Source organism: Coregonus lavaretus, assembly GCF_964263955.1.
Source record: "Coregonus lavaretus genome assembly, contig: HAP1_SCAFFOLD_3205, whole genome shotgun sequence".
NCBI classification, from domain to species: Eukaryota; Metazoa; Chordata; class Actinopteri; order Salmoniformes; family Salmonidae; genus Coregonus; species Coregonus lavaretus.
Genome location: NW_028165455.1, coordinates 1 through 66,983, shown reverse-complemented (window position 1 = coordinate 66,983; position 66,983 = coordinate 1). Strand labels below are relative to the sequence as shown.

General features: G+C 43.0%; 1 pseudogene across 1 annotated transcript; it reads left to right on the top strand.

Moving 5' to 3' along the window:
- Positions 1–24,091: 24,091 nt before the first annotated feature.
- Positions 24,092–66,318, top strand: LOC311115847 (serine/threonine-protein kinase D3-like; annotated as a pseudogene). Its single transcript has 10 exons — positions 24,092–24,240; positions 24,685–25,515; positions 54,063–54,201; positions 62,611–62,742; positions 63,273–63,430; positions 64,497–64,689; positions 64,895–64,972; positions 65,341–65,521; positions 65,883–66,006; positions 66,241–66,318. The product of its transcript is annotated as a serine/threonine-protein kinase D3-like (transcript).
- Positions 66,319–66,983: the final 665 nt, after the last annotated feature.

Below are 66,983 nucleotides of genomic sequence, written 5' to 3'. Positions count from 1 at the left end.
CAGTATACGCCTAGGGGACTATCCAAATAAAGTGTGACTAAACGTTATCCTCTGATTGGATATGGTGGACTGGATATTGGATATTTTAGTTCACTAACCAGAGCACAGAGCAGGTCGACAGCCTCCAGCACCAGTTCCTGGTGTCCGATCCTGGTCATCCCCAGCTCTAGGAGATCCTGGTGGGAGATCTTCAACAGCTGCTCCCCGTCAATCTTCTCCCGCTCAAAGTACGGGACATACTGCTGTAGGCTGTCGTCCAGGCCTGGGAAAGAGAGAGGGAGAGAGAGGGAGATGGAGTGTGACAGAGAGAGTGGGGTGGAAAGGGAGAGGGAGAGTGAGAGGGGAGGTGGGATAAGGTAGGGAGAGAGAGAGAGGGGGGGGGGGGGAGAGAGGTAAGACAAAAAGCTCCTTTCAAGGACAGAATGAATGCAAGACCTGTTATGATACCACACACGTGTCGAAGAAGTAAACATTGGTAGTGAGTCAATACAAATCCATCACTCAGGCATTTCTCAGGATAGCACTGTCCAGCAAGAACCAGAATGAAACTGATCTCTGACCACCGTTGATCACACATCTAGCCACAAAGAATTCCACACATTGCAGATAGCAGCGGTTATGACCAATGGCTATTCTATCACATAGTGTGCTCTCATCTGTTGTTCAGACCTTCTGGCCCAATCGGCATTTGCAACTGGTCCCCAAAATGGCCATGTTTGTTGTAAATAGTAAACAAAAAAGCAACTGTCGCCATATGTTGCCATTAAATTCCACACAGACATCCATGGCTCATGTTGGCTTGGAATTCCGTGCTACATGACAGATGGCTCACTCTGACACCATGTCCCAAATGGCACCTTATTCCCTATGTAGTGCACTACTTTTGACCAGGGGTGTATTCATTACACTGATTCTGTAGCAAAACTTTTCTTAAACGGAAGCAAACAGAACAAAACGGGGAGGGACCTACCTGAATTTGTCCAAAATAAACACTAAAAAGTTCAACTGTTTGGACTAATGATTACACCCCAGGGCCACGGAGCTCTGGTAAAAATTAGTGCACTATGTAGGGAATAGGGTGCCATTTGGGCCAGACCCCCAGAGTTTACAGAGCAGAGACGCCTCTTAAATAGCCATTAATGTGTTGCCTCCTGCCACCTTTGTGTTAACACAAGCTAATGACTGTATGTTGTTACACTAAAGTACTTTGGTTAATCTGTACACAACCAAAGTAATGTTTCTAAGTGTTTTGACCTTTGGTGGGGATAGAGTCGCTAAATATTAGATTAAATGCTAAATGCTTGGGCAAAGAAATTAGCCCAGTGCCAAGGGGTGGATATGTAGGTGGGACAGGAGTAAGAGATGTTGTTGACCACTTTGTAGTGACAGGATTGAGTGAGAAGAAAACCCTTGGTGGATACTTAAAGAAATCAAAGGATGACAGTGAGAGAGGAGAGGAGTTCTAGGAGGGCAAAGGGAAAGCAAGATGTCAGGCCATGGGCCTCTGATTGAAGCAACAGCTGCATTCTCACCAGGGTTGGGTCCAATTCTGAATTTCTGAATTTAATTCAATTCAAACAATTTTGACTTGGCCACACCCCACAGGAAGTAGAATTTGAATTGAAAGGTCAACTGCCCCTTAGAACCAACTTCTCTGGTTTTAAACGGCCTATGTGGCATCACATTAATTATAGTGTCAAAATGGACTTCAAAGTGTAAATAGGATAATTTTGGTCATAGAGTCAGTCTCATCCAAAACAGAGTTTTGTAAGTGAGTTCATCACGATTTACTGGAGGGTTGGGTATGGATTACGATCATGCCCACTTGCCCAGTGCCCACTAACATGAGAAAAGCAGCCAGAACGTCCAGACAGTGAGACAGACCTGCCCATTACCCAAAGCCTCAGACTTGTTTGCATAAGACAACACATTACCAATGTTATGTTAAAATAATCCTTGGTCCTAAGCCCTTTATGGAGTGGCCACTTGCTGATGTGTTTGATAGTGTCAATCGTTCGAGTCTGACATTTTGGGGGGCTAAATGAAAATTGAGACGATCAGAGCACATTTGTATCCCAACTGCAACCTGCCAATATTCCAGAACCCATTTGCGAGCATCTTGTCTCCCCCCACAACCTGTTTTGTAACATGATTCCCTATGAAACACTGCCAGACAGATGCACACTCTGGTAATAGATAGTGAGAAAGTTGTAAAAAACTAAACGGCTTTGAAGCACACACGTCGCCACTCGCCAGGGGCTTGATAAGCTGATTGTGGCCTGCCTGCTCAATGTGCCTGCTAGCTACTACCTGCTAGCTTCATTGACAAACACAGCGTTGGAACTTAGCTAGCTAGCAAGTACTTTTGGGCACTGATAAACAGCTTGTACTGTAGCTTGTGCTTTATTTACGGTAGTTTGACAGATTGCAGATGAGGTTGTAGTCATGTTATTGTTCTCAGAAATCCGTCCTGAGCGCGCACCCAGACTTTCCCGACCGACTAGTTTTTCATGCAATTTTTTTTACTTGAGAAATACTGCACCAAACACCTTAGCTAGATGTAAAATTGCACGTTTAAGACCTCCTCTGCAAAAATGTCTAAATTAATTACAGATTTCTTGATTTATTCAGAATATTTTAAGGGAGTGACTATTTTGAGGAAGTGGCTATGTTGTTGCTACGGTGACCCAAGAGGGACAAACAACATCACCTGCCAGGGTACGATATGCGAACATAACATACCCACATCAAACCATACCCCCAAGACAACTCTCGTTTGCAGGGTTGCCATGTTCGCAGTTTTCCAGAAAAATTGGGCTACTTTGAAAACGATGTCGCGGGTGAAAATGTATTGGTCGCGGTTTGCAGGGCAACTTTTTACCAGTTGTAGGTAGGCTATTTAGATTGTCATTATAGAGACACCTATTTCCAACACCTTTTCCATAAAACATATTAATGCGCTAGAAATGATATAATGACTTTTAGCGTACCACAGGCTTTAGATAAATTCATTCTAATGTTGACTTTTCTTATGGAAAATCGTATCAAGCTAAGGTTTTTACGCATGCTCAGTTTTTGGGTCTCGAGCGCTGCACGAGTGGATATTTGAAATGGAAGTTATGGAATTCCCTCGCATGCTTTTGTTATGGGGAGTCCACAATAAAACTGACATTAATGTGGAGAATGATACATTTGCATCTGTTGGCCATCAAGTAGGCTATTCATTTATATGCCATTGTAGGCTACTGTAGCCTACCATTTGATACAATAAATATGTTGAAATGACGATATCGCTGGAGTCATTGCAAATCAATTTGTATACTTGTGTAGCCTACCTGGAGCTGGCAAACGTATTAAATAAATAGCCTATAACTTCAGTTTATTGTTGTTGTAGCCTTGTGTTATTACGCAATTATTAATGGCCATGTTTGGTTAATTAAATTGGAAGTTATCAATTGTGCTCACAGATCTATCGCAAATGTATTATTCTCCACATTTAATGTCATTTGAATTGTGGACTTTTCCCTGAAATTAGATGTTGTCCTATCAGGGGAATAGGGGATTAGCTCAGCAGACCATGGCAAAGTTGAATTGCAATTATAAACCCAGATTTTAGTCAGTAGCCTTTGCCTATTGAAATAACAAGTAAATCTCGCAAATAGGCCATTTATAACAGTTTGTAGTCTTAACATCTAGAACAGGGTTCTTCAATTCCGGTCCTGGAGGGCCGAAACAGTTCTGTTTTTTATTTCTACCTGGTAGTTAATTGCACTTACCTGGTGTCCCAGGTCTGAATTAGCCCCTGATTTGAAAAACAGAGGTGTTTCGGCCCTCCAGGACCGGAATTGAAGAACCCTGATCTAGAACATAATAACTGCACAATTGCCAGAAAATAGCCTAACAATAGTTTTTTTAAGTTTGTCCAAGTGTTTTTTATTTTTTATTAAATATTTTGGGGGGTGAAAAAAGTTAGTCCAAGTGTTTCTTGTACAGAGATTTCGAGATCCTCTGTCCAACTTTCATCACTCAAACTCTCCTGTCGGATTAATCTATAGTTATGCACATGCACAAAAAAATTATAATTATAAACTGGATGGTTTGAACCCTGAATGCTGATTGGTTGAAAGCCATGGTATATCAGATTGCATACCATCGGTATGACAAAATAATACTTTTTACTGTTCTTAAAGTTGGTAACCAGTTTATAATAGCAATAAGGCACCTCAGGGGTTTGTGGTATATGGCCAAAATACCACTGCTAAAGGCTGTGTCATAAGAAAAGCCATATAGCCTACCACACCTCTTCATGCCTTATTGCTTAATCATTGCAGTCAAACAAGTTAAATCGACATCCATTGATGGAAAATGATCTGACGAGTTTAATAAGGGTGAATTATATTTTCTCTTGGGGCATAATCTTAAACTCGCCATAACAAATTACGTCGATATGCCTTCTTAATTCGCTCGATAATGTTATGGAAAAAGGGTTTATTGGATAAATTGTGGACCGGTTTTTAGAGGTCATTAGGCTAGAAATTTTAGCTAGACCTGGCAACCCTGCTCATTTGGCTTCAGTCATGGCTGCTAGTATTTCTTAATGAGCAATCCTCAGAACTATGCCAAATTAGGAAGTGCAGTTGCCCTTGAAGGAAGTAGAATTTAATTCAAACCAATTCAACTGAGATATGAAACATGAAAGTCTCATTCATTTGACAAATCTTTTATCTAAACGATATGCCACTTATTAATGCAAAGAATACAAATACCATTTTAACTATTAGTTTGATGTCTGATCTAATGCATTCTGGGAAATGTATTTTTTCTGATATTTAAAAACATTACGTGAATTATTAATTATTATCGACAACCCACAACATGATAGAATATTTCCAAAAAGTTGTATTTCAAATTAAAGAGCAATTCGCAACTCAATTCAGAATTGAACCCAACCCTGATTCTCACTCAGCCTAACAGGCAATACAGATATCAGAGATAGTTGATGACAGTTACAATTCATCAGTATTACTTGCAATAAGTGGAGAAAATGACATTTCCCCCCTCCAAAACATGTTGTTTCCAATTCATTTGTCCAGGGTCACTAATTCCATCAACTTGGGTTCGTGATTAAGGGCTAACTAGCGTGTGGGATAACGTTTCAGATACCCGAGGAGGACAATAATCTCTCTGAACAGCCAGAGAGCGCTAGCCAATGTCATGCTACACAGCCCATCACCTGCTATTGATAACACACAGGCGAGTCCCAAATGGCACCCTATTCCTTATAGAGTGATGAGAGCCCATCAAAAGTAATGCTCTATTTAGGGAATAGGGTGCCATTTGGGATGCAGACAACAGGCTAACATGTCTTCAGTTCAACTCTATAACATATCCATACTGCAGCTTTGTCTTTCTATCTGCTCTATCCATATTTATATCGCTCTTTCCATCGTTCTCCTCTTGAGAAATCATTCTCAAATTAATTTACAGTCATAAAATATTTGTCTAATTCCTCAACAAGAATTCCCATGCCTTATGTGGTTTGGCTCAGTCCCATGTTGGGACAAACTTTAGAGCCAAACCAAACTTTGGCTTAGGGCGGATTACCATGTTGAAAGATCTCTAAACATCCCTGTTTTCCTGCTTTAGGAATGCTATTCAAATAAAAATACATGTTTATCATTCCAGCTGAGCTTTAATGACTGTTATACTATGGTTAAACGCAAAGACATCGCCACACATGAAATATTTACACAGAGCTCTGTGGCCCGGGAGTGTTTGTTGCTATCAGTTACAGTATACTGTACCTTCTAAAAGACACCAACAAAGCACTGGTGAAGTTGTATCAGATGTCGCTAGGCTGAAGTCTAAAAGTCTACGAGAAATCCATCTTGTGTACTTGGTTTTTGTGCTTCAGTCTGTTCCCACTGGGCATACACTGGTTGATTCAACGTTGTTTCCACGTCATTTCAATGAAAAATGTCAATGAAATGATGTGGAACCAATGTGGAATACACGTTCAATTGACGTCTGTGCCCAGTGGGTTACAGTGCATTTGGAAAGTATTCAGACCCCTTCCCTTTTTCCACATTTTGTTATGTTACAGCCTTATTCTAAAATGGATTAAATAAATGTTTTTCCTCATCAATCTACACACAATACCTCATAATGGCAAAGCAAAAACAGGTTTTTAGAAATTTGTGCACATTTATAAAAAAACAAACATAAGTATTCAGACCCTTTGCTATGAGACTCGAAATTTAGCTCAGGTGCATCCAGTTTCCATTGATCATCCTTGAGATGTTTCTACAACTTGATTGGAGTCCACCTGTGGTAAATTCAATTGATTGGACATGATTTGGAAAGGCACTCACCTGTCTATATAAGGTCCCACAGTTGACAGTTCATGTCAGAGCAAAAACCAAGCCATGACAAGAAATTGTCCGTAGAGCTCCGAGACAGGGTAAGGTCGAGGCACAGATCTGGGGAAGTTACCAAACATTTTTTGCAGCATTGAAGGTCCCCAAGAACACAGTGGCCTCCATCATTCTTAAATGGAACAAGTTTGGAACCACCAAGACTCTTCCTAGAGCTGGCCGCCAGGCCAAACTGAGCAATCGGGGGAGAAGGGCCTTGTTCAGGGGAGGTGACCAAGAACCCGATGGTCACTCTGACAGAGCTTCCAGAGTTCCTTTGTGGTGATGGGAGAACCTTCCAGAAGGACAACCATCTCTGCAGCACTCCACCAATCAGGCCTTTATGGTAAAGTGGCCAGACGGAAGCCACTTCTCAGTAAAAGGCACATGACAGGCCGCTTGGAGATTATTTGGCCTGAATGCCAAGCTTCAAGTCTGGAAGAAACATGGTACCATCCTTACGGTGAAGCATGGTGGTGACAGCATCATGCTGTGGGGATGTTTTTCAGCAGCAGGGACTGGGAGACTAGTCAGGATCGAGGGAAAGATGAACGGAGCAAAGTACAGAGAGATCCTTGATGAAAACCTGCTCCAGAGCGCTCAGGACCTCAGACTGGGGCGAAGGTTCACCTTCCAACAGGACAACGACCCTAAGCACACAGCCAAGACAAAGCAGGAGCGGCTCTGGGACAAGTCTCTGAATGACCTTGAGTGGCCCAGCCAGAGCCAGGACTTGAATCGGATCAAACATCTCTGGAGAGACCTGAAAATAGCTGTGCAGCGACGATCCCCAACCTGACAGAGCTTGAGAGGAGAGAAGAATGGGAGAAACTCCCGAAATACAGGTGTCAAATTGTATTTGCCACATGCGCCGAATACAACAGGTGTAGACCTTACAGTGAAATGCTTACTTACAAGCCCTTAACCAACAAAGCAGTTTTAAGAAAAAAAGTAAGTAAAAAATAGATAAGTAAAAAATATGTGCGGGGGAACCGGTTAGTCGAGGTAATTGAGGTAATACATACATGTGGGTATAGTTAAAGTGACTATGCATAGATAATAAACAGAGTAGCAGCAGCGTAAAAGAGGTTGTGGGGTGGGATGGGGGGACAATGCAAATAGTCCAGGTAGCCATGATTAGCAGTTCAGGAGTCTTATGGCTTGGGGGTAGAAGCTGTTAAGAAGCCTTTTGGACCCTGGGACTAAACACCTCCCTCTGCAACTGGATCCTGGACTTCCTGATGGGCCGCACCCAGGTGGTAAGGGTAGGTAACAACACATCTGCCAAGCTGATCCTCAACATGAGGGCCCCTCAGGGGTGCGTGCTCAGTCCCCTCCTGTACTCACTCCCTGTTCACCCATGACTGCATGGCCAGGCACGACTCCGTTTAGGCAGGTTATCTTTGTGTTCTTGGGCACAGGGACTATGGTGGTCTGCTTGAAACATGTTGGTATTACAGACTCAGTCAGGGACATGTTGAAAATGTCAGTGAAGACACTTGCCAGTTGGTCAGCGCATGCTCGGAGTACACGTCCTGGTAATCCGCCTGGCCCTGCCGCCTTGTGAATGTTGACCTGCTTAAAAGTCTTACTCACATCGGCTACGGAGAGAGTGATCACATAGTCATCCGGAACAGCTGATGCTCTCATGCATGCTTCAGTGTTGCTTGCCTCGAAGCGAGCATAGAAGTGATTTAGCTCGTCTGGTAGGCTCGTGTCACTGGGCAGCTCGCGGTGTGCCAAGCTTGTAGCGTCATACCCAAGAAGACTCAAGGCTGTAATCACTGCCAAAGGTGCTTCAACAAAGTACTCAGTAAAGGGTCTGAAAACATGTGTAAATGTGATAGTTCATTTTTTAATTAATGTTTTAATTTTATTTTTGCCTTTTAATTACAGGGTATTGTACAATTTAATCAATTTTAGAATACGGCTGTAACGTAACAAAGCATATTCTTAATATAATTTGAAAGGAAATACTGAAGTTTGTTGAAATGTGAAATTAATGTAGGAGAATATAACACATTGGTAAAATAATATAATATAATATGCCATTTAGCAGACACTTTTATCCAAAGCGACTTACAGTCATGTGTGCATACATTTTTACGTATGATGGAGTGCTGCATCAGATGACCTGGCCTCCACAATCCCCAATCCACAATCCCCCGACCTCAACCAAATTGAGATGGTTTGGGATGAGTCGGACTGCAGAGTGAAGGAAAAGCAGCCAACAAGTGCTCAGCATATGTGGGAATTCCTTCAAGACTGTTGGAAAAGCATTCCAGGTGAAGCTGGTTGATGGAATGCCAAGAGTGTGCAAAGCTGTCATCAAAGCAAATATAAAATATATTTTGATTTGTTTAACACTTTTTTGGTTACTACATGATTCATGTGTTATTTCATAGTTTTGATGTCTTCACTATTATTCTACAATGTAGAAAATAGTAAAAATCAAGAAAAACCCTTGAATGAGTAGGTGTTCTAAAACTTTGACCGGTAGTGTACATCACGGAAGAATGAAATATAATGAAACTTTTTGACACCCGATTTCCGTTGTAAAAAAAAAAAGAAATCGTAATTAATTATTAAAATATAAAAAATATTAATAACATTCCCCCCATGAGGCCAAAGAGTGCGCTTTTGGTAATTGACTGCAGAAAAGGGCTACCACACTACAATTCACACGAATCATGCAGCCAAACAAACAGCCAGTCCAATGAAAAGCCTTCTAATCTGGACAAAGATAATTCCCAGCCCCGACCTCCTCTCAAATCCAGTGGCTAACAAGCATACAGCAAAGTATTAGTGTAGCCTAGTTTCTCAGGATTTTGTTACAAATAAGGGAATGGCGCAAGCCCTCTCTCTTTACCCATCCGTCTCTCTTTCTCTCTCATCGACTCTTTTTTTACAGCTCTCTTAAGTCTCTTTATTCTCCTTCTCTCTATGAAGGCATGTATTCACAGCTCTGGCAGAACTGACAGCGTGATAGTATTGCGTGTACAAAAGGCAGTCGCACTGTACTACACTATTGCTTTCATACAGACCAACTTCAAGTAACAACAGACAAATATAAGAGCATTGTTTTGAGAGGTCTATTGACAGAATTTCAAGATTCCCCAAATGGCTTCAAGTTGAGACAGAACCTTCGGATAACTCTAATGAGAACTTGATGAATTTCTCAGAATTTAATATCACTTCTTCCCCGCACCAGGAATACAAAGATAGAGCATGCTTATCTGACAGACAAGGTTTTTAATAGTCACGTTTAATACAGTACTACTGATATAAAGGTGTCTTCAACCATACACTCAACTGTGTATGATAAAAGAAATAGACCCTTACAGCACTAACAGTGAAATCAAACATCACCCATAAACCCTCAATTCAAAAGGATTTAGATACTTTGATGTATTGTGAGTTAAAATGTTTTAACCAACTATGGGGTGGTTAAATGTGTGTTCATTAATCGAGTCGATTGATGCACATGTGCGTCACATGGTGACGTCATTTTGAATATGGAATAGCTCCCCCTGTGTTTATGTTAGAGACTTACCGTTTTTTGTAGTGGCTGCAGCTCAATCCCCTCTTTCCGCCAATACAAAGTGCCTATTCTGTAACATGGGGCTTGTGAAAGCAGCCTTTTTCTACACATGAGAGGGTCCGGACAAGAGCATCGTCATTGTTCTGCTCTACGACGCACACAAGCTTCAGGGAGTCGTCTGAAGGTAACCCAGTACCGGGCTGTAAAAATTGTAGAAAGTGCATAGGGGGTCAAATGTGCCATGAATAACATGACCAAACATTGGGCTAAAATTTCTGAGTTTTCTTACGTCGCTCAGATATAGGACAGACACTTCAAAATCTTGTTCCTTATTATGTATTTTTTGAGTGTCTGTTTTGCCGTGTACAAATGCGTTATTCAATGCGTTTTTGTATGGGCTATAGCAGTAATGCCAGATTTGATGTTAGCTATTCAGCAGCCTGATGATCTGGCGGTAGAAGCTATTGGCCAGTCTTTTAGTTTTAGCCATGATGCTCCTGTAATGCCTGCGTCTGAGTGATGGAAGCGGGGAGAACAAGCCGTGGCTTGGGTGGCTGAGGTCCCTGATTATCTTATTGGCCTTCTTATGACACCTGGTGTTGTAGGTGTCCTGGAGGGCAGGCAGTGTGCACCCAATGGTGTGTTCAGCTAAGCGTACCACCCTCTGTAGTGCCTTGCGGTCAGCGGCGGAGGAGTTGTACAGACCTGAACACCGAAACTTCCCTATTGAGTCTTTGTTTGTAGGCGGGGAGGAGCAAAATGGGGTCATGGTCAGATTTGCCAAAAGGAGGACGGGAGATGGCGCTATAACCGTGTCGAAAATACGTATAGCAGTGGTCCAGCGTAGAATCTCTGCGAATTGGAGAGTCAATGTGTTCATAGTAATTCAGGAGCACTGTAGGTTTGCAGATTGGACATTACACTGAACTGAAGTGAACGCGGCCTCTGGCTTTTTCATTACAGCACACAAAGGCATGTGTTGTGCTGTCTAGGGAAGACAGGGCATGAATGAGTGGAGTTTGGACCTGCATTCCAGAGGCAGAATGTTTACTTCACCCCTCACAATAGAACAGGGGTGGTGGTGGTCATGATACTGTGTAGTGATAATGTGTCCAACCATTAGTGTGTGCTGCGTAGTGATAATGTTGTGGCCAATCATTAGTGTGTCCTGCGTAGTGATAATGTGTCCAACCATTAGTGTGTACTGCGTAGTGATAATGTTGTGGCTAACCATTAGTGTGTACTGCGTAGTGATAATGTTGTGGCCAACCATTAGTGTGTACTGCGTAGTGATAATGTTGTGGCCAACCATTAGTGTGTACTGCGTAGTGATAATGTTGTGGCCAACCATTCGTTTGTACTGCGTAGTGACCATGTGTCCAACCATTAGTGTGTACTGCGTAGTGATAATGTGGCCAACCATTAGTGTATACTGTGTAGTGATATTGTGGCCAACCATTGGTGTGAACTGCATAGTGATAACGCATCTTATCAAGACCTGTAGGCTTTCGTAAGCGTCATGCTAATAACTCATTCGGAACACCCGTTAAATGCAGCTGCCTATGCTACCCTGCCTATCTTCCTTGTTTCAATCAAAATACATTGATGAAGCTCTGGTGTTGTGTCATTAATCAGTTGAAATTACATGGCCTTATAAGTTCCTTGTTCACAGAAATCAGTTGTTGGGGGACTGGCCACACATAACTGCAACAGGTAGGTATGTGTATGTGACGTGTCACCCTTTGGACTGTGGTAGTAGGTGGGCCCGTAAAAATAAGTTTGGTTTCACTCCTGATAAGCTTAGCCAATGGCAGAGGGTGGTAAGGTGAAAGAGTCTTATGACTCAGACTGAGGTGTCACCGAGATTAAACTTGGTATACGTCCCAAATGGCACTATATTCACTATATAGTGCACTACTTTTGACCAGGGCTTATAGGGCTCTATTCAAAAGGGGTGCACTATATAGGGACGAGGGTGCCATTTGAGACTCACCCCAAGGAGTCATCCTCCCTCTAAACAAGTACATAAACTGGATGCTCCTGTCCTGTGGCTGTGGAAGAACCCAAGTTTAATGCACATAGTCTTTCTTATGCAAGAGTTTGTGTCATTGTGTTATGCCAAAATGAAAAATATTAAAGTGCAGCTACATTTTGTGTTATGGGTGAATCTAATAAAATAAGGATAACCGCTTGATAACAACCCTTATTTCAAACTTTTGCAACATATCAGACACTTTCTTCAGTCTATAACAAATTGGGAGTTCCATTACCTATATCTATAGTCTTAAATCTTGATTTACTATCAATCACAATCTTCCTCTATAATCTCACCTGTCAGAAGAGCGGGGGAAAATGCGGACTTGCCTGAACGTGTTCGCACTACTGCAGTATATTTACTGCTAGTATATATGAGTTGTGTGTTTTCAAAGGTATTTTCATATAGAAGGAAAGGATATACAACATATCATTTTTTACTGTTCACAGTCAATTATTTATCTGTTATTATAATAATAATATAATAATATGCCATTTAGCAGACGCTTTTATCCAAAGCGACTTACAGTCGTGCGTGCATACATTTTTGTGTATGGGTGGTCCCGGGGATCGAACCCACTACCTTGGCGTTACAAGCGCCGTGCTCTACCATTATGCACTGGTTATTTATGTGATTATAGCTACCTAACTGCTGGAGCCAAATACCTGGAAGAGAGCCTGACAATTATGTCACTATATTTACACGCATGTGAAGATATGCCAATTCAAATAGAAAGTATTTCAATGTAAAGACACCTTAGGGACCACACAAACACCGCACTGAATGTTGATCTGCCGTTCATCTGCCGTTCGTCTGCCGTTCATTCGGCACTGTGTGTTTTAGGGCCAACCCGCTGGTGGACGTCTGACTGCCGACATTTTCCCGCGATTCTACGTGTAGAATTGGTTTGCACTTGGTTTGCAAATGACAGCCGGCACTCTGTTCAGAGGTGCTACTGTAAGTACCTTCGGACAGCTAACGCTACTCGTGTGTCCATGCCTTTAAAGCTCTCATGAAGGAACCTGCTGCTGTTGTCAGGTTGGTGGTGTAAACACACTGAGCCACAGCCAAAGCTTGAAGAAGGAAGCATTGTAAACACTGAGCAGGATCTACGGGACCAGTCCAAGGATCGTTCAGCACGTTTTCCACAGGGATCACAACAGCCTGAGGCCTGATGGTAGGTAAGATCTGAGCTCAGATCAGGGGCATGTGTATCAAGCCTCTCAGAATTGTTTTATTTTATTTCACCTTTATTTAACCAGGTAAGCCAGTTGAGAACAAGTTCTCATTTACAACTGCGACCTGGCCAAGATAAAGCAAAGCAGTGTGATAAAAACAGGAGTGCTGATCTAGGATCAGGCCCCCCCACTGTCCATATAATATTTTTCGTGTTGATCTAACACTGAACAAAAATATAAACGCAACATGTAAAGTGTTGGCCCCATGTTTCATGAGCTGGAACAAAAGATCCCAGAAATGTTCCATTCGCACTAAAAGCTTATTTCTTTCAAATTTTGTGCATAAATCTGTTTTCAACCCTGTTAGTGAGCATATCTCCTTTGCCAAGATAATCCATCTACCTGACAGTTGTGGCATATCAAGAAGCTGATTAAACAGCATGTTCATTACACAGGTGCACCTTGTGCTGGGGACAATAAAAAGCCACTCTAAAATGTGTAGTTTGTCACACAACACAATGCCACAGTTGTCTCAAGTTTTGAGGGAGCGTGCAGTTGGCATGCTGACTGCAGGAATGTCCACCAGAGCTGTTTCCAGATAATTTAATGTTCATTTCTCTACCATAAGCCGCCTCCAATGTTGTTTTAGAGAATTTGGCAGTACGTCCAACCGGCCTCACAACTGCAGACCACATGTAACCACGCCAGCCCAGGACCTCCACATCCGGCTTCTTCACCAGCGGGATTACCTGAGACCAGCAACCCGGACAGCTGATGAAACTGTGGGTTTGCACAACCAAATAATTTATTCACCAACTGTCAGAAACCGTCCCAAGGAAGCTCATCTGTGTGCTCGTCAACCTCCCCAAGCGGAAAAACATATATTTAAGTGTATTTTAAATGAATATACAAAATTACAATTAAAGTGTTTGAAATTGAAGTACAGTTTTAATGAGTGTGTTTAAGTTCAATGATAGTATACTGTATTTATAGTATACTTAAGATACATTGCATTCGGAAAGTATTCAGACCCCTTGACCTTTTCCACATTTTGTTACGTTACAGCCTTTTTTCTAAAATGTATTAAATATTCAAAATAAAATGTTGTTTCGTCATTATGGGGTATTGTGTGTACAGTGCCTTGCAAAGGTATTCACCCCCCTTGGCGTTTTTCCTATTTTGTTGCATTACAACCTGTAATTTAAATTGATTTCATGTAATGGACATACACAAAATAGTCCAAATTGGTGAAGTGAAATTTAAAAAATGACTTGTTTCAAAAGATTCTAAAAAATTAATAACGGAAAAGTGGTGCGTGCATATGTATTCACCCCCTTTGCTATGAAGCCCCTAAATAAGATCTGGTGCAACCAATTATCTTCATAAGTCACATAATTAGTTAAATAAAGTCCACCTGTGTGCAATCTAAGTGTCACATGACCTCAGTATATATACACCTGTTCTGAAAGGCCCCAGAGTCTGCAACACCACTAAGCGAGGGGCACCACCAAGCAAGCGGCACCATGAAGACCAAGGAGCTCTCCAAACAGGTCAGGAACAAAGTTGTGGAGAAGTACAGATCAGGGTTGGGTTATAAAAAAATATCCGAAACTTTGAACATCCCACGGAGCACCATTCAATCCATTATTAAAATATTGAAAGAATATGGCACCACAACAAATCTGCCAAGAGAGGGTCGCCCACCAAAACTCAGAGAGGCAACAAAGAGACCAAAGATAACCCTGAAGGAGCTGCAAAGCTCCACAGCGGAGATTGGAGTATCTGTCCATAGGATCACTTTAAGCCATATAATAATAATATGCCATTTAGCAGACGCTTTTATCCAAAGCGACTTACAGTCATCTGTGCATACATTTTTACGTATGGGTGGTCCTGGGGATCGAACCCACTACCCTGGCGTTATAAGCGCCTTGCTCTACCAATTGAGCCAATTGAGCTACAGAGGACCACACTCCAGGCCATACACTCCACAGAGCTGGGCATTATGGAAGAGTGGCCAGAAAAAAAGCCATTGCTTAAAGAAAAAAATAAGCAAACACGTTTGGTGTTCGCCAAAAGCCATGTGGGAGACTCCCCAAACATATGGAAGAAGGTACTCTGGTCAGATGAGACTAAAATTTAGCTTTTTGGCCATCAAGGAAAACGCTATGTCTGGCGCAAACCCAACACCTCTCATCACCCCGAGAATACCATCCCCACAGTGAAGCATGGTGGTGGCAGCATCATGCTGTGGGGATGTTTTTCATCGGCAGGGACTGGGAAACTGGTCAGAATTAAAGGAATGATGGATGGCGCTAAATATAAGGAAATTCTTTTCAGGAAAAGTTTCAGTCTTCCAGAGATTTGAGACTGGGACGGAGGTTCACCTTCCAGCAGGACAATGACCCTAAGCATACTGCTAAAGCAACACTCGAGTGGTTTAAGGGGAAACATTTAAATGTCTTGGAATGGCCTTGTCAAAGCCCAGACCTCAATCCAATTGAGAATCTGTATGACTTAAAGATTGCTGTACACCAGCGGAACCCATCTAACTTGAAGGAGCTGGAGCAGTTTTGCCTTGAAGAATGGGCAAAGATCCCAGTGGCTAGATGTGCCAAGCTCATAGAGAAAACCACAAGAGACTTGCAGCTGTAATTGCTGCAAAAGTCTCTACAAAGTATTGACTTTGGGGGGGGGTGAATAGTTATGCACGCTCAAGTTTTCAGTTTTTTTGTCTTATTTCTTGTTTGTTTCACCAAAAAATATATTTTGCATCTTCAAAGTGGTAGGCATGTTGTGTAAATCAAATGATACAAACCCCCCAAAAATCAATTTTAATTCCAGGTTGTAAGGCAACAAAATAGCAAAAATGCCAAGGGGAGTGAATACTTTCACAAGCCACTGTAGAATGATGAGGAAATTGTTTTATTTAATCCTTTTTAGAATAAGTCTGTAATGTAACAAAATGTGGAAAAAGTCAAGGGGTCTGAATACATTCCGAAGTTACTGTATACTAGAAAAGTACATCTCGTATTTGAAGTATATTATTTTAATTTTTGGTATATTTAAGTATACTTTATTTTTATTTTTTGCTTGGGTCACCAGGGTCTTGACCTGGCTGTAGTTTCGGCATCGTAACCGACTTCAGTGGGCAAATTCTCACCTTTGATGGCCACTGGCACACTGGAGAAGTGTGCTCTTCACAGAAGATTCCCGGTTTCAACTGTACCGGTCAGATGGCAGACAGAGTGTATAGCGTCGTGTGGGCGAGCGGTTTGCTGATGTCAACATTGTGAACAGAGTGCCCCATGGTGCCGGTGGGGTTATTGTATGGGCAGGCATAAGCTACGGACAATGAACACAATTGCATTTTATCGTTGGCAATTTGAATGCACAGAGATACCGTGACGAGATCCTGAGGCCCATTGTCGTGCCATTCATCTGCCGCCATCACCTCATGTTTCAGCATGATAATGCACGGCCCCATGTCGCAAGGATCTGTATACAATTCCAGGAAGCTGAAAATGTCCCAGTTCTTCCATGGGCTGCATACTCACCAGACATGTCACCCATTGATCATGTTTGGGATGCTCTGGATCGACATGTACGACAGCGTGTTTCCAGTTCTCGCCAATATCCAGTAACTTCGCGCAGCCATTGAAGAGGAGTGGGACAACATTCCACACGCCACAATCAACAGCCTGATCAACACTGCGAAGGAGATGTGTCCTAAACTGTCCTACTGTATTCTGAGATCATTGACAGATCATGTGACACTTAGATTGCACACAGGTGGACTTTATTTAACTAATTGTGTGACTTCTGAAGGTAATTGGTTGCACCAGATCTTATTTAGGGGCTTCATAGCAAAGGGGGTGAATACATATGCACGCACCACTTTTCTGTTATTAATTTTTTAGAATTTTTTGAAATAAGTAATTTTTTTCATTTCACTTCACCAATTTGGACTATTTTGTGTATGTCCATTACATGAAAACCTAATAAAAATCCATTTAAATTACAGGTTGTAATGCAACAAAATAGGAAAAATGCCAAGGGGGATGAATACTTTTGCAAGGCACTGTATAACCCCCCCCCCCCCCCCCTCATTGTAATCAGCACTCCTGCTCTGAGATGGTCGATACATACAGTCTCCAAACTCAGATCAACAGCCAGAAGATTAGATTACAGCCTTGAGTCTTCTTGGGTATGACGCTACAAGCTTGGCACACCTGTATTTGGGGAGTTTCTCCCATTCTTCTCTGCAGATCCTCTCAAGCTCTGTCAGGTTGGATGGGGAGCGTCACTGCACAGCTATTTTCAGGTCTCTCCAGAGATGTTTGATCGGGTTCAAGTCCGGGCTCTGGCTGTGCCACTCAAGGACATTCAGATACGTGTCCCATAACCAGTCCTGCGTTGTCTTGGCTGTATGCTTAGGGTCATTGTCCTGTTGGAAGGTGAACCTTCGCCCAAATCTGAAGTCCTGAGCGCTCTGGAGCAGGTTTTCATCAAGGATCTCTCTGTACTTTGCTCCGTTCATCTTTCCCTCGATCCTGACTGGTCTCCCAGTCCCTGCCGCTGAAAAACATCCCCATAGCATGATGCTGCCACCACCGTGCTTCACCGTAGAGATGGTGCCAGGTTTCCTCCAGATGTGACGCTTGGCATTCAGGCCAAAGAGTTCAATCTTGGTTTCATCAGACCAGAGAATCTTGTTTCTCATGGTCTGAGAGTCCATTAGGTGCCTTTTGGCAAACTCCAAGTGGGCTGTCATGTGCCTTTAACTGAGGAGTGGCTTACGTCTGGCCACTCTACCATTAAGGCCTGATTGGTGGAGTGCTGCAGAGATGGTTGTCCTTCTGGAAGGTTCTCCCATCTCCACAGAGGAACTCTGGAGCTCTGTCAGAGAGACCATCGGGTTCTTGGTCACCTCCCTGACCATGGCCCTTCTCCCCCGATTGCTCAGTTTGGCCGGGCGGCCAGCGCTAGGAAGAGTCTTGGTGGTTCCAAACTTCTTCATTTAAGAATGAGGGAGGCCACTGTGTTCTTGGGGACCTTCAATGCTGCAGACATTTTTTGGTAGCCTTCCCCAGATCTGTGCCTCGACACAATCCTGTCTCTGAGCTCTACAGACAATTCCTTCAACCTCATGGCTTGGTTTTTGCTCTGACATGCACTGTCAACTGTGGGACCTTATATAGACAGGTGTTTGCCTTTCCAAATCATATCCAATCAATTTAATTTACCACAGATGGACTCCAATCAATTTGTAGAAACATCTCAAGGATGATCAATGGAAACTGGATGCACCTGAGCTAAATTTCGAGTCTCATAGCAAAGGGTCTGAATACTTATGTTTTTTTTTAAATAAATGTGCACAAATTTCTAAAAACCTGTTTTTGCTTTGCCATTATGGGGTATTGTGTGTAGATTGATGAGGAAAAACATTTATTTAATCAATTTTAGAATAAGGCTGTAACGTAATAAAATGTGGAAAAAGTCAAGGGGTCTGAATACTTTCCGAATGCACTGTACATAGAAGCATGGCGAGTTCCTGCAGGATGGATCTGAGCTGCCTGTTTAATACAGACAAGCATGGCTGATGAGTTCCTGCTGTAACCTTCTGACCCTGCTCACAGCATGATGCTGCTGACCTTTGTAGCAGAGCTCTTGTTCAGTCGCCCCCTTTATTGTCTGGCATTACTGCTTGGCCATTCATTGTCCCCACTCTAAAAGAGATGGGTACGGTCAGTAATAACAGAACAAAGCAGAGTGTTTGTGGGGTTGGGCTGCATGGTTAGTCACCTATTGACAGAACAGAGCTCAATTCTACCCTGATCAGTAGAGACGAGAGGCAGAGAGTTTGTATTCAAACGAAGTACTTTTTAAACAGCCCTATATACCACCCATTTTAATAAACAAGTCGTGCATCTTTGTTTATTGTGCATCGGCTGTTCAGCTGATAAGGACTCTAGCTTGGCTCCTTAAGCAGATGTAGAGACCGACTCAAGATGTACAAAATATAAATGTTATGCAACACATTAGCTTGATGGCTTGGTTCCTTTCATTGGTCCAAAACAGTCTTTCAATTAATGACAGCAGCAGTACTCCCGAATAAAGATAGCTTCCTTCATTGTCATCTCCTGACTGGATGCTAATTCATGGGCCTCTGACAGTCCACTCTTCCTAATGTGATGAGCTTCTAACAGGTCAAGCGCATTATACTGTTATCATTCATAGCTTAACAACACATGGCAATGAATATGAATACATACAGTAAATGCTGACACAATGGCCAATGCTTGGTTGCAGCCCATATGGTACCCTATTCCATATACAGATGTATATGGAATAGGGTACCATATGGAGAGACCTGAAAATAGCTGTGTAGTGACGCTCCCCATCCAACCTGACAGAACTTGAGAGGATCTACAGAGAAGAATGGGAGAAACTCCCCAAATACAGGTGTGCCAAGCTTGTAGCGTCATACCCAAGAAGACTCGAAGACTCGAGGCTGTAATCGCTGCCAAAGGTGCTTCAACAAAGTACTGCGTAAAGGGTCTGAATACTAACCTAAAAGTGATATTTCAGTTTTATTTTATTTCTAAAAACCAGTTTTTGCTTTGACATTATGGGCTATTGTGTGTAGATTGATTAGGGGAAAAAAACAATTTAATCCTTCATGGTCGAATAAGTTATATTCTTCTAGAGTTAATGGGTATACATAATTAAGTCCAAAAATTAAAAAAGACAATTAACTAGGCTATAACAACGAAATATATATACATTTTAAAAGGATATTCGAAAATATGGCTACACAGACATTATTATACTATGATGGGGAACTGTTTATGTTATAGTTAACAAGGCTCTCAACTCACCTCTCATCCAATCTACAACTTGCTTAGGAGTCCACTTCGTTATGGGATCCATTTCTTTGAAATTATGCCTGCTAAAATGTTGCCGTCTTTTTCAGTAAGTGTTTTTCGTTTAGGCTAGTTTTCATGAAAAATCAGTCATTCCACATAGTAATAGACATGTAACTACAACGACATTACATGGAAATAGTCCTAGCACGCTGCTCCCGGTACAGCCCCCAGCACCGACTGATCGCATGTGGGAAAACAACAAGTTTACAGTACAGCGGCGCAAACATGAGAGAAGTTAGGGGCGGGAGTATCAGATTACTGTTCGGGTCATCAACCACTACTCAACCAAAGCCGTTACTGCTAGCTAGTGAGCTTTATCAATGCATAGGCTATTGAATAAGATAAATTATATTGGAGGCAAATATAAAATATTATTGTGAAAATCCTTGAATTTATTACTCAACAGGTTTTTGTGAATATAATAAAATATAGCCTACTAGGCCTAATGAAGAAAATGTGATACAATGTGCTACATGTTTTCTTCAATGTATCACACTTCAAATTCACACACAACATTTGGATCTGGTGGTATCTAATTAGACCCCTCATCTTGTCTAAGTCTCAAAGCATGAGTCTATTCATGTGTTGGGTGTTGCCTGATATGACAATTTTAGGTCCCCAAAGTTTCCCATGGGAAGAGTGCAGGCAAAAGTAATGTGGTGGCAGTGATATGGGACTTTTAAGGGGACTTTTAGGGTTACAGGGGTTATGAGAAGAATGTTATGATGACAAGAGTGTAAATTAACAACAACAAAACAATTGTGTGTGTGGGTGTCATGTTTTAATTTAATCAATAAATTCATAATGACAGATTTTCTTATGTCATTTATCCATGTCGGAGACTGGATAAATGACAGGCGTTTGCTATAATATCTAAAAACATTGTAGCCATACATTTGTCTGGCAATACAATCCACAACTTGTTGAACATCATGAGAAGTAATAGTTTTTTTAAGGAAAGACTGCCCTCTTCTGACACCAGGGGGGAGGATATTTTCTACTACTTTACAGACTAGCTATACTAATCACTTGACTTCAGCAGTTTGAGAACACTTACAGGGAATTCAATGCTAACTCTCCCAATACACCAACTCAAAAATATATAATTTATTGAATAAACAAAACAATTATATTTTGTACTGTATATGTGTGTGCAGAATAATAAAGCGGCAATGTCATAAAAGGTTTTATTTTGGTCCTTGACTTGACGTGCCTCCACAATATACAATCTCCATCAATGCCTTTGTAAAGCCTGTTTCTTTCAGTGCTGAACGGTCCACACCTGCAGTGTATCTCTAGATGTCCTGTGTTCAGACTTCCTGTGTGACTGATGGATTCTTGTTCTGCCCGCCTCAAGCAAGGCTTGACATAAGCTGACAGAGACACTGGCTGCATCCCAAATGGCACCCTATTCCCTGTATAGTGCACTACTTTTGACCAGAACCCTAAGGGCCTGGTCAAAAGTAGTGCACTATATAGGGAATATGGTTCCATTTTGTAAGCAGCCTCACACTGAGTATTGAACTGGATGTCTGACATAGAGCTATGTGTGTGTATTGCTTTAGAAATGTGTGCATGACTCATACTAGAAAACTGTTGCATTTCAAGACTTGCTGTTAATAATAACACATCTGTCTTGACAGTCAACTTATTTTTCTGCTGACGATGGATCTTAGGTCTAAAACACTCTTTCTCCCTCTCCCTCTCTGTGAGCATGTTTGGATGACTATGTGTAACCTGTGTAACCTACGTCCCAAATGACACCATATTCCTTATACAGTGCACTGTTTTTTACCAGGGCCCATAGGCCTCTGGTCAAAAGTAGTGCACTATATAAGGAATATGATGCCAATTGCAATGCAGACAATGCCTCTCAGAGGGTGGTCTGGGTCTGGCACCAAGGTAGAGGAGAACTTGACTAAGAGGAACATCCATTGAGAGATGACCTTCCTTCATTTTCCAACTGAACCTGAGGTTTGGCGCTGACCTGTATTTTTATTTCTACACACACTCAGATTCAGTTTCATTACGTTTAACCATCTCAGTCTTCTCAGTCTTCTCTTTCCTTTATTTAATCTTTAACCTCCAACTACTGTGTTTCCTGAGGTCTTTCCACACACACACACACACACACACACACACACACACACACACACACACATCTATGGACCATTGGGCCAATCCTTTCGTATCAGGATTCCTCTGAAAGGGAATTATACATTACCATGGCAACTAACTGTCAATATTTACAATACATTCTTGCCAGGTCCAGTGGCACTGCTATGCAATTGTATACAGATGGAGATAAAAGGGGTTGAGGTCAGAACAATATGTATTATACACGTAGCAGAGGAAATGGTTCTACTGCAGAGTCGAAGCAAAAAGGATTACATAGGCTACTGGGTTCCTTTCTTGTAGCATGAAAAGCACAGATCCTGCCAAAGTAGATTCCTACCAATGTCTAGTAGCGTATTATTGCTCTCTAAAGAATGGAATTAAACTGAAAGCAAATAATGATAACAGGTGTATGTAATGTGAAAAGTAGAATAGTGAAAAACCCAATTCAAGTTGTTTCAGCAGCACTGATGATATGGAAGACTGAGGGCATGACTTAAGCAAACACAAGCTTTATAAAGTCTAAAAAATCCTATTAATGCCATGCCTCCTATTGGCAAAACTTTCACACACAAAAATCACACATTGCCACAGTCCAGTAGACCTACATGAGTATAAAGGTATAAAACAATCTATGTAAAATCCAAAAGGTCTATTGCACAACACAAGCATTAGTAGCATGGTCCCTGGAGCTCAGCTGTGCTTCACATATAGCCTCCATCCATCCCTGCTGTTCTGATGTGGTGCCAGCCCGGAGGAAGAAGGTCCGTTTCCTGTCCTTAGGCGTAATAGTCCATTCGAATGATCCATCTCCTCCTTCAACAGCCTCTACCACCGCCCCAACCAGGTTGATGGTCTTCAGAAGCTTCTGGATGAAGAAGTGATGTTGTTTTAGATGGCAGATAAGCTGTGCACCCCAATTTGCACCCTATTCCCTATATAGTGCACTACTTTTGACGAGAGCCCTATGGTCCCTGGTCAGAAGTAGTGCACTTTGGGAGCAATTTGGGATGCATAGATGACCTAGGCCTATATTTTGCTGCCTTGTAATAAAATGCAATGAATGCAAAGCACTGTCTCTACATGCCAAGGATACATGTAGACTAAATAACAATAGCCTACTATATTATTGACATTGTATTCTGAGACAATGTTCAAAACACCTAGCTGAGGGAGACCTTGCCACCTTGCTACAGTAGCAGTAAAAGGCACGCTGCTATGGTAACAGGACAACAACGTAGCAAGTAGGGAAACATGTTTCACTGACAGTGCTGAAAGTTCCAATGTAACGCTTGGTCGCATAGCTATTTTGTCACACTGACTGTACCATAATCATCGGGCAAAAATTATACATTCTAAAAAACTATTTAGTCTTAGCTTGACATGTTGCACAGGAAATGACCTGTTGTCTTCTTACCTCTTCATTTTCACCATACAACAGTTTAGTTTCTTTCAACTGAAACCATGCAGGTTTCCACCGGTGCGTAAAATGTGTGCGCTTGGATAACCATCCTTTTTTATCCTCTTTTACCGCAAAGGAGTTTTCATCTGCACCGTTAGAGGTCGCAGATACTACAGCCATCATATAGTTTTGAGACAAATAACGGGGATAGCTGAGAAAATAGCTTATACTTCAAGGGCGTCACACACCCAAAGCCTACCGGGTAATGTCGTTCTTATTGTCTAGCTGCACCATCTACAGATGGCCGGTGGAACAAATACTAGAACTTCTAGTCCCAGAAAGTCCTGTGTTCTGTTGTTACCCAATGAGTGGGGACATGAGTTACTATGGTGCCATAATAGGATACGCATGAACTGGTTGAGATCTGGCTACGGGAAAAAAGTTTTGAGAGGAAAGTACCCCATAGTTGACAAAAGACTCGGACTTCGCACTCAATGCCAAAATAGAGAGTTTGGAGGCACACCAGGCCTTCGTGATTTCACAGTTCAAGCGTTCGAACTTCTTGGAAGATTGGAAATAAAACACACTTTTCATCTCCAGAGAGCAAAAACGGTCCTTTTCGAAAAGGTAATGTACACGTATAGGCTTTGTGGGGGCGTTTAGGCTATAGTGAACAATATCAAGCATAGGATAGCAGCTACAAGCAATTGCATGAACATGTTTTACTTCTCCCATCCAAATGAGAGCACTATGTGTCTCTTGGTTCCACATGTGTTAGGCTAGTTGAAATTCCTTATGCAAAGGCACAACAAGTAATAATAGTAATACTACTAATAATACTGTTATTCTATTGTTGTTATTACTGTATTATTAATACCCTTTAAAGGGTTTTATTAAATTATTGTATACAGAACAAGCTGTTTCGCAGCCTATTCATTTACATTAACTGTTGGCTTATCAATGAGCAATTATAATCTGACTCATTGATCTGACAGGAGTGTTTTCCCCACAATTCTGGCCACGCATCTCCATTCGCCTATCTACTTTAATAGTTTGCTTTTTTGTTGCCAGGTAATTTCCGGGGAGTGAGAAACTTTCTGTTACAAGGAGCAACTGATGAGAGCTGCGCTGTGCTTGTTTCCTCTACTCACCGTAAGAACTGGCTGTTGCTGCCCTGCGGCGGAACATTCTCCAATGGTTGGGCGCTTTTGGAGTTTTGGCAGCTCGATTTAAAAAAAAAAGATTCACTTGTCCTCAGAATGGTTTGTAGAGCTGATAATGTAGGAATAATCAACAGGCTTTCATTAAAACATTACTTACTGTTATGAATCTCATGTGAGCTGTCGATGAGGAAACTTGTACAGGGCACAAGTTACACTTTAGAGTAGGCCTAATTGTTTATTTTCTATAGGGGTAGTGTTCAGTATGATCTATTACTTATTCAACCGGCTGGATATTCTAAACAAGATGACCAAGATGCTTCAACATACCCGATGTCGTTGAAAAGAAGTTGAGAGCTGCTATTCTAAATAATACATGTCGGTCAACTTTGCATCTTTACCCCGTCAAGAATCCGTCAAGAAGACATAAAGCTAGCCAATGTCTGCCTGCAGCAGTTCGTCCCTTCCACCCTTACCTAGACTTTACCCCCTCTCTGTGGCCCCCCACCCAGTGGCCCCACCGACTCCCTCGCCGTCTCCAAGCCCGCCGGCAACACTCTACGGTCGGCTGTCAAATGGGAGTCTCAGCGCCCCGAGCCCCACCAACTCCCAGTGCTCTTTCCACGGGGTGTCTTTTCTCCTCCAGATCGGACTCACCAGGGAAACGGTGAACTTGGATGCCAGCGATCTGTCCGGGCTATCTGCGGTGAAGGAGCTTGTATGTTCAATAGTGGATCAAAAGGTAAATACTGTCTCTAATAATTTCTGGGCAATAGTATACAATAGCATAATCCTCCTCATGATGTATGTGGGTATGCATGAAGACATGCACTTCATTTCATGTCAAACTTCATTTCTTTGTAGGCTACACTCTAGACAAGGGCTCTCCAACCCTGTTCCTGGAGAGCTACCGTGCTGTAGGTTTTGGCTCCAACCCTAATCTAGCGCACATGATTCTAATAATTAGCTGGTTGATAAACTGAATCATGTTAGTTACAACTGGGGTTGGATTGAAAACCTGCAGAAGGGTAGCTCTCCAGGAACACGGTTGGAGAGCCCTGCTCTAGGCTATAGTGTTATTGATTACATATTTAAACAGAACATTTGAAAGATCTTGTTGGATTCTAAGGGTTTCACGATTCACATTTGCACTGTTTTTGTAGTTATTACTGTTTTATAGACTGTAGACGTGTTGTATTATACCATGAAGCGTGGCGTTATATTTAAGCAATAATGCCCGAGGAGGTGTGGTATATGGCCAATATACCATGGCTAAGGGCTGTTCTTATGCACGACACACTGTGGAGTGCCTGGACATAGCCCTTAGTTGTGGTATATCGGCCATATACCACAAACCCCCGAGGTGCCTTATTGCTATTATAAACTGGTTACCAACGTAATTAGAGCAGTAAATATAAATGTTTTGTCATACACATAGTATACGGTCTGCTATACCACAGCTGTCAGCCAATCAGCATTCAGGGCTTGAACCACCCAGTTTATAATGTAAAATGAGCATCAGTGTGGAAAAAAGAGGTTGCATTTGAGAGAAAAACAATGAAAACAGGGCAACAGTATATACAGTTGAAGTCGGAAGTTTACGTACACTTAGGTTGGAGTTATTAAAACTCGTTTTTTCAACCACTCCACAAATTTCTTGTTAACAAACTATAGTTTTGGCATGTCGGTTAGGACTCCCATGGGCAAAGAAACTCAAAAGGGGTGATGATATTAATTAACAGTAATTTCGATCCGAATGTGCAAATTGTCCAAACAGATATGCAAGGTAGATGGATTATTTTAAATATGTTATTGGACCATAAACAGATATGGCTCATTAAACTTTACGGACCAAATAATGATGATCCACACTTCTTTGACAATATATATATAATAAATTATCAACTCTGCAAGTAATTCAAGACTCTATTATTATGGTGGGAGATTATAATACCGTTTTAAATAGCTCAATGGACCGTAAAGGAAATCACACTACAAACAATCACCCTCATGCTCTTAAGGAAATCGTGAATGTCATGGATACATTAGAACTAGTAGAAATATCCTGATCTAGTGAGATATACAGTGGGGAGAACAAGTATTTGATAGACTGCCGATTTTGCAGGTTTTCCTACTTACAAAGCATGTAGAGGTCTGTAATTTTTATCATAGGTACACTTCAACTGTGAGAGACGTTATCTAAAACAAAATTCCAGAAAATCACATTGTATGATTTTTAAGTAATTAATTTGCATTTTATTGCATGACATAAGTATTTGATCACCTACCAACCAGTAAGAATTCCGGCTCTCACAGACCTGTTAGTTTTTCTTTAAGAAGCCCTCCTGTTCTCCACTCATTACCTGTATTAACTGCACCTGTTTGAACTCGTTACCTGTATAAAAGACACCTGTCCACACACTCAATCAAACAGACTCCAACCTCTCCACAATGGCCAAGACCAGAGAGCTGTGTAAGGACATCAGGGATAAAATTGTAGACCTGCACAAGGCTGGGATGGTCTACAGGACAATAGGCAAGCAGCTTGGTGAGAAGGCAACAACTGTTGGCGCAATTATTAGAAAATGGAAGAAGTTCAAGATGACGGTCAATCACCCTCGGTCTGGGGCTCCATGCAAGATCTCACCTCGTGGGGCATCAATGATCATGAGGAAGGTGAGGGATCAGCCCAGAACTACATGGCAGGACCTGGTCAATGACCTGAAGAGAGCTGGGACCACAGTCTCAAAGAAAACCATTAGTAACACACTACGCCATCATGGATTAAAATCCTGCAGCGCACGCAAGGTCCCCCTGCTCAAGCCAGCTCATGTCCAGGCCCGTCTGAAGTTTGCCAATGACCATCTGGATGATCCAGAGGAGGAATGGGAGAAGGTCATGTGGTCGGATGAGACAAAAATAGAGCTTTTTGGTCTAAACTCCACTCGCCGTGTTTGGAGGAAGAAGAAGGATGAGTACAACCCCAAGAACACCATCCCAACCGTGAAGCATGGAGGTGGAAACATCATTCTTTGGGGATGCTTTTCTGCAAAGGGGACAGGACGACTGCACCGTATTGAGGGGAGAATGGATGGGGCCATGTATCATGAGATCTTGGCCAACAACCTCCTTCCCTCAGTAAGAGCATTGAAGATGGGTCGTGGCTGGGTCTTCCAGCATGACAATGACCTGAAACACACAGCCAGGGCAACTAAGGAGTGGCTCCGTAAGAAGCATCTCAAGGTCCTGGAGTGGCCTAGCCAGTCTCCAGACCTGAACCCAATAGAAAATCTTTGGAGGGAGCTGAAAGTCCGTATTGCCCAGCGACAGCCCCGAAACCTGAAGGATCTGGAGAAGGTCTGTATGGAGGAGTGGGCCAAAATCCCTGCTGCAGTGTGTGCAAACCCGGTCAAGACCTACAGGAAACGTATGATCTCTGTAATTGCAAACAAAGGTTTCTGTACCAAATATTAAGTTCTGCTTTTCTGATGTATCAAATACTTATGTCATGCAATAAAATGCAAATTAATTACTTTAAAATCATACAATGTGATTTTCTGGATTTTTGTTTTAGATTCCGTCTCTCACAGTTGAAGTGTACCTATGATAAAAATTACAGACCTCTACATGCTTTGTAAGTAGGAAAACCTGCAAAATTGGCAGTGTATCAAATACTTGTTCTCCCCACTGTATATGTATGTGTATATATATATATATATATATATATATTACGAGAAAAAAACATATGGGGGATTGGAAGTAGTGCAGACAGTTACAATCTATCTGAAATATTAAAGCTGATCTACCCCCTAAAATATATATAAAAAAGTTGGTTAGGACATCTACTTTGTGCATGACACAAGTAATTTTTTCCAACAATTGTTTACAGACAGATTATTTCACTTATAATTCACTGTATCACAATTCCAGTGGGTCAGAGGTTTACTAAGTACTAAGTTGACTGTGCCTTTAAACAGCTTGGAAAATTCCAGAAAATGATGTCATGGCTTTAGAAGCTTCTGATAGGCTAATTGACATAATTTAAGTCAATTGGAGGTGTACCTGTGGATGTATTTCAAGGCCTACCTTCAAACTCAGTGCCTCTTTGCTTGACATCATTGGAAAATCAAAAGAAATCAGCCAAGACCTCAGAAAAAATATGGTAGACCTCCACAAGTCTGGTTCATCCTTGGGAGCAATTTCCAAATGCCTGAAGGTACCACGTTCATCTGTACAATCAATAGTACGCAAGTATAAACACCATAGGACCACGCAGCTGTCATACTGCTCAGGAAGGAGACGCGTTCTGTCTCCTAGAGATGAACGTACTTTGGTGCGAAAAGTGCAAATCAATCCCAGAACAATAGCAAAGGACCTTGTGAAGATGCTGGAGGAAACAGGTACAAAAGTATCTATATCCACAGTAAAACGAGTCCTATATCGACATCACCTGAAAGGCCACTCAGCAAGGAAGAAGCCACTGCTCCAAAGCCGCAATAAAAAAGCCAGACTACGGTTTGCAACTGCACATGGGGACAAAGATCGTACTTTTTGGAGGAATGTCCTCTGGTCTGATGAAACAAAAATAGAACTGTTTGGCCATAATGACCATCATTATGTTTGGAGGAAAAAGGGGGTAGCTTGCAAGCCAAAGAACACCATCCTAACTGTGAAGCACGGGGTGGCAGCATCATGCTGTGGGGGTGCTTTGCTGCAGGAGGGACTGGTGCACTTCACAAAATAGATGGCATCATGAGGAAGGAAAATGATGTGGCTATATTGAATCAACATCTCAAGACATCAGTCAGGAAGTTAAAGCTTGGTCGCAAATGGGTCTTCCAAATGGACAATGACCCCAAGCATACTTCCAAAGTTGTGGCAAAATGGCTTAAGGACAACAAAGTCAAGGTATTGGAGTGGCCATCACAAAGCCCTGACCTCAATCCTATAGAAAATGTGTGGGCAGAACTGAAAAAGCGTGTGCGAGCAAGGAGGTCTACAAACCTGATTCAGTTACACCAGCTCTGTCAGGAGGAATGGGCCATAATTCACCCAACTTATTGTGGGAAGGTTGTGGAAGGCTACCCGAAAACGTTTGACCCAAGTGAGTGGCGCAGTGGTCTAAGGCACTGCATCGCAGTGCTAACTGTGCCACTAGAGATCCTGGTTCGAATCCAGGCTCTGTCACAGCCGGCCGCGACCGGGAGACTCATGGGCGGCGCACAATTGGCCCAGCGTCGTCCAGGGTAGGGGAGGGAATGGCCGGCAGGGATGTAGCTCAGTTGATAGAGCATGGCGTTTGCAACGCCAGGGTTGTGGGTTCAATTCCCACGGGGGGGGCCAGTATAAAAAAATAAAAAAATTATGTATTCACTAACTGTAAGTTGCTCTGGATAAGAGCGTCTGCTAAATGACTAAAATGTCAAATGTAAAATGTAAACAATTTAAAGGCAATGCTACCAAATACTAATTGAGTGTATGTAAACTTCTGACCCACTGGGAATGTGATGAAAGAAATAAAAGCTGAAATAAATCCTTCTCTCTACTATTATTCTGACATTTCACATTCTTAAAATAAAGTGGTGATCCTGACTGACCTAAAACAGGGAATTTGTACTAGGATTAAATGTCAGGAATTGTGAAAAACTGAGTTTAAATGTGTTTGGCTTAGGTGTATGTAAACCTCCGACTTCAACTGTAGTTGTGGTTTTCACGTGTTATCTTTTGTTTAAGTTTCTGCTATGAATGTGACACCTGTGTTTTGCACACAATAGATGCTCCCGTGGTTGTTTAGCTGAGAGGAGTCGGTTTCTCCCTCCTGCCTTTGCAACAGATTGAAATACTGTGGTAGGCTATGAAAAACTGAAAACATGGTATGCACACCAGAGTACACTACATTACTCAACAACATATTCACTTGTTCCTGTAAGCTACATATAAGTGAATTTGTCCCAATACTTTTGGTCCCGTAAAATGGGGGGATTATGTACAAAAAGTGCTGTAATTTCTAAACGGTTCACCCGATATGGATGAAATTACCCTTAAATTAAAGCTGCCAGTCTGCAACTTAACCTCATAGTCATTCTATCGTTTCAAATCCAAAATACTGGAGTACAGATCCAAAACAACAACAAAAATTGTCACTGTCCCAATACTTTTGGAGCTCACTGTATATGGCCTTATCACACATACCATTCCCAGTTTCTCTTTGTGTAACAATTACACAGAGCAACGTAAAACACGTTTTTTCTTGTATGGTTCTTGAGTAAGGGTAGAAAAACAACCTTTTGTTATGATGATGGTTGACTGACGCGACAGCAATGGCACAGCTGAGATGCATGCACTTCTTTTCTGTTTTACTGGCCATGTTAGATTTTACAAGGGAAACCAAAGGAAAGCGTTGTAACATGGTTCATGCTATGTGTGAGCCGTGGTGCAACATCAGCTCTCTTCCTCAATCTAAACATACAGTATATATCGCATGGATATGGTGAAAGAGTGGACAATGACGTTGCTTGGCCTTCAATCTTGCACTAAGCAATACCCTTACATCTAGTCTAGAAGGCATGAGTAAATAAGAATAGAATATGTTTCTGAACACTCCTACATTAATGTGGATGCTACCATGATTACGGATAATCATGAATGAATCGTGAATAATGATGAGTGAGAAAGTTACGGAGGTTAGCATATGATATTTTTGCCTCTGTAACTTTCTCACTCATCATTACATAATTATTCACAATTCATTCATGTTATCCGTAATCATGGTAGTAGCATCCACATTAATGTAGAAGTGTTCAGAAACGTATTCTATCCTTGTTTGCAATAAAAGTGATTTCAAAATGACACAATGCATTATTTACCATTAATTTCTATAGGGCACAACACAATCCGAAACACAACCAAACCAAACTGCAACTGAAGTCACAAACTTGATGTAGTCATTGCGTGCTAGGAATATGGGACCAAATGGGGGGACACCCTCAAACACCCTCAAATAAAAGGTCACATTCTGTACTGTCGCCTCATATAAAACATGTATAGAGCCAAATGAAAAGTTGTAGATTCACTGTCCAAATAAATACATAGGGGAGTCTATATCCACTATCCATATTATCTGGGTCAACAATACAACTACATCACATTAATGATGACGGTTCATACCAGAAAGAGATTTTTATAGACCCTCCCACCACTTCACTTTCAGAGACTATGAGCCCGATGGGCCCTGGTCAATAGTAGTGAATAGGGTGCCATTTGTGATGCACCCCCAGTGTGGGAGTATTGAAACTCCAGGACTATATTTATTGTAGGTCAGGCCATGTAATATTTGTGATTCTGTAGGAGGGGTGGAGGGGAACAGGGACTGTCCCGGGGGGTCCAGGAAGCCAGTGGGGAAGTTCCCCTCCCCTGCAGGCCGACATACTGTCCCGAGCTGCCTCTGCCTGCCCTGCTCGGCTCCGTAGTCACCCCCGGCCTCCCTGTCCTGTCACACAACACAGCTACAGGTTGATGTACGCTGCAGGCCGCAGACAGAGAGGTGCTAGGGTGTTAACATTATTTATTTTCAGAAATGATAGAGAGGGGGGCCGACAGAGGAGAAGGGCTGAGACAGGATTTGTACCTTTGTTGCCAGAGAGTTGTGTGTTTTGGAATTTCCTTGAGGCTACAACTGTTAAGTCAGTTGATGATTGTTGCAATAGTGAGGGAGAAAGAAATCAGATTCTGGCATTCAATTTCACCATCAGCCATTCAAATGCTACAGTACATAAAGAGCATGAAATAGAGCGACTTACTCAGAGCGAGGGAAAATAATCTGCTTACAGCGTTTACCACTGATTATATTTTTCAATAATGTATAACAGATGTAGTCTTTGGGGCATTTTAGATTTACTTACTACGAAGCGCAATTGAGCAAAGGAACTGAATTGCAGATTGCTGAGCTATTCCTTAATGTCCAAGCAAATGCTCCTTGCTCTAATAAAAAGATCTGTCTGTCTTCCAAACTCTTAACCCAGTGTTGGAACTACATAATTAGAATGAACTAGAACTGGAATGATTCACTCTATCGCATCATTCTATTTCTATGGTTCAAAGGTCATCATCATTCATCATCATTTTCATCAGTCCTGAAAACCAATGGCTAATGGCTATGGAGATATTATTCCAGGGTCTTTTGCGCAGCCCCCATTAAGCGCAAGGGCTTGTAGCGTGTCAGCCCTCAGGTTGTTTGCGTGCTGAGGCACAAGTCTTGTTTAGCGTGAGACAGTTAAATTGGTCCTAGGAGATATGGCTCCTTGCCAATGAATGCAATAATAATGGTCACCAATGGTGTCTTTTTGTGTTCTTAGTTATCAAATGCTCATTGAGTTCTTCCTATACCTGATTGTTGTATAGTGGAAGTCCAGCAAGTCTTTGGACAAAGCTTTATTATTATTTTTTAAACCTTATGACATGAGTCGTTAATATGTTATATACTAAGCAACTTCCATTATTCTGGCTTTGTTATTATGGCCATTATTCGACTACATGCATTGTGTGACATGAATGACATGTCAAGGTGACTGGAGCCATGGCACTATGCTGTTGGTGAATTAATGTCTGACCACCCACCCCTCCCCCACTCCTGCATGTGGAGCTGTGCTGTGTTGGTGGAGTGTGTGTTTCCTGCTCCAAAGTGCCATAGGCTAATCATTCGTTTCAGCCAGTGCACAGGACAAGACTGGAACAGCAGAGAGAACAACGATTAACTACAGATGTAGGATCTTAATTTGATCACTCTTTTGTCACATTTCTTGTTGCTGCAGGATTATTTCCCTGCTGTAGCAAACTGGCTCAAATTAAGATCCTACATCTGTACGTGGCCTAGATCCTGGTTTATACTTTCTTGATGAAGTTCTCTCTATCCCCATTTCTCATTAGGCCTGTAACTGATGCATCTGATGGTGTGGTGTCATAGTATGAATATGACTGAGCTCCTTTTCTCTCTTATGAAGACTACCACCCTTTCAATAGGCCCTGGTAAAAAGTAATGCATTATATAGGGAATAGGGTGCCATTTGGGATGAACCCCTGGTGTATTGAAGAGCAAAGATGAAAACGAGAGAGGGAGAGAGAGAGAGTGGGATAGAGAGAAAGTGGGAGAGAGAGCGAGAGAGAGAGAGAGGGTGGGAGGGAGAGAAAGAGAGAGAGAGAAAGAGAGGGAAAGAGAGGGACATTTCACTTTACAGACCATACTCAATTCAGGGATGGGTCTTTTTATGGCATATTATCAACATTTGGTAAATGTAAATGGCAGCTGATTGTGATTACTCTGGTTACGACTGAGCTTGTATTATTTGAGCCAGTTCGCAGGGGGCAATCCGGAATCTCTCTAAGCTTTAATTCATTGGTGATGCTGCTGCTTCTGTTCCTTGTATGTTGGAGAATAAGAATCACATTTTGCTCTAAGATACATACAATGGAATTACCTTTCTTTTAGCATTTTGTTTAGTACCATTGCACGGTTCATAATGATTTATATAAACTTATATGATTGCCCTTTGTATTAAGGGAGGCACTATTATTTTATAATCTCCACAAATCATGATATACAGTAAATATACAGCCCTGGGGGATTTGGTGAAATCAGTTGAGCAGGTTTTCATTGTTGTTTCATTGTCTTATTGATGTTCATTCCTGTAACTTAGAAGGATCCCTAGAATGGATAACTGTGCTTGGTGGGATTCTCCATCCGTTCTAGCTCTGGTTCAGTGCGACTTGCTAATGTTCAGGAAGGCTCAGCGTTAGCCACACTAACAGAGCTACATCCGACAATGTTGACATGCTCCCTCTTTATTGGACAGGCAAGGGTCATTATCACATTCCTGTAGAATGTGTTAAGCTTTAAGGGCTTGGATCTCTGTAGGAGCCTTTGGCCTTGCTTAACATCCCTTGCCTGGTTGCGTCCCAAATGGCACCCTATTACCTATATAATGTACTACTTTTGACCAGAGCTCTGATCAAAAGTAGTGCACTACAGATGTAGGATCTTAACTTGAGCCAGTTTGCTAGAGCAGGAAAATAATCCTGAAGGATTAATCCTGGAAATGTGAATTATTATGTGATTATAATTCATGGACATTTTTATAGGGGTTGATACATTTTTCGTAAGGGGAAATCAAGTCTGAATTTTCTAAGTGGAAATTACAAACTTCAGAAGTATTTTTAAACCTCAAATACACTACACGTTTTAAATTTGCTGCATTGCAGGAAAGTTCTCCTGCAACAGGGTGATCAAATTAAGATCCTACATCTATATAGGGAATGGGGTACCTCTGTGACCTGTTTTATGGAGAAAACTGCTGAGGGGCTTGGAACTCGTCCGAAATCCCTTTTCAGACTATGTAATGTGTGATATGTTAGACCGTGTAAGGCCGGCAGTGGGCTCTCTGGTTTGGAAGTCTTAGGCAGCATCCCAAATGGCACCCTATTTCCCAATAGACCCTGTCCAAAAGTAGTGCACTATATAGAGAATTGGGTGACATTTGGGACCCAGTAATGACATTTTGAAGTTCTATATACGCATCATCGAAGGTAATAAAAGTAATGAGGTGCATAAAGCGTTTTCTAAAATGTCAGTGAGTTTTTGGACACTTTATTTGGGTAGTCCAGATCTGCTCTACAGATGGTCATACTATCAACAAACTATCTGTTGATAAGCAACTGCTTGCTAAGGTTACGGTTAGAGTTAGGGTTAGGTTTAGAATAATGGTTAGGGTAAGGGTTCATGTTAGGACTAGGGTTAGAGCTAGGGTTAGGGTTAGTTGATAGCTAGTTGTAATGCTACTGATAGTCTGTAGAGAGTCTGTAGAGCCTCTACAGATGTACTATCCAAATAAAGTGTTATCGAGGCATTTTCAGATGAAATACTGGTGGTATCCACACTTTATGGAACTCATTCAATTAAATGTATTACCAATGAGAATAAAGCCATCTTCTACTCTCATGGAGTCTACGTTGTGTATGTTCTTCCTCTTAATTGGTTTTGTTGTTATCCGTGAATTTGTCTTTCGGAAATATTCTGTCTTCCACAATAAACTAAAAGAGAGAACATTGTGAACATTGTATTTTCAGTTCCTGTCTGCAAAGACCGCTTCCTTTTTATTGAGCTCCTGCGAGTATCCCTCAATAGTATTTCTAGAGAGGAGAAAAGTGACATCTATGTGTGTCTGTATTGTGGGGGCCTGTGCCTTCCACCATTGGCTGTCACATGGTGTGGATGGTGTGGATTGGACACGCTCACTCGATGATTCATGGGTTAAGCGATAGGCAACGGTTGCGTCCCAAATGGCACCTTATTATCTTTTTAGTGCACTACTTTTGACCACAGACAATAGGGGGATAGGGTGCCATTTGGTTAAATATTGCCAGTGTGTCCAGCCATCTGGCCAACTCTGCACTCCTTTCCTCAGCTCAGCGTGCACTGACCTGCCTGTCTGACATCCACCTTCATTATTAGATGGAGGTGGAATTTATCTGTCTTGAGCTAACACAGACCCTGAAGTACTGCTGTAGGATATATCTTGTCTCTTTTCAGAAAGTCCCTGTCAGACAGTGCTATTTTTTCTACGTTGAAAGCCTTTTGTCCCTCACTGCGAAAAGAAACAAGAATAGTCTTCAGTACAATACCGCGTAAAAATAGCCAAGGACCTTTGGAGTTATACAAAAGCGTGTTTCTGAGTAGTCGACTCAAACACTTGGAAATAGAATTGTGTTATCTTAGTTGTCTCAGTAGTCAATACTATGTATTCATTCTGACATTCCCTAAGGCATAGCTGGCTGTCAACATCTCTGTGCTCCTTATCGTGAATCGTACTGATACAGTGGGGTCTTTTCAGTACGGAACTAGGAAGTGGAGAGAGAGTATTGAGATCTACTGATGCCCACTGATTGTCCAGTAGGAAATCTACAGTATGTGGATTCTGTTCAGCCATGCGAAACAGGGCCCTAAAGGACAAGACACACTGTAACGAACCGTGTGCAGTAGATCACCTGCTGGGTGTCGACGAATGGTTAGAGTCAACGTGTAGAATCATCGGGACCTGATCAGAAAATCATGGCCGCGATGTTCTGTGGTCAGATGCGATAGGACGGCTGCCCTCTGCTGATAACAGTTCGTCGGTGCGGTCTGTTTTGTCCTTTAGGTTTAAATGCAATGACCCTGCTGGCCTCACCACCTCATTTGAGGAAATATCAGCTTGGCTTACTGATAGCTTCCCACATGAGGAAGGAGAACATAGGATTTGACTGGCATCAATGTCAAGCCCATTGTGAGGGCTGGAGGGACATACGTTGACCCGGCCGATGAGGAACAGAACAGTGATGTGGTGTGTATCTTGCAGATGCTGTTAATTGATAACAGTGCATCACTTTTCATATGATCTGAAGTTTGCTTTCTTAAGTCAAATAGGCTACGCCATGCCCGAAAGCTAAACTGTGATTTGACCTACACTTAATGCCAGTACACTGTATGTACTGTGTGTGTGCCTTAATGTACTGTGTGTGTGCCTTAATGTACTGTATCTCCCACTGTAGAATACCCTCACTATTTTAGACCCATAGTCTGACAACGGGCCTATTGTGGCATCAACCCCTCCCGTCTGAATTAATATTATTTTAAATCAATTGCTTTATACAGGATGAGCCAGACCTTGTGTTGTCCTTATCTCTCCCTGAGAGAGAGAGGAGAGAGAGAGAGAGAGAGAGAGAGAGAGAGAGAGAGAGAGAGAGAGAGAGAGAGAGAGAGAGAGAGAGAGAGAGAGAGAGAGAGAGAGAGAGAGAGAGAGAGAGAGAGAGAGAGAGAGAGAGAGAGTGAGAGAGGAGAGAGAGAGAGAGAGAGAGAGAGAGAGAGAGAGAGAGAGAGAGAGAGAGAGAGAGAGAGAGAGAGAGAGAGAGAGAGAGAGAGAGAGAGAGAGAGAGAGATACAGTAGTCTAATGCTTATGGCTCCAGTTTACCAGCCTCAGAGACCAGTGCTCTCATCTGCTCAACAGAACAGTCAGATGTGTGATCAGTCATTGGTCAGCCTGCTTAAGGGAGAGTTATCTCTGTGCATGTGATCAGGCTTAATATAACCTTCTCTGAATGTGAATTTCCCCTAAATGTTTAATGTCAATGGCTACGTCCCAAATGGCACCCTATTCCTTACATAGTGCACTACTTTTGACAAGAGCCCTATGGACACCATGGTCAAAAGTGCTGCACTGTATTGGGAATAGGGTGCCATTTGGGACACAGACATGTACTGATATGACATACTCATTTCCTATACCATAATACAAATGATCATCCCTTCAGAGAGCAAAGTAATTGAGATTTGATTATACTGTACGCCGTTTAACCTACCATTTGAGGCATGTTTTTCCAAGAGCTTCTTGTCTGCACACGGGAGGGAGATATGGGGTTTTTGGCTTATGAATTGGAAAAACTGTCCCAAATTGCCTCAAAAGGCAGTTTAATTAAAAGCTTTATCTCGCCTTACTGGGATGTATGTGCACTCCCTCTATGGTTGATTGTGAGTATCTGGAAGCCCAGTGTTTGTTGATGTCTTTTGGCAGGCAGCCGTTTTGAGTGTGTGGCTTCCTCTACTCTCCTGGTTGATGTCATTTCCATGTAAAAGGACCCATGAACACCAACGTGAAGTTTATAGGACCATGTCAAATCTTGTGTCAATGAAAGCTAAGAGTCTATATCTTTTAGAAATTAAGGCATATATACATTTTCTATCCTAAATATTAGGAATAAGCAAAGGCCTTGATTTCTGGTCAAACAGATGGAAAAGGGGTCTTAGAAAACATCTACCAGAAAAAGTCTTAGAAATACATCAAAACACAATAATGTTGAAGTAAAGACCCCTGCCAACTAATATCAACACTTATATTTAGAGAAATTATTTGCCTTGAAATTCGGTTACCAAAAACCCACATATCTTTAAGATATTTAAAAATGTCTCTCCCTCATGAGGAGGGAGGATCATTAAAGTTCACAGAACAATTAGTTATAGTGTTTTTACTGATATCTATTTGGTTTATGAATTATTAAGTGATTAAAACAACAAATTCTGTTACCAAATTGATAATGGAATTTCAGAAAAATCTTTAACGGAATTACTGCAATTGAATTGGCTACAATGGGAACTCATAGTAGTCACAAAATACAGTTGGGTCACCTGCTACTGTCCTCCTTTCCACTGGCATACTGTTACGTTCAGCTCATAACTGTTTTCTTTCTCTTTCTGTTGTCTGGTGGTCAAAGTATGTGTGAAAACAGTCTGGACAACCCCTCCCTTTCACGCTCCCTCTCTCTCTCTGCCTCTCTCTCTCTCTTCTTTCTCTCTCCAGTTAATGGCACCTCTCCCGGCTCTTACTGACACCTACCCATGAGCCCCCTCTCTTTCCATTTACTGTAACCAGCATCCTTACCCACTGAGCGCCAACTAGCACCGGACGTTCATGGACATTGAAAAGTAGTTGAAATTTGGTCAGTCCACCTTGTCCACAGAAATAGTTTTTTGTTTTGGGGATTGGCCGGAACAGCTTTAATTTCAACGTCCATAGATGTCCATTTTTGGTCCGGTCATGGCTTGATTTGGCCCAAACATAGACATCCATGATTGGTTTGGATTTGGTCCAGTCTGGATCAGACCAAATCTTAACCAATTATAGACGTCTATGTTTCACAAGTGTAGAGAGCACAGTACAGTACAATAGAACACAGTAAAGGAAGAAAAAGTTGAGCAGAGTATACAGTACAGTTCTGTACTGTAGAGTAGAATAGAGTAGAGTTCAGTACAGTAAACAGTAGAGCACACTATAATGTACTGTATTAAACTGTACTGTACTGAACTATACTCTATTTTACTGTACTGTACTCTACTTTACTGTACATTTACGTCATTTAGCAGACACTCTTATCCAGAGCGACTTACAGTTAGTGAACACATTTTTTTTTTTTTATACTGGCCCCCCATGGGAATCGAACCCACAACCCTGGCGTTGCAAACGCCATGCTCTATCAACTGAGCTACATCCCTGCCGGCCATTCCCTCCCCTACCCTGGACGAATTGTGCACCGCCCATGAGTCTCCCGGTCGTGGCCGGCTGCGACAGAGCCTGGATTTGAACCAGGATCTCTAGTGGCACAGTTAGCACTGTGATGCAGTGCCTTAGACCACTGTGCCACTCAGGAGTACTCTACTGTACTGTACTGAACTCTACTGTACTGTACTCTACTTCAGCGATTCTCAACTGGGGGGTCGCGACCCAACCAGCCCCGGACGTTGATGGATGTTGAAAAGTAGTTGAAATTTGGTCAGTTTGCCTTGTCCACAGAAATAGTTTTTGGTTTTTGTTCCTGTCCAGACCAGCTTTAATTTCAACGCCCACAGATGTCGATTTTTGGTCCGGTCCGGCCTTGATTTGGCCCAAACATAGACGTTCATGATTGGTTTAGATTTGGTCCAGCCCGGATCGGACCAGATCTTAACCAATCATAGACGACTATGTTTCACAAGTGTGGAGAGCACAGTACAGTACAGTACAATAAAACACAGTAAATTAAGAAAATGAAACTTATTCTACAAGAACCAATATCAATCCCTAAAAACACAACCTTGGATAGCTTTCCAGATTTAACCGATAAATTGGTCCACATGGAAAACTAAAGGCATAGAAACCATAAATGACCTGGTAGTAGGAAATACATGTATTTACATTACAACATTAATTAATTTGTCTATAATAATTATACAAGATACAACATTCACTATTTCTACAGCACAACGGAAGAGTCATGTCTTAATTGTAAAACTAATAATGACTCAATAATCCATGCCTTCTGGGAATGTTATAAAGTCAAAAAGTTATGGGCGGAGTTAGAAAGTTGTATTACAATGTAGAAGTATTACAATGTAAATGAACTTTTAATCCGTCTGTCTGCATATTTCAAGACATGGCATATAAGGTTGCAGTGATGGGTTGGACGATACTTTTCTCATCAATCATCATTAAAAAACATATACTTAAAAACAGGAAATCAACCAATCCTCTGTTGTTAACGCAATGGAAGGGTAAAATGCTTTATTATTTAAAAAAATAAAGTGCGTGGGCTACGGAGAGAAACAAAATGGTGCAGTTTGAGGCCATTTGGGAGAAAGTGATGCGGGCGCTGGAGATGGGGGTGTGTGCTACTGGATTTGGGAAGGTGTGATGTAGTTGATGTTTGTATGATGTTGTCGTTTGTATGTGTGTGTTCTGTATTGTTTATAAAAGATAAAATAAAATCTTACAACAAAAAAAGAACACAGTAAAGTAAAAAACAGTTTAGTTCAGTACAGTAGAGTACAGTACAGTACAGTATAATACAGTACAGTAAAGAAAACAAATGTTTAGCTACGTGTAGCTCAGTACAGTATAATCCTGTACTGTACAGTAGAGTAGAATAGAGTAGAGTTCAGTACAGTAAACAGTAGAGCACACTAGAGTTGAGTACACTATAATGTACTGTACTGTATTCTACTGAACTATACTGTACTGTACTGAACTATACTCTACTCTACTGTACTCTACTGTACTGAACATTGGTACGGTCCAGACCAGCTTTAAATTCAACGTCCACAGATGTCGATTTCTGGTCCGGTCCGATCTTGATTTGGCTTAAACAGAGACGTTCATGATTGGTTCAGATTTGGTCCTCTACTCTTCTCTACTCTGCTGTTCTGTGCTGTTCTGAGCTGTTCTGAGCTCTACTGTGCTGTACTTTAATGTCCAAACTTGTGAAACATAGACGTCTATGATTGGTTCAGGGTCCGATCCGGACCAACCAAATGTGGTCTTATTTGGGGGGCGGAGCTCATAAAAATAATAGCCAGTTTGTAGAATAATACCCAAATATGCAAAGGAGGATATTGCATATTTCTACCTTTGTGTACCTATTTAGAATAGATCAACATGAAGAGAGGGACATTCATGTCTATAATTATGGATTTCTGTGTAGTACAGACCAGGGACCCATGATGAAATTCTGTTACCGCAATTCTGTTACCCGGTGTACATCCACTTCACTTACTGTAGTTCAATAACCAAAAGAGATTTTTTCAAAATCAAGGTGTCATGTCATAGCTGACACCCAATTTAGCATAAGCAAAAAACAAACAAACGTTACCGTGGAATTGCCCTTGGTGCACTGCACGAGTAATGGTTACATAGCTGTAGCCCTAATTAAATCAATTGGCCCTTGTGCCTTTTTTTACTTTCTGTTTTTACAATCCTCTCAGTTTTATGTTTGGCTCCCTCCCTGTAACGGCTTTTAAGCATATTTGTAGCAGAACAACCAAGTAGTTCATTCATTGTTTCCAATTCCACCACCAAACCACCAGATTCAGCAGTGAAAATGTCCATCTTTGAATGAAAAGTAATGAAAACTATCATAAGGAATCTATTCTTTAAAAAATAAAATAAAAATAAATATGTGTGTGTAGAGCGGTGTTGTGGCGTTATCCAGGGAGAAAGCACAGCACATCTTCCATGTGAATGTGGACAGACAGGGGGACTGAGTTCTCTTCAGGAGTGCGTCCCAAATGGCACCCTATTACCTATATAGTGCACTACTTTTGACAAGGGCCCATAGGGCTCTGGTCAATAGGGGCCCATAGGGCGCTGGTTAAAAGTAGTGCACTATATAGGGTGACATTTGGGATGCAGACCAGGAAAAATGCACATGTCCCTGAGATCCACTGTGCTTCATTCACAATGCTTCAAAACATAGGCTACATCTCAAATGGCAACCTATTCCCTATGTAGTGCACTACTTTTGACCAGGGTCCGTAGGGCTCTGGTCAACAGTAGTGCACTATATAGGGAAAAGGGTGTCATATGGGATGCAGACTCTGTTTGTTTGTTTTTGGCCAGGCAAGGGCACGATTATACGATCCCCATTAAGAGTAGCCGAGTTTCATCCACTAGGCTTTAATTGATTATTATATTGAAGTGCCTTCCAGTCCATAGGTAGGCAGCGTGTAAATATTGGAGAGTGTAATTGTAATTTCCTAAATGGGGGTGGATGATTTCTAGTCACCTCTTACATTGTTCCTCACCTGCATCATGTATCTGCTGTGTTCTCTGGTGAAGAGGAGGAAGTGCAGATAGTTGTATCATGTGTGATGTTATCCTAATGGGACGAAAAGGTTATTCCATGCTGCTGAAACTGACAGGGACACCTGAAGCTTTCAAGTCTAATTTGCATCCCTACCTATACGTTTAGCCTACTTAACTCATGATTACATACTCTTTCGTGTATGAGTGGATGGATGCATAAAGGTTGAACCTCTCTGACAGTTCCTTGTACTACACTGGTATTTATGGTGTTGAAACAAGTCCTGCTGAGACTGAGGTTGTCCAAATATGGACACCGTAGGTATTGAAAGTTGTTGTTTAACTGCATCCACAGCAACTGTTAGTGGCAGGGATGTTACTGATATTACGGAAACAATATTATAAAACTGGTTGTTTGGATCCTGGTTGCTGATTGGACAAGCAGCGTTCCAAGCCGTGGTGTGTTGGCCGTCACTGGCACACTATGCCTGCTAAACAGTTCCATCTGAAAATGATCACTTGGCCTCCATAAGAATAATCTTGTTCATGTTGCTGTCCGAATCATCTCTTGTATTTATCTAAACTCGCACCAGCCTAGCATTTAGTTTGGTAGAGCGGGGGATAGGATAATCCTTGCTGTCTGCCTGGCCGACCTCAGAAACAATGTTTCACCTTCGAATTTTGAAACTCTGTACCATACACAGAGAGTGAATAGTGCCCAGACTCAGCCTAGACCAGACAACTTTTTCAGAGCTAGGCAAAATCACGCATCAACATCATTATCATGGACATATCCAAGTAAATGCCAATAGAAAAAAAGATCAAACAAACGAAAATGCAGCTAGTGTACTGTCATTCGAGGTTCAATGTTTGAGTTAGCTGAAGTTGGCTAACTAACTAGCAAGTGACACGAACGTTATCCAGCCTGCATAGCAACCATTTTGTTTAGAACGGACGACCAGTCCTTTTGCATAGCAACTATGCAAAAATAAATAATGGGTGTGTTCGTAAATTCAATCTGGAGTGCCAGAGTGCGCTCAGAGTGCACTCTGGGCGTTTGTAAATTCAGAGCGTTGTCAGATTGTCCGTTCATAAATTCAGAGCGTTTCGCTCTCGGAGTGTTCAGAGCGCACACTGGACGCTCTGACCAAGGAGTTGGGTTCATCCGAGCGTTCTGATCTCACAACGGCAGTCAAACACCCAATCTAACTGGCTAATTTTGGCTAGCTTGCTAGCTACTGCCAGACACAAATGAGAGAACACCTCAGTCTGACCATTTTACTCGCCTTAGCAGAGCTGGTCAGGCAGTTTTCATGTTACCAGAGCGTTGGTGACTGTAACAGTGCTGCTGGCAACAATTTAATTATGCTTCTTTGCCGACGTTTACTGACACCGGCCATATTCAACCGGTGTTGAACGTTCATAAATTCATCAGTTATTCTGCGCTCTGGCACACTCGGACGAGAGTGCTCTGAAATCGGAGTAGATAGCCAGAGTGAATTTACGAACGCACCCAATGACTGGGTCGCGTCTGTAGCAACATGACTAACAAACAACCAGATTTTTGTCAGGACTATATCTTCAGGTGGAACAATGAAATTGTATTAGTTTACTTATCAAAATTACTTTTTAATGATAATATGTAATTCTTTCTTATTTTAATATGTTGGTAACAGTTTTATGAAAGCAATAAGGCACACGAGGCAGTGCTGTATCATGAATGCAGTCACAGATAAATGGAGTCAGTGCTGTATCATGAATGCAGTCACAGATAAATGGGTTGACTGGACCTCCTCTATCACGTCAGGCAGAACAACGCCATTTACCTGTGACTGTATTCAGCACTGCCTCTTGTGCCTTATTGCTTACAGTCCTCCTCCCTGATTATTTGCAGTGAACAAGTTTGTGATGTGTTGACATTTGACATTATGTCAGTATGCATGTTGACATTTATTTTCCTCGCATACTGACCTGCTGGAGTCATTTCCTGGGATACTGCTTGTCTTTGCTTGTGGTGTGTGCGTGTATGATAGCACTGTTTACTAATCTATCCTGATAACCAGGTAGCAAGGAAGCGTAAGGGATTGTCCATACTAAACGTAAAATCAAATTAAAGTGCATTGTTCAGTTTGATGTTTTAGGAGCTAACCGATTTGCATTTTTAGATCATTTCAAAGACACTTGATCACTGTCTGTGATTTTTCTTCTTGTGTTTTTATAGCAATGTAAGTATTTACATAGCGCCATCACTCTCCTGGGCTGTTCCCAAATGGCACTGTGTTCCCTACATAGTGCACTACTTTTGACCATCATTCTATGGGCCCTGGATAAAAGTAGTGCACTATATCGGGAATACAGTGCCATTTGGGACGGGGCCATGTAGTTATGTTCCAAAGCACTCCCTGGTGATGAATAGATTGTTTCTCTTCCTCCTCTGCTCTGTGGAAAGGGGGGATGAGAACTAATATCCGTTGGAGGAGTGGGTGTAGGGTGGGTTTCTGTGGACGTGACCGGGCAGTGTGTGCCCCGTCTCCTCCCCTGGTCTGAACTGTGGATGGCCCTGTGTATGGTGTGTGTATGGCTCAGTGGGTTAAACTGCCTGCCTGTCTTGCTCTGACATAGCAGTGACTTCCTGAGTCACAAACATGACCACTGATGGCTAAGAATGAAGAGTGACAGAAGGGAACTGCTATTAAGTAGTAGTTGCTAAGAACTGTATGAATGCATCTTTACGTCTCAGAATCTGAGATGGATAAAGAAGACGAACATGGAAGATGGCTGACTTTTGGTTTCTATTGAGCCTTCAAACGCTCTGGTTAAGGATGCTTTCTTCTTTCAAACACGAATTTAAGCCATTGTAAATAAATTACATAGGGATACGAAATGTTCTGCCTTCACACATATCAGCCCACACACAAACTCACGCACATATACACACACACACGCATACACACACAATCCCCTCCCTTAAAGGGTTCAAGAAGGGCACAGGAAGAGCTCTGTAATGTGAAAAGAATGCTGGCGAGAGTCATAAACAGGTCATGGATTAGAGCTAAAACACAGTCAAATCATTGGTCTTATATGGACCCTCTTTATACACAGTCAATCCACCATGCAGTGTGAAATGACCAACAGCGAGTTAAATCATGGCATTCTTGTCGAGCATTTTCTCAATGCTACCTCTCAGACTCCCACATACACAGAGCCTAATGGGCCCCGGTTCAAAAGTAGTGCACTATAAAGGGAATAGGATGCCATTTGGGACATAGCCACAGTCAGACTCTGCAGTCAGTGTGTTTACATATTCTCTACACGTCCAACTGTCTCTAAATGATTAGGTAAACTCTCAGAGTTTGCCTGGAGAACAATTTGTCTCTGAGGGCTGGGTGGTGGTGGTGTTCTCAGATAGGTATTATTTGTATGATTGGGATGGTGTGTGTGAGTTTATGTGTGTGTTGACTGTTTCTAATTTATGAGACCATCACAGATCAGAAATATTACTAAGACAAAATGGAAGACAATTTTCTTTCATTTCTTGTTCATGGCACCATTTCAGAACAGAAGAATGGAATGCACAAACACCCTGCCTCTGTTCCACAAAGAGCCTTTGAGAGAATCAAAACAACACTTTTATCTCTCAGTTGTTGGGCTGTGAAGACTCCGAGCTATGTACCTCCTAGAATCTACAGCACTTCCTCTGCACAGGAACATGCGGTTTGTAACTTGGTAACAATAATGTTATAGGTTATGTATGGCAAAAATGTAGTTTGCTCTACCTAAAGTAGACAATGGAAATTCTGAAATGAATTAGCATGCTTTATACCTGTCTTATTAGTCAAGATCTGAAACCATATGATCTTGAAATATGTGTGCATAACTAACTTTCTTGCACAAATCTTCAATTGACATCGCTACATGATTTAGCCAGAGTTGCTTGACTGAGATAATCTGAGAGTTCTTTATGCGACCCTCCAGGATCAGGGCTCTCTTGCAAAATAGATTACATCTGAGTGAGTGAGACAACCCTGGATGAATAAAAGTAGCCTGTATGTATAGTATACAATATGAGGGTAACTGATGGTCATACAGATGGGAATGCACAGCTGGCTGTTAAAGTAACTATCCAGTGAAAATCTCACATTTAAATGTTCAGATTTTGTTAACTCACATCCAAATAATGTTGTTGACTCATCCTATAGCCGTATTTGTGGCCAAAGCATGAATTGGAGAAAAAACACTTAAAACCCCCCCCACCTCAAACGTATCTCAAACAGACGGTTTCAAATATGTTAGCTATTTTAAAGGATGATGTCATCCTTGAGGATGAGATGGCCAATCAGAGGTCTACTCGCATAAATATTTTCAATGACCGGTATACGCCCACACCATTCTGTGGCTGGGGTACACCCACACCATTCCAACAACGAAAAGCTTATTTTTGAACATACTTAATGGAAGGAAAAGTATTTCACTCATGTTGTAATTCATTATAGGTCATATTTCATAGAAATCTGGAACCACTGAACAGTTACTTTAAACTCCAGCTGTAATGGTATTGGGACCCACTCCTGATGTTAACAGCATGGGCTTGCGCTATGGAGTTTTATGAAATGCTCCACATGCCTGAAAGCTTTGTGTGAAGGACACACATACTGTATACACACGTGTGTGTGTGTGTGTACACACAAGAATGAGCGTGTATGCGTGCACACGCACACACACACACACACACACACACACTCAGGGGCTAGAGGTCATGTTGGTGCCATGTTAAATGAAGGTAGCTAAAGACACAAGATGTTCTCGTAATGATAGACAAGAGCAGTTGTGTACATCTGAACAGTATGTGCGTCTGCAGGGAGGCTTAATGGTTGGCATTATTATGCAGACAGATGGTACTAGCCTAATGCTAACTCTGTTCATGCTCACAGGGAAAACCTATGGAGATAAATGCCTCTGTCTGCATCCCAAATGGCGACATATTCCCTATGTAGCGCACTATACCTATGGGCCCTGGTCTAAAGAAGTGCAGTACATAGCCTAAGCCTCTGTGTTTGTCTGGGTCGGGGGATTGTTTGAATGTGGCCGTGTGTGTTTTCTACGAGTACATAGATTGGATTTGATCTGCCTCATATAACCTTATCCAATGTAAAAAAAACAAAAGGCACCTAAAGGACTCTCAGACCATGATAAACAAGATTATCTGGTCTGATGAAACCAAGATTGAACTCTTTGGCCTGAATGCCAAGCGTCACATCTGGAGGAAACCTGGCACCATCCCTACGGTGAAGCATGGTGGTGGCAACATCATGCTGTGGGGATGTTTTTCAGCGGCAGGGACTGGGAGACTAGTCAGGATCGAGGGAAAGATGAACGGAGCAAAGTACAGAGAGATCCTTGATGAAAACCTGCTCCAGAGAGCTCAGGACCTCAGACTGGGGCGAAGGTTCACCTTCCAACAGGACAACGACCCTAAGCACACAGCCAAGACAACGCAGGAGGGGCTTCGGGACAAGTCTCTGAATGTTCTTGAGTGGCCCAGCCAGAGCCCGGACTTGAACCCTATCAAATAGCTGTGCAGCGACGCGCCCCATCCAACCTGACAGAGCTTGAGAGGATCTGCAGAGAAGAATGGGAGAAACTCCCCAAATACAGGTGGGCAAAACTTGTAGCGTCATACCCAAGAAGACTCGAGGCTGTACAAAGTACTGAGTAAAGCGTCTGAATACTTATGTAAATGTGATATTTCAGTTTTTTATTTTTAATATATTTGCACACATTTCTTTGTCATTATGGGGTATTGTGTGTAGATTGATGAGGATATATATATTTTTCATCCATTTTAGAATAAGGCTGTAACGTAATAAAATGTGGAAAAAGTCAAGGGGTCTGAATATTTTTCGAATGCACTGTATCTTAGTGGTTACTACTGTATTCACTACCATCATGTGCTTTGATAAAATAGCAATGAATACCGCCTGTCTACCTTTGTAGTCGACGTAAATAGATAAAGTATTTGTTTAGCAGTAGCACACTTACAGGGTTGGATTGGACATAGTCAAGCTAGCCACCTAGTTTCATGACGCTGATACATTTAGGTTCATTTTCAAGTTAAATTCAGCTTTAGAAGTAAATTGCTGTAATGGTGATTGAAGATGTTCTGGCACTGAGAGACAAAAACAATATTTTTCCCCCTTCAAAATAACCCAAAAAAGCAATATCATATTTTTATCAGAGGAGAGTGTCTCTCGTAATGATTTGTTTAGGCTTGGCCATCCAAATGAATGAGGCCCACTGCTTGACGACGGGACTTTGGACGTCATGGCGACCTTGGCCCACTCAGCCATACTTCCTGTGGTTCTATGCTAAGTGTTCTAGTGAGGTGACAGATCAGTGAGGTGCAGGAAAAACAAGCAAATAGCTGTTTACCGTTCTGTTTCCTATTGGGCTGCCCTGTCCAGAGCCTCTCTGCTCACCCAGCACACTGATAGATATATTAAAGGCTTGATAAGAGGTTGGCCTATATAAGGGGGTAAAGCGGCTGTGTCTGTTTCAGACTTTAAAGAACAAGACACACCTTAACAAATGTCAGCGGTGCACCGTAAAGGTGTCGAACGGTGGTTATTCTTTCAACATGTAGAATCGTTGGGAATTGTAAACTAACAGAAAATGAAGGCCAATGTTCTGTGGTGTCCTATTATGTACACCGCAGCAGCACACACATTTCCCTGGGTTCTGTTGCAACTTCTGCTGGTTCTGCATTTGCAGTATCTTCGGCACGATATGCACACATAGCAGAAAATACACATCCCCCTCACACACCCATCATACGTATTCCTTTCCTGCAGTCAAATGACCAAATCAACCTCTAGTGGCCTCATGGGTGGAATGTTATTAATATTTTTCATAATTTCATAATTCATCAATATAATATATTTTTTTACGCCTGAAATCCGGTGTTTCTATGTCAAACGGTTTTGTTATATTTCAGTCTTCTGTGATGTATATAAAGTGTAATATTGGGGTGCAAACTCAAAATTGAATACATTTAAACTCTATATCTGACATGGAACAGGTGTCTTCTTTTTTTTAAGCCCATAACCATGTGTGTGAGGTGTATACTTTTGTTTCAAAGTAGATTTGTTAAGACTACCAAGAAACACTCTGTGCGACCCTGATTTAGCCCACGTGCAGGCTTTGCAGTGTAGTACAGATGTTTACAGATTACTGATACTCGACAAGCCGGTGCATACTCTTTTGCAACCACAAAGTAACCCAACCTGACCAAAGACGCTACATGAGCCAGTGCCTTTGAGAGAGGGCACTCTTTTGGAGTACTGTAACAGAGAAAATCCAAACGTGACCATAAACGATACATGAGGCAATGCCTTCTCTGCTCTGGATGTTCTGATGTGAACCTGCACTACATCCACCCTTGGAGTCGTGATCATTTGCCCTCGATAGAGACTTACTTAGTCAATGGGCTCAGATAATGGCAAATGAGTGCTGTAGAGATTAGAGGTAGTATGACGGGACTGGGCGGTGGAGCCCAGCTGTTCTGACGGATTTGTATAACACAGGCATCCTGCACAGGGACGAGGCCACCGCTGCTGCTCAGTCTGGTCTGCTCTGACTGCGGTTCCTGGGTAGCGAGCTGAGCAGAGAGGGGGTCAGCTTGGGGACGAGCTGGAGGATGAGGATGAGGGTTAAAACATGACCCAGACCTCTTGTCTCGCCTCAATGGTTCAATCCTGTTAAAACGTCTTACTGGCATGGCGGACTGAGTAGTCGGTGGTTAGGAAACCCTCTGTAGCGCTTTCCTGCAGTCAAATGATCAAATCGCCCTCTAGTGGCCTCATGGGTGGAATGTTATTAATATCTTTCATTATTTTATCATTAATAAACATTATTTAAAACAATTCCCCAAATCCTGTGTTTCTATGTCAAACGGTTTTGTAATAGTTCAGTCTTCTTTGATGTATATAAAGTGTAATATTGGGATGCAAATTCAAAATAGAATACATTTCAACTCTATATCTGACATGGAACAGGTGTCTTCTTTTTTTTAAGCCAATAACCATGTGTGTGAGGTGTATACTTTTGTTTCAAATTAGATTTGTTTAAGACTACCAAGAAACACTCTGTGCAACCCTGATTTAGCCCACTGCAGTAAAGGTTTTGAAGACTGATGAGAGTGTGGATGAGGGGATTGTGTGTATGCAAGAATTAATCTCGGTTAATGGTGGTTTAGCACCAAGGGATCAGCTGTTTTCACGAGTTCACATCGCTGCTGAGTTATTGCTGCTTAGTCACACTCTGTAAGATGTGTTCACCAATCAAAGTGTGGGCTACTGACGAAAATGATAAAGCTACGGAGCAGCAAAAGCTCTTGATTTCTATGATATACAGTATCTGTGGTGCTCATTCCTTATGTGTATCATGACTCAGGATATGACCCAGATGCAGACACAGGAGGCGAATAGTTCGATTCTCAGAATATTTATTATAACAAAGGGGCAGGCAAACGGCAGGTCAAGGGCAGGCAGAGGTTTGTAATCCAAGGCAGAGTCAATCAGGGACAGAACGGCAGGCAGGCTCAGGGTCAGGACAGGCAGAAAGGTCAGAACCGGGAAGACTAGAAAACAAAAACTTGCGAACAGGAGAAACGGGAAACACGTTGGTAAGACCTGACAAAACAAGACGAACTGGCAACAGACAAACAGAAAACGCTGGTATAAATACACAGGGGATAATGGGGGAAAATAGGAGACACCTGGTGGGGGGTGGAGACAAGCACAAGACAGGTGAAACAGATCAGGATGTGACAATGTGAGTCGAAGACTAGAAAACAAAAACTTGCGAACAGGAGAAACGGGAAACACGTTGGTAAGACCTGACAAAACAAGACGAACTGGCAACAGACAAACAGAAAACGCTGGTATAAATACACAGGGGATAATGGGGGAAAATAGGAGACACCTGGTGGGGGGTGGAGACAAGCACAAGACAGGTGAAACAGATCAGGATGTGACAATGTGAGTCGAAGAATCTAACCATTGTTGATGGTTGTGGCAGGTACAGTGTGTGGATTGCAGACAGATTGATCCATACTACGCAAGTACGAAGTTGGCAGTTTTTTTTGTTCAATGGCTCCAACATATAACTATGTCATGTCATGATGCACCTTATGACCAGCAATCGTCTCATGGGGCTGATTAGATAGATCCTGAGATTTCGGTTGCCTTATTGGCCCAAGATAATAATCTTTCAATTGTATAGTATTGAATCATGATTAGATTTACTTTATCCTTAAGCCTAACATGAGGTTTGGCCCTATGTCTGACATAAAATACATGGGGGCATATCACGTTGAGGGATCAACCATAAACAGTCATCCTTCCTGTTGCATGTCACATTTACATTATTCCCTGCAGGCTCCATCCAATAGGAGACCTCAATACTTAATTCTGATAGGATAGACAAAGGACATCTCACTTCCTTGTTTGTCTTGCTCGGATTGGTCTGATTTGCATGTACAGTATCTCTATTACGGATGGTAGAGTCAGATTAACTGTCTGATTTGAACTCCTACAGATACATTGTCCTGTCCTCTGGGTGGATGGCTGTATTTTGCTGATGTGTCAATAAAGTTTTTTCTGAAATATAAATTACAGTGCCTTTTTATATATTTTGTTGTTGTTGCCTTTAATACGTTTTTTTTTTGGATAGATTTTACTATTAGCAGAGGTCAACCAGAAATTGACCCTTAAAGGCACAAAGGAGCCATAAACAGGCCTATGTGGTTTTGTCTTCATGGGCAACTGCTTGACTGAGGACTGCATATGCATATTTTATGGTGATGTATAATTCGGGGTCACAGTGCCATGTAGTAGTTCAGTATGTCAAGTGGTGGCATGTTGCTTCTGATGTCCTCTGTATGCTGTTGGATTGAACTGGGTTGGATGGCTTGTGGTGTGGTGTATGATAGTATCAGTGACAAGCTGTTTGGACGGTGGTGTACTAGCTGGCACATCAGGTCAGTGGCTGCTGGCAGATTGTTTGGGTCCGGGATGTGTTATGGGCTTGTCAGTTGGGTGTCATATTGTTTGGGCTGGAGCATAGGGTGGACAGAGCAGGACGGACGGCTAATGGCAGCAGGGTGTCAGTGACAGGATCTCGGGCATAATTCATGACTAGAGGAGATTAATCGCTGCAGCTCCAGAGCCTGTGGGTTCAATTTCCTGCTGTCACTCTCTGTGCTGCCTGGCTGGCTGCTGCACACACTCCATGCAAACTGCACTTCACTCGTTTCTTGCTGGTAGTGTAGGCCTACAAGGGCCCCATCCATAATCCGTTCTGAGAAAGAAAAAGTTCTGTCAAATTGGAATGTCTCTATATGCCTTAACCTAATCCTGGACTAAAAAGTACTTTCAATGGAGAATCTCAGGCCTGAGTCATACATACATACCAGGGGTTGGAACCAGTTCAGGGAACAGAACCGAAAACTGAAAAAGAACAACAAAATTGGAGTATCGTAAACAGAACTGGGAACGAAAGTGATCTCTAGTGTTCCAGAATGGAACCATTCTTTTCAAATCTTGAGATCCGGTTAATAACGTTCCTTTTTGGTCCAAAAATATTCCTAATGTCTAGTATATAATTATGTAGTACAGTTGTAATAGTAAGAGCCTAAACCCATTCCAATTCACTTCATGATGCTCAGCGCTTCAAGCCAAGCCCCCTCCATGTCCACCCCGCTCTCTCGCTCTCTCCCCACTCGTGAAATTTCAGTTGCATCTCACGCCTGCACTTATCTGTCCATCAAACATGTAAACAACTAGCTTACCCGTTCCATAGCAAGCTGCTCTATCCACGCTAATTGGTGGAGTAAATGAATGAGCTAAATGTAAAAACGATGTTGATTTCACAGGGTATGAAAAGGAACTATATAAACCGTTACCTTTTTGGGGTTTGAACCGTTTCAGAACTTTATTATGCTCGTCGGAACACTGGAATTGAACAAAATAGATAAGGGTTCCGCTCGAAACAAAATGAATTATTTTGGTTCCAAACCCTGATATATACTTCACAGTAACACATCCTGTAAACTAAACATACCTGTAATACCTCTTGTTCTTCTTCTTCTCCTCCTCCCAGTTCCCGGAGTGTGGATTCTTTGGCATGTACGACAAGATCCTTCTGTTCCGTCATGACCTGACCTCGGAGAACATCTTGCAGAGGCTGACGTCAGTGGAGGACATCCATGAGGGAGACCTGATCGAGGTGGTCCTCTCAGGTGAGACCTGGGAAAGAGTTTTAGATCCTCCTTGTCACAAGCGATGAAGTTGATATCAAGAGAGGAAGTTGATATCAATCAATCAATCAATCAAATCTTATTTATAAAGCCCTGTTTACATCAGCAGATGTCACAAAGGGCTATACAGAAACCCAGCCTAAAACCCCAAACAGCAAGCAATGCAGATGTAGAAGCACGGTGGCTAGGAAAAACTCCCTAGAAAGGCAGAAACCTAAGAAGAAACCTAGAGAGGAACCAGGCTCTGAGGGGTGGCCAGTCCCCTTCTGGCTGTGCCGGGTGGAGATTATAACAGTATATGGCCATTAAGGCCAGATTTTTCTCCAAGATGTTCAAACGCTCATAGATGACCAGCAGGGTCAAATAATAATCACAGTGGTTGTAGAGGTTGCAACAGTTCAGTACATTAGGAGTAAATGTCACTTGGCTTTTCATAGCCAGGCATTTAGAGGTTGAAATAGCAGGTGCGGTAGAGAGAGAGAGTTGAAAACAGCAGGTCTGGGACAAGGTAGCACGTCCGGTGAACAGGTAAGGGTTCCATAGCCGCAGGCAGAAGAGTGGAAACTGGAGCAGCAGCACGACCAGGTGGACTGGGGACAGCAAGGAGTCATCAGGCCAGGTAGTCCTGAGGCATGGTCCTAGGGCTCAGGTCCTCTGGGATGGGATGGAGAGAGGGAGAGAGAGAGAATTAGAGGGAGCATACTTAAATTCACACAGGACACCGGATAAGACAGGAGAATAACACCAGATATAACAGACTGACCCTAGCCCCCCGGCACATAGACTATTGCAGCATAGATACTGGAGGCTGAGACAGGGGGGGTCAGGAGACACTGTGGCCCGTCCGACGATACCCCCAGACAGGGCCAACCAGGCAGGATATAACCCCACCCACTTTGCCAAAGCACAGACCCCACACTACCAGAGGGATATCAACTGACCACCAACCTACTACCCTGAGACAAGGCTGAGTATCACGTCAGTGACTCAACCCACTCAAGTGATGCACCCCTCCTAGGGACGGCATGGAAAGCACCATTAAGCCAGTGACTCAGCCCCCGTAATAGAGTCAGAGGCAGAGAATCCCAATGGAGAGACAGGAACCGGCCAGGCAGAGACAGCAAGGGCGGTTTGTCGCTCCAGTGCCTTTCCGTTCACCTTCGCACCCCTGGGCCAGTCTACACTCAATCATAGGACCTACTGAAGAGATGAGTCTTCAGTAAAGAAGTCTGCGTCTCTCACATGGATAGGCAGACCATTCCATAAAAATTTAGCTCTATAGGAGAAAGCCCTGCCTCCAGCTGTTTGCTTAGAAATTCTAGGGACAATAAGGAGGCCTGCGTCTTGTGACCGTAGCATACATGTAGGTATGTACGGCAGGACCAAATCCGGGTAGCCGGAGAGTAGAGCATTGCAGTAGTCTAATCTAGAAGTGACAAAAGCATGGATTAGCTTTTCTGCATCATTTTCGGACAAAATGTTTCAGATTTTTGGTGGAAAAAAGCTGTCCTTGAAATATTCTTGATATGTTCGTCAAAAGAGAGATCAGGGTCTAGAGTAACGCCGAGGTCCTTCACAGTTTTTTTTGAGACGACTGTACAACCATCAATATTAATTGTCTGATCCAACAGAAGATCTTTTTGTTTCTTGGGACCTAGAACTAACATCTCTGTTTTGTCCGGGGGGCCAGTATGAAAAATGTATGCACTCACTAACTGTAAGTTGCTCTGCATAAGAGCGTCTGCTAAATGACTAAAATGTAAATGTAAATGTCCGAGTTTAAAAGTAAAAAATGTGCCGCCATCCACTTCCTTATGTCTGAAACACATGCTTCCAGGGTAGGCAATTTTGGGGCTTCACCATGTTTCATCGAAATGTAGAGCTGTGTGTCGTCCGCATAGCAATGAAAGTTAACATTGTGTTTCCGAATGACATCACCAAGAGGTAAAATATATAGTGAAAACAACAGTGGTCCTAAAACGGAACCTTGAGGAACACCGAAACGTACAATTGATTTGTCAGAGGACAAACCATCCATAGAGACGAACTGATATCTTTCCGACAGATAAGATCTAAACCAGGCAAGAGCTTGTCCATGTAGACCAATTAAGGTTTCCAATCTCTCCAAAAGAATGTCGTGATCGATGGTGTCAAAAGCAGCACTAAGGTCTAGGAGCACGTGGACAGATGCAGAGCCTTGGTCTGACGCCATTAAAAGGTAATTTACCACCTTCACAAGTGCGGTCTCAGTGCTATGATGGGGTCTAAAACCAGACTGAAGCGTTTCGTGTACATTTTTTGTCTTCAGGAAGGCAGTGAGTTGCTGCACAACAGCTTTTTCTAAACATTTTTGAGAGGAATGGGAGATTCGATATAGGCTGATAGTTATTTACATTTTCTGGGTCAAGGTTTGGCTTTTTCAAGAGAGGCTTTATTACTACCACTTTTAGTGATTTTGGTACACATCCAGTGGATAGGGAGCATTTATTATTTTCAACATAGGAGGGCCAAGCACAGGAAGTAGCTCTTTCAGTAGTTTAGTTGGAATAGGGTCCAGTATGCAGCTTGAAGGTTTAGAGGCCATGACTATTTTAATGAATGTGTCAAGAGATATAGGATTAAAAAACTTGAGTGTCTCCATTGATCCTTGGTCCTGGCAGTTTTGTGCAGACTCAGGACAGCTGAGCTTTGGAGAAATACGCAGATTCAAAGAGGAGTCCGTAATTTGCTTTCTAATCATCATGATCTTTTCGTCGAAGAAGTTCATGAATTCATCACTGCTGAAGTGAAAGGCATCCTCTCTTGGGGAATGCTGCTTTTTAGTTACCTTTGCGACAGTATCAAATATAAATTTTGGATTGTTCTTATTCTCCTCAATTAGGTTGGAAAAACAGGATGATCGAGCAGCAGGGAACACAGTGAGGAACTCTGTATACGGCCCAGGAGGCCTGTAAACAGTAGCTATAAAAAGTGATTGAGTAGGCTGTATAGATTTCATGACTATAAGCTCAAAAGACGACAACGCAGTCATTTTGGGGGGGGGGGGGGGGGGTTATAATTCACATTTTATAATTGACATTTGCTATTGTAAATGTTAGTAACACCTCCACCTTTGCGGGATGCGCGGGGGATATGGTCACTAGTGTAACCAGGAGGAGAGGCCTCATTTAACACAGTAAAGGCTTAAGCCATGTTTCAGTCAGGCCAATCACATCAAGATTATGATCAGTGATTAGTTTATTGACTATGACTGCCTTGAAAGTGAGGGATCTAACATTAAATAGCCCTATTTTGAGATGTGAGATATCACAATCTCTTTCAATAATGACAGGAATGGAGTAGGTCTTTATTCCAGTGAGATTGCTAAGGCAAACACCAACATGTTTAGTTTTGCTCAACCTAGATCGAGGCACAGACACGGTCTCAATGGGGATAGCTGAGCTGACTACACTGACTGTGCTAGTGGCAGACTCCACTAAGCTGGCAGGCTGGCTAACAGCCTGCTGCCTGGTCTGCACCCTATCTCATTGTGGAGCTAGAGGAGTTAGAGCCCTGTCTATGTTGATAGATAAGATGAGAGCAGCCCTCCAGCTAGGATGGAGTCCGTCACTCCTCAGCAGGCCAGGCTTGGTCCTGTTTGTGGGTGAGTCCCAGAAAGAGGGACAATTATCTACAAATTCTATATTTTGGGAGGGGCAGAAAACAGTTTTCAACCAGCGATTGAGTTGTGAGACTCTGCTGTAGAGCTCATCACTCCCACTAACTCATCACTCTGCTGTAGAGCTCATCACTCGATGCCGAAACATCTTTCTAGCTAATTTACACGCTGAAGCTATGTTTCTCTTGGTGACCTCTGACTGTTTCATCCTAACATCGTTGGTGCCGACGTGGATAACAATATCCATATACTCTCTACACTCGCCAGTTTTTGCCTTAGCCAGCACCATCTTCAGATTAGGCTTTACGTCGGTAGCCCTGCCCCCTGGTAAACAGTGTATGATCGCTGAATGATTATTTTTAATTCTAATATTGCGGGTAATGGAGTCGCCAATGACTAGGGTTTTCAATTTGTCCGAGCTAATGGTGGGAGGCTTCGGTGGCTCAGACCCCGTAATGGGTGGAGGAGAGACCTGAGAAGGCTCGGCCTCTGACTCCGATTCGTTGTTTAATGGGGAGAACAAGTTGAAAGTTTCTGTCGGCTGAATGAGCGACACCGGTTGAGCATGCCAACAGCATTTCTTTCCAGAAGCCTTGAGAAAATTGTCCAGCTGTGGGGACTGTGCGAGGGGATTTATACTACTATCTGTACTTACTGGTGGCACAGACGCTGTTTCATCCTTTCCTACACTTACATTGCCCTTGCCTAACGATTGCGTCTGAAGCTGTGCTTGCAGCACGGCTATCCTCACCATAAGGCGATAGTTCTCCTGTATATTATGAGTACAGCGACTGCAATTAGATGGCATAGGGTTAATGTTACTACTGAGCTTCGGCTGGTGGAGGTCCTGTAGAACCATGTCCAGATAAAGCGTCCGGGGTGAAAAAGTTGAACCCTGTAACCCATTCACATCCATTTTCTCTCCTTGTGTATCCCTAGATCTCTCCTGTGTTGCTACTATGTATGCCCTATGTCACATCATGTATCCCCCAATGTATTCTCAGCCCCGACCTAAGATGCACCCGCAACATTTTTGGTGGACATAGTCATTTCCTCTGACAGTGTCTTGTGGTCTGTTGTTGACAGTCCTAAGTGTGAAACTCAACCATCACCTGAACAGCGGCACACCCCAGAGTAGTATTCATGTTGAATTTCAACACATGAGACGAAACGTGTGAATTCGCAGCCAACCACACAAGACTCAACCCCATACCACTTCCTCATCCTCTGCCTGTTTTTGGTGCAGCAGGGCCCCACAGTCAGTCAAAGTGCAGTAGTGTTGATGACATTGATGCTAAGCTGCTTGAGTCTTACTGCTCTTTCAGTCGCTTCATAGACATCGCCTGCTACTCTGTGCCCTGAATAGAAGACAAAACATGTTTTCAGCTCTCTGGTTTTGCACAGCCAGACAGGCCTGCTGAGTTCCTCTCTGGCAGCTCAGTTCAGCTCGGTTCAGATCACTCTCAACTTCCTTTGACACCTCTCCTTTTGTTTCGTGGCTTGTTGGGCTCTGGTCCCAAACTCCACACAGCTCTGCTCTGCTAGGTCTGAGCAGGTTCTCTCTCAGAGGGAGGCCGTGGCAGATTTCTCTTGGCTCCCAACTCAAAGTCATGCGCTTGTTGTTTCTGCACTTGCTGTTTCTCCGTGATTGATGAGGACGTCGTTTGTGAGCTGGTGAATGCTGCTCATGCCCTTTACACACCTGTCCCCACCTAGTCATTGTTAGATTAAGGTCATGTTTAGTCTCATTCATATATGTTAGGTGCCTGTATAACATCTACAAAACCTTGTTCAATAGCAGAGCTGTGTGTTTCTCTCTGGGTGCAGAATGCTCTCCTCTAAAGTAATAATTCCCCTTTCGGAACGCTGTCTGGATTGTTGTGTACCCACTGGGAATGTGTTTGCTATGGCGCTGTTTTTCATTACAACCACTTGGTTCGAAGGTGGCCTTCGTGTTCGCCTATTGATAAAAAGAGAGAGAGGGGCTTATGAGAAGTAATTTCATTTTCTTGGAAAGTGGACATGAAATGAATGGTCGGACCGAGCAAAGAGCAAAGGTGGCAAGACTTCAAGCACATTTTTGCCCTCAGAGAAATGGCCATCAGGGAAAGAACAGGCACATCACTCAGAAGTGCTTAATGTAACTACATTAATGCCCCCAATTAACTATGTCCAAGCCCCAAATGGCACCCTATAGTCAACTATGGTCAAAAGTGGTTCAGTGTATAGTTAATAGGGGATACAGCCTATGTCACATTAATCAAGTTGGGGGACACAATGACATTCATGTGTCTGACCTAGCATTTACAGTAATGTCAAACACAAAGACAACCAGGTACATTGTTCAAGTCAAAACGTTGGCCGTAGTAGATGACTTGCTAGGTGCCAACGAACGGTGGGGATTCAATATGGAGCTAGAATCGTTAGGAAAGCAACAGATAATGACAAGAGATGTTCTGTGGTCAGAGGCAATAGGATGGATGTCACGATCGTCTACCAAAGATGAGGACCAAGGCGCAGCGTTGCAGGCAAACATACTCTTTAATAGAGACACGATCAAAACAACAACCGAAACGTGACAGTTCACGGTCTAACATAAACAGACATGAAACAAAAACAATAAACAACGATGCGTGACGTCCTGAAGTTATACACAACACAAACCTTAACGGAACAAAATCCCACAAACCCGAATGAAAAACAGACAGTTTAAATATGGCTCCCAATCAGAGACAACCAACGAACAGCTGACACTCGTTGCCTCTGATTGGGAGTCACTAAGGCAAACATAGAAAACAACAAACCAGAACCCCCAACATAGAAACACACCACATAGAACAAACACACCCTGGCTCAACAACTAGAGTCCCATAGCCAGGGTGTGACAGTACCCCCCCCTAAAGGCGCGGACTGCGACCGCGCCTCAAAAAGAGCAAAACAGGGGAGGGCTGGGTGGGCATACCTCCTCGGTGGCGGTTCTGGCTCCGGGCTTGACCCCCACTCCTTCTCTAACCCCCCAAAGTACCCCTGGTCCGGTCTGGCCCTGCTGGCCGGAGCTGGACTGAACACTGGTGGAGCGGATTGCTCTAGCTCCGACGTGAAGCCTCTGACCGGTGCCGGACCAGCCACCGGTGGAACAGGCACGGGCCGTGCCGGACTGACGACGCACACCACTGGCTTGGTGTGGGGAGCAGGAGCGGGCCGAGCCGGGCTGTCGAAGCGCACCCCTGACTTGGTGCGGGGAACAGGCACGGGCCGTGCCGGACTGACGACGCACATCATTGGCTTGGTGTGAAGAGCAGGAGCGGGCCGAGCCGGGCTGTCGAAGCGCACCCCTGACTTGGTGCGAGGAGCAGGAACGGGCCGAGCCGGGCTGACGAAACGCACCACTGACTTGGTGCGGGGAGCAGGAATGGGCCGGACCGGGCTGACGACGCGCACCACTGACTTGGTGCGGGGAGCAGGAATGGGCCGGACCGGGCTGACGACGCGCACCTCTGACTTGGTGCGAGTGGCAGGAACAGGCCGGACCGTACTGGGAACACACACCACTGGCCCTACGTGGGGATCAGGAACAGGCCGGACCGGACTGGCAACACACGCCAGTACCTCTCGCCGTGCCTCTACAACCTCCTTCCCCCTGGTGACCAGTGACTCCCGTAACCTGGCGTCCTCCTCTGCCAATCCGCTGGGCCGCTCTGCCGCGGTCTCCTGCTGGCCCGTCGTCCACGGCGTTAGCCCCCCCCTAAAAAATTTCTGGGCGTCTCCCCTACCCGTGGACCAGGTCTCCATGTCCCTCGCCAGCCTTTCGCCCTTCTGCCACAAGGTCAAGCCCTTCTCCTCCTCACTCGGCTTGACCCAGTCGAGGAGGCGAAGGAGATCTGTTAGGGATCTCCCTGGCGATGGCTCCTGGACACGCTGCTTGGTCACATCTTGGTGGGATCTTCTGTCACGATCGTCTACCAAAGATGAGGACCAAGGCGCAGCGTTGCAATCAAACATACTCTTTAATAGAGACACGATCAAAACAACAACCGATACGTGACAGTTCACGGTCTAACATAAACAGACATGAAACAAAAACAATAAACAACGATGCGTGACGTCCTGAAGTTATACACAACACAAACCTTAACGGAACAAAATCCCACAAACCCGAATGAAAAACAGACAGTTTAAATATGGCTCCCAATCAGAGACAACCAACGAACAGCTGACACTCGTTGCCTCTGATTGGGAGTCACTAAGGCAAACATAGAAAACAACAAACCAGAACCCCCAACATAGAAACACACCACATAGAACAAACACACCCTGGCTCAACAACTAGAGTCCCATAGCCAGGGTGTGACAATGGACACCCTCTGCTTTTAACTGTTCGTCACCACGGCCTGTTTTGTCCTTGACATCCATCTGAAAGGCATTAAAAGCACTCTGAATCAGAATGACAGTAGAAAAACTTGAAAGACAAATTAAGCATTTCTCAGAAAAAGTATGACGTGAGCAGTGCTTTTAAGTGGGTTTGATGGAAGTCTTGTAGGATTGGTGTGATTTGTACTGTCTTTCTGCTAAATCATTGCCCCATAATGGTGCTAATGGTTTGATCGTGACTCATCTCATATCTAAATGTACTTCCTCTGTTATTCATATAAATGCATGTCTCACTTCTTTGTTAATGTGTTTTTCCTGCAGTACGGTAATCCAGTGTGTATGTGTGTGTGTGTGTGTCTCAGCTCTGGCCACTGTTGAGGACTTCCAGATCCGTCCCCATGCCTTGTATGTGCACTCCTACAAGGCCCCGGCCTTCTGTGATGATTGTGGGGAGATGCTGTGGGGCCTGGTCCGACAGGGCCTCAAATGTGAAGGTAAGTCTGGACCCTGCCCCATTGCCGCCCTAGCCCAGCTGCTTTGATCCCTGTCACTTCACTCTTGACCTGGGCTTCACCTCAAATCAAGGCCCTGGCTCACATAGGCCCGAATCAAAGCCTGGGGAACTGTACAGCAGGATGTGGCTTCCTGTTTTTTCAGAGAGGACAGCTTTGAAGTCCTGATCAGAAGAGCCTTTGAGTGGATCTCATTGTAGTGATGCCAAGGAGTGGATGGGCTCTTATAATGCTTTGTGGAGCAGATGATTGTCAGATGAGAGAGTTTATGTAACCTGATGGAAGAGTAAAACAACACTGAACGTTCACCTGGATACTCAATACAGGACTGCTCTGTACATGACCTAACTCTGTGTCCAGAGAGAGAAAGAGAAAGAGAGAGATAGAGAGAGTGAGAGCCAGAGTGAGAGTCAGAGTGAGAGTGTGAGCGTGAGAGTAAGACAGGCTGGCTGGCAGAAAGGTAGACAGACATGTAGGTATGGTTACTAAGTACTGTGCCACCTCCTCCATAGGATGTGGGCTGAACTACCACAAGCGCTGTGCCTTTAAGATCCCTAACAACTGCAGCGGGGTGAGGAAGAGACGGCTGTCCAACGTGTCCCTGCCTGGAGCCGTGCTGTCAGTCCCCCGCCCAGCTCCCATTGAACATGTCCCTACACCCCAGGAAGAGGTAAATGGCACCCTATTCACTTTATAGTGCACTACTTTTGACCAGGGGCCATAGGGCTTTGTTCAAAATAAGTGCACTATATAGGGAATAGGGTGCTTTTTGGGACACTATATCTGTGCTGCTGCTGCTGTTGCTCCACTTTCCATTACTGCTGGTTGTAGCACTATGTACAGCTTCCGACTCTTCAAGACACACACACAAGCATGCATGCATTGACACACACACACACACTTTCTCTATACAGACAGTCACACAAGTTAAACTCAGTCAGGGGCAATAGCTTCAGACAAACCAACCGTTTTTCCATTCAGGCTGGCCAATTAATAGTTGGGAGCCTGAAGAGAGTGTTTATGTCAAAACTCTGTGTATACATACCAAAACCCAGGGTTTACTGAAGAAACAAGGCCCTTCATATGAATCACTTTCATAAAGCCATTTCAATCCCTAATATTAGTCTAATGTGCACGTTTGTTCTGGTCAGTTAAGTTGATAGTCATGTTTAATATTACCACCAGTCCGGGATTCAATCCAAGGCGTATTATAGTGCAAGTCACTATATAGCCGACAATGCCCTGCACAATAACGAGCCTTGGATGGAATCCTGGCCACAGTCTAATAAGAGGCACAAAGCAGACAGCGTTATTGACACTGCTGCCTCCCAGCCAAGGCAGATGAAACAAATCCTTCTCATAAGCTCTGTTCACTGTTGCCCAATGAAATATTGTCCTTTATGTCCATATCTGAAGCTCATTCACAATTAAGTTTCACACGGCTACTTATCTCCCGGTTGTGTGTCCAGTACCTTTCTAAAGGAGTCGTGACTTAAAATTCTGTACAATAAAATCCGTGCTATGAGATGTTATTCAGAACTTGACAGTTTAGATGATACAACATAGGCTACAGTACAGTAATGTCCGGTATGATTTTCCTATTTTTTACAGTTTCTATCTTTCTTTTTCTTGCGCTGTTATCCTTTTCCTTCCTTTTACGCCATTGTGCTATCTCCCCCTACACTCTCTCTTCCTCTCTATTGTCCTCATGCTCTCTCTCGCTCTCGCTCCCTCAGCAGCGCCCTCTCCTGGGGGCAGGGAAGAATAACAGCCTGTTAAGCGGCAGACCTATCTGGATGGAGAAGATGGTGCTGGGACGGGTCAAGGTGCCGCACACCTTCTCAGTGCACACCTACACCAGACCAACCATCTGCCAGTACTGCAAACGCCTGCTCAAGGGCCTGTTCCGTCAGGGCATGCAGTGCAAAGGTGAGCTGCTCCAAATAATGGCATATTGTGTCGATGGAATAAGTGCCATACTATTTCCAGTAGCTTGAAGAGTTTTTTGATACATTCTGAACGGAATAATTCACCACAAATGAAGATAATGTACATCAATATGCCATCATCATACAGCTGGTTGAGTTCCCAATGATTGGACGTGACATTGAATGTTGAATCTTTGTGTTTTCAGATTGTAAATTTAACTGCCATAAGAGATGTGCAGCCAAGATACCAAGAGACTGCCTTGGTGAGGTTTCCTTTAATGGAGGTAAGTTTGTCTCAAGTAGAATCTCTACCTAAAATTGCCTCTGTAACTTGTCCCATCTATTTACTTAACAGCATTTCTGCCCCCAGTGCATTGACTGTATTGACTCCCCATGTAGTAAGCAAATAGCCTAGTCCCATACGGTATGTACTGTAGCCAACTCTTCTATCACAAGTACAGTATGTGTCTACAGCGCATACAGGAAGGGCCAGGCTAGTAAGCAGTACATGTCTTTATCACACTGAGGACCACATTGGAAATAAGTACATTTAACGCTTGAATGTGTCATCCTTGGGTATTTTTTGTACTTTTAAATTGTTTCAAATCAATCAGTCAATATCACCCCCCTCTTCCTGTGTTTCCTGTCCCAGAACCAGCCAGCCCAGGCCCTGACTCTGAGGCCACCATGGAGGTGGACAACAGTTATGTGAACAGTGAGGGCAGCCAGAGCATGGATGACCCAGAGGAGCCTTCCACCCCAGACGATAAGTTCTACATAGAGGGGCCCTGTCTGGATGGGGACAAGGACGAGGAGACAGTCAAGGCTATCAGGTACTTACTTAGTCCCCTTTGTCCCAGGTGGGAAATAATGCCTTCTTCTGCCGCTGGAGTGTGTCTTTGGCCACAGATTGTGCCCTGTCCCATGAGAGACCCATCTCTTCTAGCACAGCCACCACAGGCTATCACTGGACTGGAATAGAAGGAATAGGATTCAATTCATTGAATACCTATCATGTGTGCAGATGCGTTCAATTGTGGAGTTCCTTTTATGTGTGTTCTGTCGTGTTTTGTGTATGAAAATGGTTGTGAGTTTGTTGAAACAATCACATGGGCTTTATAAATGTATGTCAGTGCTTTGGCAATTGACATTAGGCGTACATTCGTTCATACGTGCTCTTGCCATTTTGTGTAGCCCCATGACAAGCAGTTTCATCCCCTTAATGCGGGTGGTTCAGTCCATAAAACAAACCAAGCGGAAGAGCTCAACCATGGTTCGGGAGGGGTGGATGGTCCACTACACCAGCAGAGACAACATGGTGAGAAACCTTGTTATAACCCTGGATCATGTTATAGGCTGAATCCCAAATGGCACCCTGTTCCCTTTATAGTGCACTGCTTTTAAGTAGAGGCCGATAGGTGCTGGTCAAAAGTAGTGCACTACATAGGGAATAGGGTGCTATTTGGGACACACATATAGTCTTTCATCAATAGTCTGTATAGAGATGGAATTGGTTTCAGAGTTCTTGATGATTGCTTTTATCCGTTTCCAGAGGAAGAGGCATTACTGGAGGCTGGATAGCAAGTGTCTGACCCTTCTGCAGAACGAAACGGGATCCAAGTATTACAAGGTACTGCATCTCTCATTATACCTCCCTGTCCAATTATAGCAGTTACACAGACAAAATAAGACATTACTCAAATAAAAAGACAGTTGACAGTGTAGCGTGAGGCTCTGAGACAAGCTAGAAAGGAGTAAGAAAAGTCCTGTCATACCAGCAATTGTTTTCTATTTATGTAGTGAACATTTTAGTAATGTTTTGTGGTGTTATTTGAAGACAGTAAGGTGTTGTCCTCCTCCTCCCACAGACAGACAGGCAAGGCTATAGTTGTTCCTCTCTGTTCTCTCCTCCGTCTATGTTCTTTTTGCATGTGACCAAACAAGCCTCTCAGAATATCACTAATCGTTTGAAGATCTCGGAGGGAGACAGAGAGAGAGAGAGAGCAAGAGGTAGAGAGGGAGAGAGAGAGAGAGAGAGAGAGAGAGAGAGAGAGAGGTAGAGAGAGAGAGAGAGAGAGAGCAAGAGGTAGAGAGGGAGGGAGTGAGAGAGAGAGAGAGAGAGCAAGAGGTAGAGGTAGAGAGAGAGAGAGAGAGGTAGAGAGAGAGAGAGAGAGAGAGCAAGAGGTAGAGAGGGAGGGAGTGAGAGAGAGAGAGAGAGAGAGCAAGAGGTAGAGAGAGAGAGAGAGACAGAGGTAGAGAGAGAGAGAGAGCAAGAGGTAGAGAGAGAGAGAGTGA